At 40.7% G+C, this 60,948-nt stretch overlaps 5 protein-coding genes across 8 annotated transcripts; 2 read left to right on the forward strand and 3 right to left on the reverse strand.

Annotated features, from left to right (window-relative positions):
- Positions 1-1,646: 1,646 nt before the first annotated feature.
- On the reverse strand, positions 1,647-10,985 carry htr3a (5-hydroxytryptamine (serotonin) receptor 3A; the record flags this gene model as incomplete). The annotated part of the gene is made up of 9 exons (XM_084028190.1): positions 1,647-2,099; positions 2,498-2,734; positions 3,430-3,640; positions 5,748-5,908; positions 6,712-6,881; positions 6,965-7,074; positions 7,716-7,760; positions 9,451-9,614; positions 10,916-10,985. The coding sequence occupies 9 exons, from the start codon at positions 10,983-10,985 to the stop codon at positions 1,786-1,788; spliced, it is 1,482 nt and encodes a 493-aa protein (XP_083884316.1). The 3' UTR covers positions 1,647-1,785.
- Positions 10,986-13,786: 2,801 nt separating this feature from the next.
- On the reverse strand, positions 13,787-20,101 carry htr3b (5-hydroxytryptamine (serotonin) receptor 3B; the record flags this gene model as incomplete). The annotated part of the gene is made up of 9 exons (XM_084028633.1): positions 19,992-20,101; positions 19,166-19,329; positions 19,028-19,072; positions 18,702-18,811; positions 17,977-18,146; positions 16,655-16,812; positions 15,291-15,501; positions 14,459-14,668; positions 13,787-14,052 (listed from the first exon to the last, which is right to left on the reverse strand). The coding sequence occupies exons 1-9, from the start codon at positions 20,023-20,025 to the stop codon at positions 13,787-13,789; spliced, it is 1,368 nt and encodes a 455-aa protein (XP_083884759.1). The 5' UTR covers positions 20,026-20,101.
- Positions 20,102-20,853: 752 nt separating this feature from the next.
- Positions 20,854-37,792, forward strand: usp28 (ubiquitin specific peptidase 28). Of its 3 annotated transcripts, none has more exons than XM_084028630.1 (26): positions 20,854-21,064; positions 22,536-22,613; positions 23,614-23,734; positions 24,092-24,179; positions 24,458-24,620; positions 25,536-25,622; positions 25,700-25,837; positions 26,709-26,776; positions 26,859-26,935; positions 27,011-27,159; positions 27,258-27,385; positions 27,930-28,025; positions 28,103-28,270; positions 28,362-28,570; positions 29,048-29,118; positions 29,255-29,483; positions 29,770-30,108; positions 30,235-30,368; positions 31,705-31,968; positions 32,605-32,700; positions 33,012-33,190; positions 34,918-34,996; positions 35,474-35,553; positions 35,987-36,110; positions 36,464-36,662; positions 36,850-37,792. In XM_084028630.1, exons 1-26 carry the CDS (start codon positions 21,020-21,022, stop codon positions 37,023-37,025), a joined length of 3,585 nt encoding a protein of 1,194 aa, XP_083884756.1. In that variant the 5' UTR covers positions 20,854-21,019; the 3' UTR covers positions 37,026-37,792. The 3 variants fall into 3 exon arrangements, with proteins under 3 accessions (XP_083884756.1, XP_083884758.1, XP_083884757.1); XM_084028632.1 differs by having other exon boundaries at positions 29,773-30,108; XM_084028631.1 differs by having other exon boundaries at positions 22,539-22,613.
- A 1,408-nt stretch (positions 37,793-39,200) lies between these two features.
- orai2 (ORAI calcium release-activated calcium modulator 2) lies at positions 39,201-45,293 on the forward strand. Of its 2 annotated transcripts, none has more exons than XM_084028510.1 (3): positions 39,201-39,518; positions 43,129-43,368; positions 44,307-45,293. In XM_084028510.1, exons 2-3 carry the CDS (start codon positions 43,138-43,140, stop codon positions 44,862-44,864), a joined length of 789 nt encoding a protein of 262 aa, XP_083884636.1. In that variant the 5' UTR covers positions 39,201-39,518; positions 43,129-43,137; the 3' UTR covers positions 44,865-45,293. The 2 variants fall into 2 exon arrangements, with proteins under 2 accessions (XP_083884636.1, XP_083884637.1); XM_084028511.1 differs by having other exon boundaries at positions 39,201-39,476.
- Positions 45,294-49,628: 4,335 nt separating this feature from the next.
- bckdk (branched chain ketoacid dehydrogenase kinase) lies at positions 49,629-60,643 on the reverse strand. Its single transcript, XM_084029863.1, has 11 exons — positions 60,220-60,643; positions 58,622-58,690; positions 58,402-58,512; positions 57,016-57,063; positions 55,457-55,576; positions 55,265-55,363; positions 54,872-54,945; positions 53,968-54,096; positions 53,024-53,113; positions 52,776-52,931; positions 49,629-52,168 (listed from the first exon to the last, which is right to left on the reverse strand). Exons 1-11 carry the CDS (start codon positions 60,472-60,474, stop codon positions 52,024-52,026), a joined length of 1,296 nt encoding a protein of 431 aa, XP_083885989.1. The 5' UTR covers positions 60,475-60,643; the 3' UTR covers positions 49,629-52,023.
- Positions 60,644-60,948: the final 305 nt, after the last annotated feature.

Here is a 60,948-nt window from a genome sequence, read left to right on the forward strand (position 1 = left end):
GACAAAACAGGGCTTTAATGTGAGATCATTCACACGGTGTTTCATGTTGTCATACAACTCTTTCACTTATTGATAAGTCATGTTAATATTCAGTGACACTATCTCCCTGTGAGAAATGAGAAAACATAATACTTTACTGCTGCTGTGTGGAAACCGATGCTGTTGTTGCATGGCGCCATCCTCTGGCTGTGGTGGTGAACTGCAGGAGGAACTTTACACCTTGTTTGCAGAAATTATGAGCAATGCATTCTTCTGCTTTTTGATATGGATAGTTTAATGTCAAGTGATCAATTCAACAATAGAATATAGATCACAAAAAATCAAATTAAAACAACAATGTATTGGACAGTCATATAAATGAAATCAATCGGTATCACATTATTATCAAGAAGAAGAAGAAGATATATTTTAAACATAAATTAACTTGTTGGAAATAATGAATAAAACATCTATACATAAATACACAAATTAGATAATTTCAATGTTGCAATTTTCCTTTTTAATAATTCAAATTCAGATTAAAAACTGTTGACATTTTATTTACATGACATTGTGTCTGCACAACAAAACAGGGTTAGCTCCAGATTAGCAGCTCCTCATTCTTTTTAATAATAATGTTAATAAAGTTAGTTTTAATAACATTTCACAATGTTTTGACATTTTATTGTCTCAATGTGATTTGTTAGCTCTTTGGTTTCTACAATTATGTCCCACATGGGTTTTCATAAAAAGTAAAGACAGTAAAGAAAATTATTAATCATGATATTAGTTTTCACATTAACATGAAACATTATACTGATACTGTGTATATTTGAAGCACCGCAAGTTTAGATACATAAATGTGTAGAAGCTTAATGGTGTAACTTCCTTATGGAGAGATCAAGTATTTTATATATATTTATATACATTTTTTTACATTTCAGTAAGGGCAATGTTAAAACTTGAAAATGTACAAATATTCTGCTGCTGTTAGTCCATATTTTATTCTTAAACTGAATGATTAATGGTGGATATCTCCAGGTTTGACCTTTATCACAACACGTTTTTATGAGGCTTTTAAAAGCTTTAATTATTGTGGCGACATTCATAATGTGTTTTAAACTGGCTGATTATACACCAAAAACCCTCATCCCCAAGATGAATTCTACCAGACAAACAAAAAATGAACTACTAGTAACTGGACCTGAAACATCTGATGCTTTTTAATTAGAATTTTTTACATAATTTAAGTAAATACATGTTTTAATTTTCATATTTGCACTTTTTAATGAACAAGAAACTGTGCTTAACAGACACTGTTATGTTTAACCGGGTTAATTTATTTGTTTTAATTGTACTTTTTGTTAACTTTTTTATTGTTAAGTCATTTGAGTAAATACATGTATGAATTTTTATATTTGCATTTTCAATGAAAATATACTGAGATATTTGTTGAAATTGTTCTTTTTGTTAACTTTTTTTTTATTTTATGGTATTTTATGGTATATTCTAAATCCTTAGGCTGGGCCTTTAAAACATCTCAGACTGCACTCACATCCCGGACCTCTAAAACTCTCTGATCAAACCTAAAATTATCATGATGATAATAATTAGATGGTTGACAACTTAACCTTTTGTTCTTGAGTCCTAACTGACAGGAAGCCTTCTCTCCGGTTCCGTTGCTATGCGAGTGCCTCCCTGTATCCACTGTCGCCACACAAACCATGCAGCCAACGACTCTGGCCTTTTGAATTCAGCTCCTTCCACTCCAGCTCGTGTCCGTGAGCGGTGAAGGTCGGCGGAGACTCAGGCCACCTGCCACACGGACCACAGCGTGCCCAGTGTGATGCTGTAGGCCACCACGGCCACCAGGTAGACCCTGAAGAGCAGCACGTCCAGCACGTAGCCCACCTGCAGCCACTCCTTGGCCACTTCCCGGCACCGGTCCCTCTTCTCCAGGAAGTGGCGTATCGCCGTCACCTCCTGTAGGATGTTGTCCATGACGGGCGGCGTGGGGTCCCTGGAGGGAGGGAGGCCCAGTCGCATCAGCCCGCCTTCCCTGCTGTCGTGGTGGCTGAGCCTTCGGCCTATCTCACAGGTGTGGTGGAGGGGGCACTGGGCTGCGGGTGGGACAAGGATAGGCTTCATTTTAACTGTTATTTTCATTGAAGTAGGTCAAGGACTATGACTAAAAGGTCATTAGAAGGCTAATTTAAAAATAATTAAATAATTAAAAATGTCACATTAAAAAAAAAACACTTGCTCTCACGTTTAGTTTTTACACTGTGCTCTCTCTGTATCATTTTTTTATTTGATTTAATAAAAAAAAAACTTTAATAATGTTAATTGCAGTATTATTTTCAAACCAAAAGAGGAAGGAAATTAAACATAAGGTTGATTTCTTTACATAACTGCATATATCTGCAATTCCATCAATGACAAAACCTCGTTTCCTCCTGCATTTTTAATGCAGTTCTTTGTGATTAAAGGCAAACTGCTGCCTTCTCCTGCACCTTACCAGTCCCATAGTTGTTGTCCTTGTAGTGCTCCAGGTCGGCGCCCTGCGAGGACAGCGTGGAGCAGAGGCGGTGCTTCTTGTGGATGCAGAAGAGGACCGGAGCTCTTTCCAGCACCAAGTACTTCACCCAGTGGGGCACGGGGGGCTGAAGGTCCTGCTTGTGGACCAGACGCACGATCAGCACGGTCTCCGTCAGGCTGATCACCAGGAGGGCCATGCACACCACGAAGTACACACCTACGAGCACAGGTGAGATGATCACAGGTGTTCGTTAAACGCAGATAAAAAATAATAATAATGATAATAATACTAATACATTTTATTTACTTTCCATTTTATTTACTTTCCATTTTAAAAACAGTCTCAAGGTGCTATAGAGTAAAAAACAGAATAAAAACAGGTTTAAGAACAGCCAAAAAGAGCACAAAATGTACTAAAATGGGTTGTTGTTTTTTTCAGGTCCTCCTTAAATTAATCTAAGTTTTGTGGAGCCCTCAGGTGATCTGCGAGGGAATTCCACAGGCAGGGAGATCTCAGGAGGATCTACACGGCTCGCACTGTTTCATATAGACATGAGGTTGCAGCATTGGAGTCCAATCAAGTGGATTGAACATGAATGGTAGATATACAACTATGATGCCATGCCTGAGATGTGCTCCTGCCTTTGTATGCTAGTCTCCAGCCCTTCAGCATTTTGAACTTAGTGCTTAAATGGTGCCTGAGTACACTCTGAGTACTTTAGAGTGCACTAAAGCTAAACGTTTTGCCCCTACATATGAATCTGCATGCTTGACTTGCAGACTAAGTGCTGCTCAGCTTTGTTTTGTGCTTTCCACATCAATTTATAGGCAAAATTATTTTCAAAACATAAGCTGGTAGAAATCCTGTTCGGAATGTAAAACGGTTGATGAGCAGCGACGGATCCACGCCACCTATCAGTGGGGTTCCTATGGCGGTGGCAGGCAGAGTGTCGGATACAATGATGAGGAAGACGGAGTAGCCCAGGAGCAGAGTGATCTTGAAGGAAACCCTCTCTCCGCTGTCTGGCGGCAGGTAGAAACCCACAATGTCCATCACCATCAGGAAGATACTGGGCAGCAGCAGGTTCACAGTGTAGAACAACGGGCGCCGCCGGATCACCACCTGGGAAATGTAATGGTTTTAAGTCAAGTCAAACTGTCTGGCAGTGCAAGGCAGGACGTGATTAGCATAGCTTAGCATGAGTGGGGGCGAAAACCAAAGGAAACATAGGTTTATAACCACATCCTAACTCCAGCTCCATACTAAGCACACAATCTCACTAGCACAAAGAAAGCAAATAAGTCATAATATGATATGATGATGATAATTTTTTTTATTTATTTAGTAGCAAATTATTTGGGGACATGTTATGTGATTATATTAACAGTAACAGTAGCCAGATTTGTATCTTGTGGTAAATGCTTCTCTCTAAATATTCACAATGTTCCTCAAAATGTAAACAAAAGCTTTATATTCAAAAGTCAAAAGTGGGATTTGAATTTTTTTTAAATAAATTCATAAAAGAAAACTGCAATTAGAAGCATTAAGGGGTTTCTGTATAAAGTGAGATGTAAATTAATCAATATGGAATCATTATTGAGATTATAAATGAAGTAGTAAAACATGGAATACGCCTTTAGTTCTGACTCTTCCATTTGATTGGTCAGTCGGTGATACCTTGTTGTGATTGACTGAGGGACAGAGGGGGCGGGGCAGAGCGCAAACGAGAGAAAAACAAAAATAGCAGCTAGGTTGAGTAAAAGGGGGTTAAATAATAGCGGTGGCTTTACACACCATTCATTTTCTCTTATCGGTTTCAGTTAATTAGCCCGAAAGTTAGTGTTTGTGTGTGTTTACGCAAGATTGAATTTTGTGAGTAACTGAAATCGCGTAGCAGTTAGCTGCTTAGCTAGCAGGGGCTGGGTAAACGATGCTAACAGCTCAACCAACGCTAAATTCACTATTAGCATCGATTAGCATTAGCTAGCTTTTAAGTTAGTGATTAGTAGATACGTAGATGAACTTAGACCCCGGGGTTTGGGTTCAGAGTCTGTGCGAGTCCTCTGATGAAGAGACACCTGTTTGGACTGATGCTTCAAGGTCAGACAGCGCCATGACCGGAAATGACTTAATAGTGGCCGTCTGGCGATGAGAGGACTTCCGGCTACCTTCCTCTCTCCGAACCGTAAGTTGGACTAAGTGGAATCTATCGGACTGCTTTTGTATTTTGGTATGGAGAAACAGTACATTTGGATTTGTTTAAAAAAACATAACATAAATTGGGGAAACTGAAAGTATACTATTATTTGCTTTTTACATCACAATTATTTTCCTTCCACATTGGTGTTTGGGTTCAGTGAATAGGCCTGAATTGAGTGACGTTGACCTTTTTTGTTAGCAAATACAGCATTGTTGTGAGTTACTTTAAAGAGTTAAGAAGCACCCATCATCATGATTTAAAATTGTTCACAGAGTTATAGACACAGGTTTAGATTTAGGCTGCTTCAGATGTATCTCATTGAAGTCAAGATTCTCATTTGTCACCAGTTGGAGGGATTACATGATAATATCAGCACAACTATTATAGCAACAAGCAACCGGGTAGAGATGGCAGCAATACAGCCAGCAATGCCGATCAAATATTCTACATTATTAGGGAGTACCGTCGCTGCAACTTCACCAGAGTGTTGCACAGAAACAATCCAGCGAATGCAACCGCATGAATGTTTTCTTCAAGGTCGGAGATATTAATGTTACATATCATTCGGATAGGATTCCCTAAAAGAAACGTCATAAAGAGTTATTTCGCAAAAATGTCATTACATTGAAGTAAGATGGAAGTTAATGTATTATGTTCAACAAAAGCATATTTTTCCTTAATCTTAAGACATTTTGTATGTAAACTAGACTAGAGAGATTTTCCTGGTTCATTATTGTGCACAAATGTACTGTACTTGAGCCTCAAGAGCCCTTTTTTTGGTGAAGACAGACACTGAAACCTCCTCGCACAACGTGCTTTGCAAGCAAAAAAAATCCCCTCCATTATTGCATTCTGGGGGAAACATCGGAATATATTTGGTTTTTTTTAAGATGTATGTTTGTTGCACATATTTCGAAAAACTATTTTAGTGGGAAAAGAAGATGATAGTCACCTAGAGAAAACGTTTGATACACGATGCACCGCACACATAACATCAACAATCTTAAAATCTTTATTTCAAATACTCACGTGGAACTTCATCTCAGCGTAATAGTCGTCGTTGTCCACGCTGAAGATCTTGTATTTGGACAGTATGTGGAGCAGCTCCCACTCGCCCTGGTTCATGAAAACACTCTTGTCCTCCCTGAGCTCTTCGGGGCTTCGCATCAGGGTGATGTTGATGTCATCGACTGCGGATCGAAACACAATGTCGGGAGCAGCATGAAGCAGCCGTGGCAACAAGTTACCTTTCAACCCTCCGCTCTGCTGTCGGAGCACACGCCACAGCAGGAGAGGGTTCACGGGTGCGCCGAGACGAGCGGCTGTTCCACTCAAGTCTTAATGAGGGGGGGGTTGGAGGACAGACTCGGATGGTGTTTTTCTGATGCCAGTGAATACTTTTCTCACTAGGGATGCACTGATACCTGCTGGGCTTTGGGTGCCAGCCAATACCCAGCACCGATCCAATAGCAGTGTTGATTTAATAAGCCGTATGCCTCACTGTGTGGAAGTGAGTGGGATTCTTATTTTGTTTTATGTTTGAGGTAACATAAATATTTATTTCCCTAACTTTTGTAAAAACAAATTGTAACAAATAAATACAAAGGGTTACCTGTTGCTCGGTGAATATAGTGTTATTAATACGCAGGAATATTAATGTTTATTGTCAGAAACGTTGAAAACTACAGTTTTACAGCAGAAAAAACTTGCTTTGAGGCTTAGTCATATAATTAAATAATAATTTAGAAAACCAAAATCTATATTCAGTTTTATTTATAGTGTTATATCACATAATAAAAGTTATAACTTATCAAGGTAGCACTTTTCACATAGTGCAGGTCTAGAAGTTTCAAAGCAGCTTTAGCAGGGGACCCCAAACTTCCCTTTCCCAGGCCACAATAATAATAATAATAATAGTGCAAAAAACTGGCAGAAGTAGCAGCAGAGAGCCATCTTTGCAGAATGAGTAGTGTAGTGTAGGTGGAGAACTTACTGGTGTGCAGCCAGCTCTGGAAGGTGAGGCTGCATTTCTGCACATCGAATGGGAAGTTGTAGATGTTGAGGGTGCACGCCGTGACCACCTGGATGGGCTTGTAGTTTCGCACCAGTCCGTCATGTGTCACGTAGACGTAAGGTATGTCTGGAGACTTCCCCACATCTACGCTGCATTTAAGAGTAGAGAAAACCATGTCAAGTAGAATAATAGAAGTGTCAGAAATAACGTGGACGAGAGCGGCAGTTCTTACAACTCATTGATGAGGATGTCGGGCACCCACACGTTAGCAGTCGGGATAGAAACCTGTTTGACTTCATCGAAGTCTTCTGGGTTCCACACCAGGAATTCATCCGTCCACGACTAAGATAATGAAGAAGCTGTATTAGATTAGTCAATATGAATAAATATAGAGCTATTTTTGCTGCAAATGTTGTAAACACATACAGCAATCAGCCTGAATTTTATTGACAAACAAGATTTCAAGATTTTTATTTGTCACACACAGTAGGAACATAGTTCACACTGAGCAATGAAATTCTTATTTTGCACTTTCCCTTCACACAGTGACCTCAAAATAGAAAATACGATGTAAAGAATACAAATATATACCAAAAACTTGTACAAAAAAAGCAAAAAGTAAGAAGTATTCACAGTCTGTGCAGTTTAGCAGCAATATTTGTATGCAATTATGGATATAAATGTAAATATAAAAGGATGTAATAATGCATTGAGCATAGTGCAAATGTGCACGTATACAGTTCATATGTTAGATGTGTATTGTAAAGACATTAGGAATGAGATGCATAAATATCACTTAATTGTAATACCACATTTCTCTAAGTTTGCTATTATAAATCCCAACAACAAATTGGTTTAATGGAAAAAAATTGGAGTAAATAATGCATTGAAAAAAAGTGTCTGTGTTCCAGATGTCGTATCTATGGGGAAACTTACAGAACATGTTGTGATTTCATAGCTTTTTGGAAATGAATTTGTCATACCTGTCTGTACCACACATACGTCGTCAACACCTGGTTCTTCTCATCCTGTAGTGGAATAGAAGACATCCGAGTATTTAGAGAGTTTTTATTGTTTTTTATGCTAGATAATATTTTTTATTAAATGCATCGTAAATACTTTATGTTCATAATATTTTGTAGTTCAGTGATCCTTTTTTATATGAAGTTCCATTTTTTAATGATCTTCTTAATCAGTGACTTATCAACATTAAGGTTATCACTAAGTTTAATTATATATATTTCAATAATGTTTCAAATTAATAATTATAAAAAATATGTTCTAACATATTTACAAAATATCAACATTTAGGTTACCACTAAGTTTAATTATATATATTTCAATAATGTTTCTAATTAATCATTATAAAAAATATGTTCTAACATATTTACAAAATATCAACATTAAGGTTATCACTAAGTTTAATTATATTTTCAATAATGTTTCAAATTAATAATTATAAAAAGAATTACAAACACTTATGTTATTGGATGCACCAGTATCAAACTCTAATAAATTGATCTCATATAGGTGACAAATGGGCCATCCATCCATCCATTGTCTACCGCTTATCCTGTATTCAGGGTTGCGGGGGGGCTGGAGCCGATCCCAGCTGTCATTGGGCGAAGGCAGGGTACACCCTGGACAGGGCGCCAGTCTATCACAGGGCTGACATGTAGAGACAAACAACCATTCACGCTCACATTCACACCTACGGGCAATTTAGAGTCACCAATGAACCTATCCCCATCCTGCATGTCTTTGGACTGTGGGAGGAAGCCGGAGAACCCGGAGAGAACCCACGCTTACACGGGGAGAACATGCAAACTCCACACAGAAGGAACCCAGGCTGACCCGGGAATCGAACCCAGGACCCTCTTGCTGTGAGGCGAGAGTGCTACCCACTACACCACCGTGCAGCCCTACAAATGGGCCAATCTATTAAATTAAATTCTATGATTATGCACTATATTCATTGTTTACTAGAATTATAATCTTTATTTGAGTAATTTGTTGCTGAATTGAAAAGGTTTGAACTTGAATTATAGTTTCTGTTAATCACCAAGTTGTTGGTGATTATCTATTTGAATAATAAATTGTAGTAAATGTTTATGTATTTATTTATTTATTTATTTTTAGAATTTGGCAAGTAATGTTTCAAGTCAAGCCTATTAGTTTCCCTCCCTTCACAAAATGCCACATCAACATTGTCATTTTTATTTTCATGGTAGAATATATTAAAAAACTAAAAAAGAACTAACAAAATTACTAAAATGACACCACCGACTGTTAGTTTGTGCTAATTGAAGTGGAAATACCGCTGAAGCACAATATGATGTGATTATGGTTGGGCTCTCAATGTGATAAAGGTGTCTGCTTTGTTCCTGATCTCAGGGCCCCCTGTCTTTTAGAAGGCCCTAAATGGATGTGCTAAATCAAATTATCACACAAACAAACCCGGGGCCAGGTGTTATTACAGCATACGAGCACATTCTGCATAAAATTGGCAGCTAATTTTTGCCACGGGGACTAGAGGATCCATCCGTTCTGCTTCATTAATATACGTGTCAAAAATCAAATTAGAAACCTGTAATGTCTCAAATGAGGTTTGCACATGTTTGTGTAATGCAGATAATTATGTAAATAGCACATGAAACAATAATTAAGTGACATAAACGGGAGCTGATGTTAATTAAATGGCAGTTGTGTGAAACTCACCACGTTGAGGATGGAGTACACCATGAGGTCTATGGCCACGATGGTGGACGTCCTCCAGTCTTTCACCGGTCTCACTCCCTTCTTATAGCCGGCACTCAAAAACTCAGAGAGCCGCACCAATGTGGCGTTGGCAAATCTTCCCGCGCTGCTGCCCAGTTTCTTCACTGAAAACGTAGAAAATATATTTTTATGTGCACTGGCACAAAGAAGTCAAACATAAGGCTGTAAACTTACCTCATACATAGTCTGAAGGAGAGGTATATTTGAAAGAAAAAAGTCAGGAAAAAACTATTCAACAGTGTAAACACTTAATAGTAGACATTTATTGTATATGTATTATTCATTGGCATTTATAGCTTGCAAGATCTGGCTGATTAAATACTTCCTAAATGTAAATGCTGGTTAAAGCAAATAAAACATTTTGAAATTAGCAGAAAAAAATAAATAAATATTGAATTATTTATATCGATGTTAAAAACTTCACCCTTTAAAGAAATGGAAAAGCATAAAAATGTTAAATTTTCCTAGTCGTCAGATTCCTTGGGATCACATGCCTCACTGCTTGATGAAATTTTATTTTTTGCAGTTTCCTTCAAAGATTAATCAATAAGTTGTCAACTGTTAAATTACCGTCTACTATTTTGATAATTAATTCATTGGTTTGAGTAAAAAAAAAAAAAGGTTTCCTTACACCTCTATGGCAGTAAACGGAATATATATGAGATTACTCTTACTTCTTCTATTCTATATAGTTTTATGTCAGGGCAGTTTAATGTAATTACTATTTTTTTGTATTATTGTTTTTGGTTTATGTTACACAAAGTCAAGCAAATCTAACTATCTTTAGAAAAACAATGGCATTAATACACAATGACTTAGTCAACTTTGTGTAATAATTCACCACTCTTTCTTTAAAATTACAATAACAAAATATGTAGAAAAACATATAAGTGTTAGTAAGTAAGTAAGTAAGTAAGTGTACTATCAGTATTATAATGCAGCATTTAGTTGTTTGTAATTGGTGTCAGCCGATATCAGCAGCATTGGATTTATTTTTAAGCACGTAATCTTTGATGCCATTCTGAATCATAATTTTTTACACACTGTCACATTAACTGGAAGTCACTCTGAAAAAAGAGGACTTTCATAACACCTTAGTTGTTATATTATAATGACATATCTAATATCTGGATACTTTTTCCCAAATGAATTCAAATGATTATCTTGGAAACTGTGAATTGATGGATTTTTGCCAGAATATGTGAATAGTAATTCAGCATTTATGTCTAATATTGCAGTTTGTCTCCATGACATTGTGCTACACAGACCAAATAATAACTTTATACTTACTTACACCTTTTCTTCAGAAATGAGAAGTTCAGAAGACTAATTTTACCGGCAGATAAAAGTGATGTTGTCATATATATAAAAGTATATAATATAGTGTATAATGAAGCAGATGTACCTGTGCAGGCTCTCGAAGCTCCTTGAAGCAGCAGGAAAACGAGTGCCGTGCCGGCTGAAGAGAGTCTCATGGTGCCGGTTCACCTGTGTTTTGTCCTCCTGCTGTGGAAGTCTGTGCCGCCGCTCTAATGAAAGGCCTCGGGATGCCTCATATCCTCCATATCTACCCACTCTATCCCATCACTTCGCCTCTCGTCCGCTATCCAAACCTTGTTAGTGTCACTCGGCTCACCCGGGCGTATCCGTCAGCTTCTGACGCCACTCCTCCTCCCGCGTTCAATACGCTCTCCGAGATAAATGGGAACCCGAAAGACTGCAGGAATAAAGAAAGCTAGCGACCGGATCGTATATCACGTCTGAGTTATCATTTAATTAAGTAGCACGCCAACACGGGGGCCAGTGTGTTACAGTGATTTAGCACAATTAAGAGACTGTTAGGCGAGAGTGTCGACTAACGACAGTGGCGTCTCGGCATTAAATGTCCTTGAAAGACTATTTTACTTTCTTCATGGTGGGATCCCAAAATACTAAAGGCTTTCACGGTTGAAAGGAAGTTATTTAATCAGTTAAAATCGTATTTGCCAGGACAATCCCTGCCATGTGACAGAAAATGTATTTAATGTTAATATGTTGCTATAATCGTCTCCACGCTGCTTGGAAGGCGATAAAACCTGGTTCAGTGTTCAAAGAGTCCCGATCCAGTCAAAACCATGCATCTCCAAATTGGTTAATTATTATACTTTTTTTTCTCTATGAAATATGAAAGATAAAGTTTTCCTTCAGGAGCTAAGAGAATAATCTTACCTCTAACCAAAATAAACAGTAAAAGAAGAGGAAAGGCCTAGCTTTTTGGCGATACATGGTTTTCCCAGGATGGCAACAATATCAAAAAATGACAAAAAGTTTACGGACATGTGTATCCACATACATTTGGTAGCAGTGTATTCTCAGTGTAATACCAAATTAAACCCGATTTACAAGCACCTTGAAATTAAAGTGACTTTCTATTCATTCAAATCAAATGGAAAATGTTCCTTTTCCTTTGAGTAACGGCAGCAGTTTCCACTCTTTATGAACTCTCACATCAAGATAAGATGGCAAAATATAACAGCTGAAATGGCACCAAAACAGTGGATAGGTGGTTGTTTGCTCCCCTGACTGAATGATTGCTAACGTACAGAAACATCGAAGATGTCAACCCGTCAAATTCCATCCCAAACGGCTTTAAAATTCTGATGCCAAACTTCTGAACATCAAACACAAATTTTTTGTTAAAATTTTAATAAATTGGCCGATATTCATATTTATTTTACAGTTTAATTACAACTTTCGGTGTTTCTCCAACCATTGTCTGAAAGAAACTAAATATATTTACCTAATCAACCCACTTCTAAGAACCGCCTTTTCGGACAGACCGTCATCTCTAGCATTAATTTCAATATCAGATTCTTAAAAAGTTGATGTTCTATAACATATCGACCAGACTTACATATATGCAATAGGGTTAATATTGACGGGTTAAAGTGGGCTCTAATTGGCACCTCGAGAATTACACCTGTGTTAATAGAATAGGAGTCATTTTGTGCCGTATTCTATGGCAAAATGATATGCTTATTCTAATCTAAAAAGACATTAAATTAATAATTGTATTTGTCATACAAATCATTTTTCAAGTCTGTTTGTGTGTATGTTTGTAAGCGCACTTCATAGCAGTCTTTATAATTACATCCATAAAATACATGGAGTGATTTTTCATGAATTCAGAAATGTGAATAGGCAGCTTCCTGTTCGGTTTGTGACTCTTTTCCCTTCCATCACACACAAAAACAATCAGCTTAAAGGCTTTTATTCCATTTCAAAAAGAACAGATAGAATCATCAGGAGATCACATTCATATTCACAGCAAAGTGAACACAGAGCCTTGAACTTCACCCCACACAGATGGCAAACAAAGCACTCGACGAGGCATTGATCTTCAGCTCGGTTGCATAACATCATGTAACCAGATCCACTTGGAAGGAGACGTTGGCAGATTGTGTCAAAATCACATTAATATGGATCACCGCCGAGCTTTTTGCCATGACGCTCTTCTGATATTCTAGTCAAGACTATTATGAAAACCGACAGGGGAGTAAAGACACAGCAGCTGAGCTTTGAATGGGTTTTTTTGTTTTTGTTATTGATCTATTTTGTGGTAGTAAGAATGGAGATTAAAGTATAAATAAAATATCATAACATCACACGGGCTCATCGCCGAGCTGCTTCATTGCACAATATCTGAGTTTATCTTCACTGCCGGGAATTCATGAAAAACAGACTCTGAACTACAAAGAGTCATGAAAAACAGACTCTTTGTAGTTCTTAATCAATTAGTATCCATTATAAACCAAAAGCTGAGATCTGGGAACACAAAGGAATAAGTTAGATGGGAAAACTTATTTGTAAGATCAAATAAAGGCAAATTGTCGCAATCAAAATGACAAAAATCGGAGGTAAATTTAATGATAGAGTATATATATATTTTTTTTCATTCAAATTTTTATTGAAATTGAAATTGGAGTACATTATAAAGCACAATATATCTATATACATCATTTTCTTTTTCCTTTGAAAATTTTTTTAAATAATAAAAAAATTATAATAAATTGTAATTATAATTATATATATACCTGCACACACACACACACACACACACATATATATATATATATATATATATATATACATACATACATACATCAATACAGTATATTTTAAGAGCATTGGTTAAATATTGGCACACAGTATAAAGTGTATCCTGTCATTTTAAATGAATCTGGTAAACACGCTAAGCAAGAGAGGGCTTTCCGAGTATACATGGTTGCGTCTGCAGTCAGGCGAAGCTCCAGCTGGCCCACAGCGTCAGCAGCGTGGCCACGTACGAGGCCAGGACCAGCAGGTAAAAGTGGAACAGGAAGACGTCGAGCTTGGAGCAGAGGGCCAGCCATTCGGCCTGAGCCGAGGACTCGCCGTCCTCCTGGGACAAGGCCAGGTGGAGGGAAACCAGCTCCCGGAGGAGCCAGTCCAGCCCAGACGGAGCGTCCTGGATCTCATTCAGGGACAGAAGATCCTCCACCAGGGAGGTCTCCAGCTCGTAATCTAGGGAGAAGAGAGATCTGGTCTGAGACGTGGCCAGTCGGCGTAGATTTTCTCTGATTCAATGCGATGTTGCACAACAAACTGCTCCTCTGAGTTTGCTCATTTTACATTTTTAATAATTATTTTTTTAGGAGAGTTTTACAAATATCTTCTGTTTAAAAAGCAGAAGTACAAAATAAATTCATTTCATAACGTGAAGCCAAGAACTGGTTGCACAGATTCATGGTCCATCAGCTGCACTTTGATCTTCAAAGTTAAAGTTATTATTAGTCGGTACACATTTCACCTTTGCCATCCATTGTTCAAAAAGCCTTCTTGTAACCATGACAACATCGGCGGCTTCTGAACTTGTTCTAAATATCAAAGTTTAAATTTAGACTCCGGTGACGACATCTTCGTAGCTCACCTCCGGAGGCGTTGATGTGATCGAGGGTCTTCACGGAGGTGACGGCGCTCTCCGTGAAGCTGTGAGCGGCTGAGCCGTACTTGTCCAGCAGGCAGGCCGACACGGACATTTGCCTGACCTCCTTCTCGCCGTGGTGGAGCAGCTTCACCACCAGGATGGACTTGGTCAGGCTGAGCATCAGCATGGCCATGCACACGGCGAAGAACACGCCTGGTCGGAGATGGGAGGGCAGACGGAGAAGCACTGATTACTTGTTGCTCTGCAGCGATGATACGATCAATAATCAGAGGAGGGCATAATTAGGGAGATCAACCCTGATCGGTCTGTGATCCATCATAGTTTTACCTCTGGCTCTGTTTTCATGCAACGAGGGTGATCGAGGTCCTAATATATTGATACTTATACTGCAAAAATAGGTGAACATTTTAAGGAATTAAACCATTATATTAGCAATTATTTAAGCGTACAGGCAATTTATATAAAAAATAGGAGTAAACTTTCATGAAGTTGAGTGTTATGATTGGCCATGGTTTAAGACGAGCACATTTATTCAGAGTAAATGTACTTCTAAGACTTGGCCTCATTTCTTTTTATCTCTTTCATCCCTTTTATCCTATTGGACGTTCGTAAACTAGGCCGGCTGGTAAACGTCACTATGCTCTGCTGGGGTTTATTGATGTCACTCTAAAGGAACTCACACAGGAGCATTTGGGAATTTGTTATGCGAGAATAATAAAGGCAATATGTACTGTCCATTTGATTTTGAACAAATTTGTTAAATATTAGCGTTAAAATATACTGAAATGATCTAAAGAAAAATCCTAAAACCCACCTATGAGTGGCGTTCGGACTGCCGTTGCAGGCAGGTCATCCGTCAGGTTGACCCTGAAGACGGTGTAGCCCAGCAGGATGCTGATCTTGAAGGCGATGCGGGTCCCGCTGCTCAGAGGCAGGTAGAAGCTGATCACATCCACCAGCATGAGGAAGATACTGGGGATGAGGAGACCCACCACGTACAGCAGGGGGCGCCGGCGGATCAACACCTAAATGTGAACGGGTGAGGGGGCTTAGATCTGACACTATACTAGAAAATATTACCATTTATTTAACCACATGCTGGCTCTTGTTTTGCTTTAATTTCTCCCAAGTTTGGACATCAAACTGATTTTCTTCCAGATCCATCAAAAAACCTTTTAATTTGCCACCTTTTAGCGACAAAACTGCCACGACGTAACAAATATCTAAACGCTCCGCTATCAGAAAAAGGCCTCTCGCTCCTTCTTAAGAGCTGAATAAATAGCAGCCCTCCCTGCTCCTCCACCTGCGAGCGGCTATGGGGGCCATTTTCCCCTCGCCGCTAACAAGAAGTCCATTGATCAGGCAGCCACTGAGACAGTCTCATTATGGTTGCTCACCCTCCCCTGTCTATCAGCCTCCCTCTCTATCTGTCTCTCTGCACTCGCCAGAAAAACAGCCTCGGTCCTCTCATCATTTGGCATTAGCTCACTAGCCAGATCCATGAAGGTCGCGGCCAATTGCTTTTTACACTTTACAATTCCATGCAGGGGGGGGGGGGGGGGGTCTAACCCACAGAGGAGCTACAGTTTAAAGCTCACCATCGATAAGCAATCACGCTGCAGCTACAGGCTCACTTTGCTCACTGTTCCATGATCTCTTCAGGGTTCTTATACGGGTGCTGGAAATCCTTGAGAATGTGATGAATTATATAACAGAGAAAAGAGGATCTCCATATTTGAGGGACTGAAAACAGCATTTTCTGACATTTCTGCTTGAAAAATGACTTTTGATGATGAACAGATGATGAAAATAGTTGGTGATTATATTTCTGTGGATCTGTTAGTGGAATTAATTTTTACTTTCATTTGTGGTCCCTCTGTAAAAAGCTGTCTCCAAACATCATGTTGGTTGTTTATAGGACAATAACATCTCATTTAATGTGATGAACAAGTGACATAATAAGTAGACTGAATACTGAGGATTGGATTGGATACAAATTTGTAGTTTACCACAGCTGGAAGGGGCTGGAAAAGCATGGAAATGCACCTTGAACTGCTTGAAAAGTGCTTGAATTTGACTTTGGAAAAGGTGTAGGAACCCTGTCTCTTACTTTGACAGTCCTTAATTAAATCTCTGCCTCCGCATTAACGCGACGGCTGGGGGCGGCGAGGCACGTACGTTGAACTGGATGTGGGCGTAGTCGGTGTCGTCCTGGTGGATCTGCGAGTAGCTGGACGGGACGGACAACAGCTCCCATTCTCCGTCGTTCATGAACTGCTTGTTATCGTTGGCGATGGCCTCGGGGCTCCTCCACAGCGCCAGGTCTATTTCCTTCACTGCCAGCAGGAGAGATAACGAACCATTAAAAAGGGGAAAGCATCCTCCCGGTGAACACACAGATTAAGTCTTTATTATGGGTTTCATCCTGGGAACTTCAGTTTTTTTCTTTCTAAGCAAGTGATGAAGCACGTCTGACAAAATAGTCCCACACTCAAAAGTTAATTTACCATCTTTTTCCAGACTTTTCATCTGTACTTTACTGCTTATGAGTGGTAGTTTGTAGTTATCACTGAAGTCACTTTGGCCTTTTTAAATGTACGGCAGCAGCCGTCAAATCAGTTTTAGTGTACGCTAGGGATGTCCCGATCCAGCTTTTTGCACTTCCGATCCGATACCGATATTGTAGCTTTTAGTATCGGCCGATACCGATACTGGCCGATCCAAGCATGTATTAAAGATTAAAGATGCCGGTTGATGGAAATGATCCAAAATTAGGGGCTGGAAAAATATGTCTGGAAAATGATGAGCATCACATTAATAGCTACAGATACTGTAAAACACTACGACATGAGTGCATATATTGTCTTATTTTATCAAGTAAAATATAATTTATAGGTTTACTCAACAGCCTAATAGTTCATAGAAATTCAGGTAGAAATAGGTTAACTCAGAGTTCCACATCTTATCAAAAACAATCCTCCCCCCCACAGGGAGTCCCTTGCTTTGCATTCACACTGCTCCAGCCCAGCAAACGGAGCAGCGCTAGGTGTGCTGGAAAACGCGGACCGGACTTTGGGGAAAACCGGAATAAAACGGGAATGGATTACCTACATCGGTGCGCTGAAAAACACGGACCGGAGTTTAAAAAAAAAACTGGATCGGGAGTTCGGATCGGGATTTTCCCGTGCAGGCCGATCCGATATCGATATGCATTTTTTGCTAATATCGGCGGCCGATCCGATCCAAATATCGGATCGGGACATCCCTAGTGTACGCTATATTTAGATTATTATTTACTACCCAACCTTCCATCAGACAGCCCTTTGCAACACAACACTATTATAATAGGGTTGTCGTCATAGCCACCAGACTCCGTTGACAAAATACGTGATTTTTGTTACCTTGCAGAACACGGGGAGTTGCTTCATAATGCAGAAATGTACCGTCTTGTGGGGCAAGTTGTCTTTAGAAGGGCTCAGGAAATGAGGGTCGGGACACACCTGAGTGGAGCCAGCTGCGGAACGTGAGGCTGCAGTTCTGCTTGTCAAAGGGAAAGGCGTACATCTCCAGGCTGCAGGCCAGGACCACCTGCATGGGTCGGTAGTTCTTCACCGAGCCGGAGGAGTTGACGTACACATAGGGGATCATTAGGGACTTCCCCGCGTCCACGCTGGGGACACACAGTTCATTAGACCGGTCAGGCTGTACGAGTGGTACGAATGACCAGGTTTATGGTCTCAATTCAAATTGACTTTCAGATCAGATCTTATTAACACGTATAGTTAACATTTTTTGGGGACATAACTCAGTGATTCATATGCTAATAATGAGAATTTCACAAAAATGTTCACGGATTTAAACTGCAATTTATATATTGGTTCATGTATGTTAGACTGTCTGTTTTTTATCAGCTTGCAGAGACTTGGATCCCAGTTCAAGGTCATCCTGGGAGAACAGTTTTATCTCAGCAGCATGTTGGTAATTACCGGTATTATCTGTAGAAGTTTAATCCTTGTGGAGTAGAAACCTTCCTCTCACAGTCCAAATCTACTGGGTTCATCTATTTTATGTGAGAGTCTGTATGGAATATTTATATCTACATACCTATATGTCAAGTTTGTTTCCAGTTTGAAAAAAACATATTTGAAAATCTGCAATCTGTTAATATTGAAGGACAACTTAACTAAAATGTACATAAATGTGTGTTGAAGGGGTATTCTCTTACAATTCACTAATGATTACATCAGGTATCCAGATGGCATCAGACGACAGCGAGATCTCATTGATGCCATCAAACTCTTCTGGGTCCCAAACCAGGAACTCGTCTGTCCAGACCTGAAAAAAACCAGAGATGTAGAAGCAAAAGACTTGCAGCACATTGTGAAGAAATGTTTAAATGAAAACCCCCTCAGTGTTGCAGAAGTTGTTTAAAGCTCGGGGTAGAAGTTTAGTCACTGAGGGGGGAGTTAATTGGAGCTGTTCTAATTTTAAAGATCTGGATTTTATGGAGGAGAAAATGATTGTCTTTACAGCGAGAAAGAGGCCGTTTACCTGTCTGTACCAAATACTCGTAGTTATGCTCTGGGTCTTTCCATCCTGCGGGAAAAAGGAGAAAGTCTTAATAATGCTTTTATTTTGATATTAACCGTGTGAACATCTCTGATCTGTGGAGATGAAATAGTTTGGTACCACGTCAAGGACCGACTGCAGGATGAGGTCTATGTAGATGGTGGTCGTACTGGTCCAGTTGTGAACGGGCCGGACCCCGCAGTCGTACTTCCTGAGGAGGGTCCTGGTCAGCTGGTTCAGAGCCGATCTCTTTGGCTTCTCTGGCACACATTCAGCCAGATGAGCTGAAAGGCAAATCTACATTATTATTATTATTAATCATTGGGTGTGGAAAAGCTCCAGGGTCTCCGTGTGGCAATTTAATTTGTGGTAAGTTGATTAAATATCTAATTTGTTTAGTGATAGTGTATAAAGTGTAAAATCCTGTATTGTTTCAGCTCATGTTTTACCTCCAGTTAGTCCAGCCTCGGGGTAGAAAGGTTTAAGGATGCATGAGTGCATGCTGATGGATAATGTGGAGCGTATTGATCGGTTTATCACATTTCTGCATTGAAGGACCTCGAGGGAAATTAAGTTTATACCTTTATTAGTCAGGATTGTTTAAGGAAAACACACCACGTGTGTTTTTGTTTTTATAGTTTTACAATTTTAAAGCTTGATAGTTATGATTCATTATTACATGTATGTGTTTCACAGGGGATTCAACAGAAATGTGTTTGAGAAAAGACAATCGGAGGATTAACACTGAATCTGTGAGAGCAAATTAAATATGTGGAAACTTTAAAGCTGTAGCTTTATTCTTGATAGGAGTTTACACAATTATGTTTTATAATCTTTGCAATAAAACCCTTAACTTACAAATGAATACTTCATACTATTCAGAAAAGCTAATTTTCTGGACATTTTTTATTATGATTTTTAGCAACAACAAAAAAAATCAGCTTACCAGAGAACAACAGCATCAGCCAAATGAGAGACATCAAGCCAAAGCAAAAACACAAATCCACCTTCCAGATGTCAGGTATTATCCAGGTGTCACATCAAAACATCCGTTCTGTTAAAACAAAAATATCCACAGTTTCAAGAGTCGTGGTACTCGGTGTAGAGGAAGAACAATGAGCGGGGTAGTGCAGACATTTTGGTCGGACAGATATTGATTTGGTTTCCCACCTCCCGGGTAAGATGATACAGGTGATAATGATCCCCTGAAGGTTTGTTTAGTGCCAGTCACATTACAGAGGAGCATAAACACTCTGGTATCTGTTATTTCTAAGGTGTTATCACTTTTATGAGGCTCCAGTCCACTTTATAAAAAGTATATCATATTTACAGTTCACCCCAAAGCTCCCTTTTAAACTCCCACCTTTGATTTAAAATACACTAGGAGGGAAAAAACGTATAAAATATATATATATATATATATATATATATATATATATATATACACATTTTTTTAACATGCACACATACATGCATAAATACATACAGTTATTGTAGCCTATATTCTACTATGCCAGTAAAATATACTTATATACTTGTACAATGTATATTCTGATGATGATCACCACCACCATCATCTCCTCTGCTTATATTATTTGTATATATTTTTTATTTAATTATCTATATTATTCTGTTATATACAACTGTATAGTTATTCATCTTATTTATTTATTTAATTGTTTCTTTTTGGCAACGCGTGTTTAAATGCCGTAACAATAAATCCTTGCGTTATGAATTGAATGGAACCAGCGCTCGCGCGTTAACGTCAGCGGTCGCTCTCGCGCACGCGCGTGTCCTGACAGGTGAGCGCGCGCTCGCAGCTCGCCGGCGGCCGCTGTTTGGCGACTGACACAGATGGAGTTGGTTTGACTCGCGAGTCTCGGGGGGCTGAACGCGTCTGTTGGAAACACGGGAAGAAACTTCACGTCTTTTTTTGTTGTTGTTGTTGTTGTTTTCTTCTTCTTTTAATCTGCAATGAGAGACGAACAGACCGAAAATGGAGAAACGTCAACGGAATCGGTGAGGGCAAACGGTGACGTAGAGCAACGTAACAAAGTGGACTAAAACGTTGACACTAACCCCTCTGTTGTGCGAAACCCCCGTACTAAAACAATCCGGAATAAAACGATGTTTAATGTAGACACTGGGTTATTAACAAAAATGACAACACTAACATGTAAAAGTCTTTTTTAATCCGGCACGTGTTTCGTTAAAAATCAAACTTTGCATATAAGCTAAATGACGTGGCTGATTAGCGTTAGCTAGCAGTTCGATTGTTATTTAATTCTCAGTTTAGTGCTTTCCTAAACTACTGTCAAAACAATAAAATAACCAGTCCAGCTGTAAACTAATGCTTGAAAAAACAAATCTGTTGTCTCATAGGGGCAAATGATTCATCAGTGACACATTAATTACACAACCACTTTATTCTGGGGGTGTTGTTTTGCAACTGTTTTATTTGGTATTGACATAAGAGGGGTGTGTGTGTGTGTGTGCGTGCGTGCGCGCGTGCATGTGAGAGAGCGACCCAGTGCTTTTGTCACTCAGGTCTGATGGCATGCTGAGTGGAATGATAAACAGAAGCCTGTGCTATCCATGTCAAGAGGCCTAAAATAGAGACCGGCTGAGAGGGTCTCCGATGGCCCCCCGGACTCCATATAAGTCTGGTCTGCCTGCTCTTGGCTTCCCACGTCCGTGTGTCAGAGAGATACCCTGACATGTCCACCTGCTGTTGGGGAGGGGGGGTATTGGTTGGCTTTATATAGCCTCTCTCTCACTCAACAGACTTGTGTTTTTTTTTGTTCATGTCTGTGTCTATGAGGTCAAAAACATGGCAGCCTCTGTTTACAAATGGTGGATAACAACATGTTTGGTGATGTGGCAAAATATCATAAACACAAAGTCACAATTAAAAAAAATGTTGGCGACCATAAGCAGCCGTTTAGCTTCATGGTACCTCTGAAGTGTAAAACATGAGGAATTGGTCCTTTATATGCTGCATATGAGAGCAGGATCAATACCCTCATCCAACTCTGGCTTTGTTTCGTTGAGCATTGATCCAGCTGACATGTGGAGCACATATAGGGCATGACAATGTTGGCATGTGTCCTCCATATATGCATATATATATATACCCCCATGTGTGTCTGCCCACTGTGTCACAGGCTAAAAGTGAGACGTGCACATATCCTCAGGTGCCACATGGACCACGATTTTGTATGTTGGTTAAGGTGGACTGCAAAGTGGGACTCTTCCTGGGTCTAAAAGTGGGATCCCCGCTGGGTCAAATGTGCAAGAAAAATTGTGAAACAAGCAAAAATGTATATGTTAATATGATTAAACCCCTTGCTGTATCCGATGGAACAGCCTACTTGTGGGAGAGTTTTGCCCAAATGGGAGTCAAATGCCGGTCCATCACTGATCTAAACTATCTCGGTGTTTGCATGAAGGATCCCAAGTTTGACTATTGTTTCCCAAACGTTTTACTCAGCAGAGCGAAGTCCTGATCAACCAGCTGAGGGAGGTCACTGGCATCCAGGACCCGCAGATCCTCCTCAGAGCCTTGAATGTAAGAACTCCTCATCGCCGGCTATTTTATCGGAGACAAATCTACGGTGTACGATCAGGTTATTTTGCCACGGTGAAAGCAAGTGTGTCTCCTTTTATAGAGCAAGTTTAACATAGTCACAGCATTGTGAAGACTAAGGCAATTGTGTAATTTCTCATTTGCTCAACAAATAGAGCTAAACACATTTGCAATTTCCTACAGTATACTGCTAGATTACAACGATTACAGGCTGATTAAGATTACCATCCAACTCTAGTTTAGTTGGAAAGCAATCAGACTTATCTTTTACCCTCCCTACCTTGATAATAGAAACATGTTCATAAGCCATTTCAGAAATTAGGTTACAGCCAAATCACCGAGTTCAAATTCCCTTGTCGAGCCTGAGCAGTTGTGCTGTTTTAACATGTTAACATTAGCAAGAAGAGAAAAATGTCTTCAAAGTGTTATGAGAGAAATGTGTATTACAATCTGTTCTGTGGAGAACATGAAGGTCTGAAATGCCACAGGATTTCCATCCATAGAGGCGTTCTGCTAGTTAGCTTTAAAACAAAAAGCAACAACACACATAGCCCTTGCTGTTCTGGTGTAATTAATGTTAAAGAAACACTCTCTTTGATTACATTAAAAGCCCCCCCAGGGTGCCTTGTTTCCACCCCGGTGCCTCGCTTATGTTTTTGAAACACAACTGCAAATGGAAAAAAAAATCCCTAGGAGCTTTGAGTTAATAGGAACCTCATAAAAGTGATAATTGACAAAAGCGTACAATAAACAGTCTGGCCGACTGCGGTGCAGGCATCATCCCAAACCTGTTGCACCAGGGGGCAGATAGAGAAACAGCAGGAGCTGCTCACAGGTTGGGGGGGGGGGGGGCAAGCTACAACAATGTTACTTAATGCAAGCACATGCCTTTTTACATTTTTGAATATTCAGCATTTTGCTTTTCACATTTCTTGATTGTGTTTGTGGTGTATTGAATATCCTCGTCTCCCCCCTCTTTAAGGCCAGCGAGGGGGACGTCGGACATGCAGTCGGTCTGCTGACCACCCGGTCTGTGGAGGTCCAGGATCCTGGAGAACCACAGCAGTTGGAGGACTCTGCAGAGGCCTGGCAGGGCCAGAAAGGTACACTGGGTTTTCACGCGACAAGTCGGACGCAGATTTCCCTCCATTTAGCGTCTGAAGCGGATTCAGATGCTTTGTTTGAAGAATACTGAAGCTTTCAGGTTTTAACGGCGTGACTTTTGGCCTTGAAACGGAGGTGTCTGTTATTTAAAAGTTCTATCTGGTTTCTGGTTCTGATTCGGAGGGTCAAGCTTATCCTTTATACGTGTTCTCCAGAATGTCACCAAAGAAGAGTACCGTTAGTCAACAGAATGGGACTTATTTTATTATTTTATGAGTGGTCTGTTATGCCCATATATTGATTAAAATCTAAACTGTTTAACGAGAATTGTGGGATCTTGCTGTCTGTCTCTTCAGGACTTCCTAAAGATGAACTGCAGACGGCCATCGAACTCAGCCTGCAGGAGTCCCACCATGCCCAGGAGGAGGAGAGAGAATTCAATAGGTAAGAACCTCCTATTTATATATAATGCTCTTTGTTACTGGGGACTGAGATTTTTTTATTTAATACTGACTTGAAGGAATGAAAAAGGAAACAGTCAAAGTTTTTTTTTTTTTTTTATCATGTAGTTCACTTACCAGGGCTTTACCAGACTTTAGGGGGATTTTTACCTTCTAACTTATCTTATTAATATCTAATAAGTCAACATCTGCACGGGGCAGGAAGTCTGACCATGTCAACCTGTGTTTGATGGAGTAATCAGTTACTTTGATGTGCTGCAGGGCTCTGGAGGCCAGTGCAGAGGAGAACGCAGCGAGAACGAAGAGGAAGCGATGCGAAGCCCAGAGTGAGATATGCAGTCCTGCAGACTGGATCCGCCAGGAGGACTGGCCCGTCGGGATCCGCAACGTCGGCAACACCTGCTGGTTCAGTGCCGTGATCCAGGTGAGACATTACATGTTTGTTTCAATGTTCAATGTTTTTTTAAACTGAGAGATCTCCCGGAAAGAAAGATGAAGGTGTGGGTTTTCTGCTAAATGCCGAGATTTTCTCCGAGCTGTTTAATTGCATCACGACTCCATCCCGGACTGGATTTGTTCGGGCGGCGTGTATCAGGTTGCTCGGCTGGAAACAGGAGCACCCTCATTCAGATGCCCCAGGCTGTGTGGATAATTAAATAGCAGGTGATATGATGATGGAGCGGACTTCCTCGCATGAGCCTGGAACGGACAGAGAGAGAGGAGCCGCTGATTGTTTGTCTCTGCTGACGTCCGATACGCCTCGACATCGATTTTAGGAGTCAAACCCCCCGAAGGACGAGGGGGTTATTATCTGGGAGTAGGAATTGGAAAATGAAGCAATGTTTGAATACAAACGATACCCTTTTAGTTTTGTTTTGTTTGTTTGTTTTCATGTCGATACTGTTTGTTATAATTGAACCGATTGTTGAAAATTCAACGTTTTTCCTCCTCCTGATAGAGCAGCCTCTCTTTAAAAAGTAATCATGCTATCAGATTGAAGCTGAGTGACCACATGATTCAGTCGTCTGCTCATATTCCCTCTATTATCTTTTTGTGGTATAAATTACAGTAAAACCCAGATAAGCCGTAATTGAATTTCCCCCACTCAAATGGAAATATATATCAAGATATTCATAAGTGCTGGGACGGCTCTGAGCAAACCGGCTGGTATTAATGTGTTTAGTTTATCTTGAGGAATGCAATTAGCATTACGAAATACGGCATTGGTTTATGTGTGGAGGCATTATTTTTATTATTTTTTATTTTTTTAAATACCATAAAATTCATGAAATATATATTTTTTTCTGACCTTGACGGGTCCTCGTGTTCTGGTTTTTAGTCGCTGTTCCACCTGCCGGTGTTCAGGAGGCTGGTGCTCAACTACCATCTGTCTGAGAGAATACTGGAGAAGTGCAAGAGCCAGTCTGTGAGTTACATCATACACATGGATATTCTGTTAATATGAACATAGTAAAAGGTTTGACTGTGAGCTTGTGTCGACAGGACAAGAGGAACATCGCCTTCATGCAGGAGCTGCGCTGTCTGTTTGCCCTCATGGTCGGCTCCACGCGCCGCTTCGTGGATCCGTCCGCCGCCGTGGAGTTACTACGAGACGCCTTCAGGACCTCCGAGGCCCAGCAGGTACGACGCTGTCTGGTCTCATAATGACAAAAACAATCTTAACTTCAGCTTAAAGTACAGAAGTACAGGGGAGCCAGTTCAAGTAGCCAAAGAACATATCTGGCATCACATCATGAAATCTCTTACTTCTTTTTTTTTTAGTTAATTCACCACTTACTAATACAAGCAGATGAAAAAGCTTTTCTTCGCTGTACAAAATGTAAACACAAAGCAAAAGGGGATCAAACTGTAAGAGATTTAAAGGTTAAAGAGGACTACCACTTACTGTAGAACTGAATCACCTCAGATAATATTTGATCTTTTCTAATTTCAGAAAATACATAACATCCCTAAGCCTTTATCTTACTTTAATAATTGTGCTTTTATGTCATGGTAATGACTTTGTTAAAGTGGAAACTACACATGTCATAACATTAACACACAGCAACACGCAGCTTGTTGCTGTGAACATTCATGAAATAGGCTGTGCTTCATATTTATATGTGTTAAATTTAGCAAGTAATCACAATGAAAACCCCACCACGTTATAATGTATTTCTGTATACCTTTCTTTTTTCTTTTTTCTTTTTTCTTATTTCTCCTCTGTCCCTTTTGCACTCTCTTTTCTGTCCCGTTTATTTTCTAACAAGATAGTTGTTGATTTAAATTATGTTTTTGGATGATAAATGGAGAGCGACAGATTGCACTTATGTATGCAGCATTTGTGAATTCACAGACTGAATCTTGTAACAGAGACCCTGTGTCTTAGCAGATGTTGTTGTTTCTTTTGTTAAGATACTGCTCATGAATGAAGTTGTGTGACTGTATTGATTCTTTGACCCTGACTATCCTTTCCTGCTGTAACTACAGAGCTTACATCTTCTCGTTTCAGGATGTCAGTGAGTTTTCCCACAAACTGCTTGACTGGCTCGAGGATGCGTTTAAGCTGGCTGCCAATGAGTACGTCGTACGTCGTCGTCATCCACTTTGGTTCTTCTCTCCTCAATCTGCAAAATGACATCATGTCATGTTTGTCTTTCAGCACCGTAGAAGACAAACAGAAGAACCCCATGGTGCAGCTGTTCTACGGGACCTTCGTGACGGAGAGAAGACACGAGGGTACGCGTTTCATCCCGGGTGATTATAAACATGAATCCTGTTCTCCGTCACTCACCCCCGTGTGATGTCGCTCAGGTAAGACGTTGTGTAACATCGAGCAGTTCGGCCAGTACCCGCTGCAGGTCAACGGCTTCAACAACTTGGACGAATGTCTGGAAGGAGCCATGGTCGAGAAGGAGATCGAGTCGCTGCATTCGGATCACGGCGTCACATCCGGCCGCGAGGTGATCAATATCATCACTCATTACACGGCTTCTGTGCCTTTTTTTTTTTTTTGTTGCTTTGCTAACAAGACAGTCGTATTTTTCTCTCTTGGATGCAGAGATGGTTCAAAAAGTTACCGCCAGTGTTGACCTTCGAACTGTCCAGGTTTGAATTCAACACCCAGCTGGGTCGTCCTGAAAAGATACACAAGAAACTGGAGTTCTCACAGATCATTCATATGGACAGGTGAGTGATCGAGCACATTCATTCAGCTTCACTTGTTCCACGAGGGGAGAAGGAGCTTCTACAGGAGATATGGAATAACTTTAAACCAGAGATCTTCAACGGGGGGTCTAGGGACCCCTAGAGGGTCCGCAGAGTTACTGCAGGGGTCCCCAAAATGATGTGATCCCATCCAAAATGTAAAATATGTCCAAAAATACACCTTAACATGAATACAACCTATGATAAGCAAATATAAATCTTCCTGTTTGTTTAATATTATGTTGTGAAATTGAGATGTAGAAATGCCAAAATAGAATTAAAATAGGAATCTGTCAACATTATTATTTTAATGGCTTAGCATTGCATACATACAGGCCTCCACCGCGTCTCTATCAGTCTTGGGGGTCCCTCCACCAGGTCTCTATAGGCCTTGGGGGTCCCTCCACCGGGTCTCTATAGGCCTTGGGGGTCCTTGGCCTGAAAACGTTTATGACCTCTGCTTTAAAGGTCACATGCCTGCCTGCACCCAGTTTCACGAGGATTGGATAAATGTCTCCCTGTACAGATATCTTCACAGAAACATAGAAAAGACCCACGAGAGGAGAGGAGAAGTGAAAAAACTCAAGGAGCAACTCGCAGCCCTTCAACAGAAACTGGAGTGGTGAGTCTTAAAGCCGAGGTGACTTTAAATCCTCTCCTCTCTTTGGGAACAGAACCGGTACTTGTGTGTATTCACAGCTATAAAAGCTACGGCTCCGGACCCACCAAGTATCCCCTCGCCGACATGCTGCAGTTTGTGCTGGAGTTCGCCACCACCAAGCCCACGAGCGTTTCCCCGGCTGAAGACCTGAGACCAGCGTCTCCGACTCCTGCCAGCACCCCCCTCGGTGAACTCAAAGACAACAGGTGGAGTGTGGAGAGGACCAGAGAGAGATGACACCGGCTTCTTTTTCTTTACAAAACTGAAACAACAAAAAAACGTTCTTGCTTCCCTCAGTGAACCAGGAGACACGGATTCAGATGCGGGTCCAGTTGCCAGCATCTCTAGCTGCCAGCAGACCCCCATATACAAGCCCTTCACCCAGTGCAGACTGCCCGTGGACTGCCCCCCCCACCCGGCCCCCCACAGCGCCACCAACGAAGAGCTGCACTTCGTGAAGACGTGCCTGCAGCGCTGGAGGACCGAAGTAGAGAACGACATAAACGGTATGTTTCTTTATTAAAGTATACACGCTGGTTTGTTTGGCTCTTTAGCTGCTAAATGCTCCGCTACGTTCACTAGTTAGCTGTTAACTCTGTGTGTTGGTCGTGTTGTGGGCCATAAAACCAAAACAATCAGCTCAAAGATGCTCAGATCCTGCAGAGACTGCAGAGTATTTACATGACAAACAGATGGTGCAGAAAGTGTTCAGTCCTCCGCTGCACTTCCTCTCCCACGTGGTCGCACCAAAATACCTGCTATTTAAATATAAATAAGTGGTGCAAACGAGGAAATGTACTTCAGTGGCACAGTGCTGCAAGACAAAAAGAGCCCAATACTCTCTCAGTTTACTGGGATTCCTGAGGAAATGGATTAGAATAAATGTGAAATGTTGATCCACTGATACAGTTTCCTGTTTTATGAGACAAATAATAGGTTAAAGAATTAAAAGAAACATTGAAAATATGTCTTGTGTGTGTCAGAGCTAAAGGCCAGCATCGACAGGCTCACCCAGATCCTGGAGGGCATGTACTCAGACAACGGTCTCTGCCAGGTGAGGCTAACACTCACCTTATTCTCTCTGACAAGCAAGACATTCAGTCACATGTTTAACATCTGCACCCTGAAAACAGGAAGCGAACAGATCCTACGAATCAGTCACATCTCAGCATATATTATCTGATATCCAGGCGCCCTACAGACTCCACGCCGTGCTCGTCCACGAAGGCCAGGCGTCAGCGGGCCACTACTGGGCCTACATCTACGACCACGCCAACCAGCGCTGGATGAGGTACAACGACATCAGCATCACCGAGTCGACGTGGGAGGAGCTGGAGCGAGACTCGTTCGGGGGCATGACCAACGCCAGCGCCTACTGCCTGATGTACATCGACGACAGGCTACCCAACCTGATCACAGGTACATCGCTGTGGCTTTATATGAGTAGAACGCCGTCTCAGGGCCATTGTAGGTTAAAAGGAACAGGGGGAGACAGGGGGCACTATTCGGACAAAAAAGTCAGAAAAAAAGAGATTATAAAGTCGCAAATTTATGAGAAAAAAGTCACAGATTTACATTTACAAATAAGGTGTATGCCATGAGACTTGTTTATTTTGAGGCTTGATTTTCTTGTAAATATATGACTTTATAAACTCATAAATGTGCAACTATGTCTATGAACTGACTCTCCCCCACCTCCACCCAGAAGACACAGACCATGAGACGGGCCAGGTCTTACACGGCATGGACTCGCTGCCGTCCGTCCTCAGACGCTACGTCAACGAGGACAACCGCTGGTTCCAGCAGGAGCTCAGAGAATGGGAGGAGCAGTTCTGCCAGACCGCGACCCCACAGGGGGAGTCCACGGCCTCCGCGGAGCCCCCCAAGCCCGGTCCGGACGACGTGCCCCACGCGCTGGTTGTTGAGCCGGCACCTCAGTCGGGACCGGCCGCCGACGAGCCGGACCGGGGAGCTTCTTCAGAGCCCGACCCAGAGCCCCAAGCAGAGAAAGACCCGGAGCCTGAGTCCAGAGAGGAGCCAGAAGGTCTGTTTAATATTGTATTATTTTTAGATACCCGCGAGATCATAAGAGTCACCTGTTAATATCGTTACAGTTTATGAAAGTTACACATATCTGCTCTCACAGTCCTCCGTCTCCTTTCCACCCCAGAAGAGTCTGAGTTAAGACCTCCACCACCACAGAGTCCCGGGGGCCAGCCAGGCGACACCAGCTGCTCCGTCGCCAGCGACGCCCCGGGGCCCGGCCAGAGCTCCGGCTCAGCTGAGAGGGGGCTTCAGAGTCAGGTGGGCATGTCTGTAACACCCCCCCCTCCCCCGGGCGAGTCCCGCTGTGCCCTCTGTACGGTATATGGGTCAGTAACTCTAGGCCGTAAAAATAACACGTGTGTACATCTGGGTCAAGGATCGCCTTCCACCACTTAGCATGGCGACGGAGATCCGGGCGGAGCGGCAGGCGGGTGGATAGCGATGCACAGATAAGCTAAAGGTGATTTATTTGATGTTCAGAGGCGTATCATGTAATTATCAGTTTGTAGTGGGAATCGTCAGTCACCTCGCGATTCCATTATTAAACCATGACGTTGCATCTCTAGTTAGGATTCAAACAGAATGAGAATAAAATCTTTCACAATTCCTATTTGTATGAAACAGTTGATTTGCTACATAACTTATACAAAATGTGGAGAAATTGTCCAAAAAAATACAAATTAATAGTCGATTATAGACTTAGAAAATGAGAAAAAATACAAAAATAACAGAGGAGGGTAATATTCAAAGAAAAAATATTCACAAAAATATTTACAAGGAAAAAACTCACAATTTACGAAAGAAAAAAAACATTAAAAAAAACATTTGACATTCACAATGTCTCTTCAAAATCTGGATCTCATGATATCATTAATATTTCCTTAATGCTTAATCCGATTGCAAATCTGGCAAAGTAAATTTCACAAAAACATACCACGTTTCCAAGTTGTTGTTTTTTTCTTGCAAATGTATGATTTTATAATCACCGAAAATATATATATTTTTAAATCTATATTTTTAAAATATATATATTTTTAAATCATATTTTTAAATATTTTTAAATCTAATATATTTTTAAATTTTAAATTATTTTCAATAATCACAGAAAAGAGAGTTTTTCCCACCGGCTCCATAATTGTTTATTTTGTCTAAAATGAACCTACGACCCCCCTCTGTCAACAAAAACTGATTAAAACCTTTAGGATTATCAGCAAGAAGTTCCATTAGAACATAAACTAATTTCATTAAGGTAATAACTTCATGTACATGTAAGCGAATATTACTCCCTGAGTGTGTTTCCAGCCTGCCTGCTCGCCCACCTGCCTCTAAATATAATAAGATCAACCTTTCACTGGATACAAGAAGCTATTTTGACTTTCACACACTCTCCTGAGCCAATTTGTCCAGCGTTTAGAGTGCAGGGTGGGTTTTAAAAATAGAAACACGTGCTCGATGACTTCACAGATGTTCAGAATGCATACAGATGTGCAGATAATGGTGCACGTCAACATGGATGCACAACATGCAAAACGTCCAGAACAGGAGAAGCAGAAATGCATCGCAATGCTTGTCTTGTTCAATCCTTCTCTGCCAGACTCCGAGCCCCGGAGCAGAGCTCGGTAACCCGGCACCGTCTGACCTCCGTGTGGAGAAGGAGGATGAACCGGCACCGGGTCCTGAAGGCGAGCCGGAGGCCTCCAGAGAGGCTCCTGGCCCTGAAGCAAGGCAGCAGGAAGAGGAGGAGCAGCAGCAGGTCCCGGTCCGACAGCGACAGACTGAGAACGAGGTCTCGGAGGTAGAGATCCCCAACGTGGGCCGGATCATGGTGAGAGCTGATGCTGACGGATACAATGAAGAGGTGAGTGATCGTCATGATGTGGTATTAATGTCGAGGTACTTCAAAATGACTTTTGATGATGAAAATAGTTGGTGATTATATTTCTGTGGATCTGTTAGTGGAATTAGTTTTCCTTTCATTTGTGGTCCTTCTGTAAAAAGCTGTCTCCAAACATCATGTTGGTTGTTTAGAGGACAATAACATCTCATTTAATGTGATGAACAAGTGACATAATAAGTAGACTGAATACTGAGGATTGGATTGATACAAATATGGAGTTTACCACAGCTGGAAGGTGCTGGAAAAGCATGGAAATGCACCTTGAAATGCTTGAATTGGACTTTGGAAAAGGTGGAGGAACCCTGTATATATTAACACTTAAGGTGTGAGTGCTATTTTTAAACTTGCCGCATGGTTTACATTTGTGACACCACCTGATTGATAAATAATTAAATCAGTTTGAGTTTGACCACTGAAACAGAAATTGAAACGAAAGTGTGAGATTTTTGCTTTTTGAAGCACATTTGAACGTTTGCTTTGTCGTTTCATCGTCAGATTCTGACTTGAGCAAAAATCTCTAATTACATTCAGACATCATGATCACCTGTTTGCTGTCCAGTCGGTGTTTATAATCTCTGGCTCCTCCTCTTTCCCCAGATGATGCTGACTCCGGCCATGCAGGGCGTCATTCTCGCCATCGCCAAGGCCAGACAGACGTTCGATAAGGAAGGCCCCGAGGCCGGCCTCATCAAGGTGTGGAGCTCTCACATCCACTCTACCATCGTCTTCTTTCCTGAAATACCTCTGTCACATTTAACCTGCTTCCTTCAAATTTAGTGTTGAGTCTTTTTTTATTTCCCACATATTTATTAGAATCAAGAACGCACAGTTTCCCCCCTAAGTTCCTTGATTCCTAAAAGCGAACATCCTCCACATTTGAATAACAACACATTGTGAAGCAGTTTTCTTATTAGTCGCCGTGACATCACATCAAAGTCCTCTTCTTTAGTCCGTCCACCGTGAGCTGAAGTTAGATACAGATACTCTTCTCACGGTTCCCTCAGGCCTTCCACGAGGAGTATTCCCGGCTGTTCGAGCTCTCCCAGGAGGAGACCACGCCCCAGGAGGACGCCCGTCTGCAGCACGCTCTCGTCTACTTCTTCCAGAACAAGGCGCCCAATCGCATCATCGAGAGGACGCTGCTGGAGCAGTTCACCGACCGCAACCTGAGCTTTGACGAGAGGTACGGACTTATACTGGGTCGTGTTTTCCAAAAGTCTGAAATGTGAGAATAAAGATCAGTGCAGCGTTGGTACAGGTGCTGGAAAAGCGTGGAAATGCACCTTGAAATGCTTGACAAGTGCTTGAATTTGACCCTGGAACCCTGTAAGCTTTTGTTTGGCATGTCATTCTGTTTTTAAGTCGGGTATTTCTGGCTGGTTGCGTGTGGAGATCAGGCTTCACTCATATTATCAGTGTGACTATTTATAGAACTAGATACGTGTGACATCCAAACTTTTACAAAAACTCCAGAGACGTTTCAACATCAACTGTAAGAAAAGGATAGATGTAAATCACATTTTGTTTCTTATATAATACACTTTTTGGGGGCATCATGACAAAATCTATTTTTTTAGTGTGATGACGTCCTAAAATGTGAAAACCTTTATATAAACCTTTATTTGAAAACCTAAATGGAAGCTTGGAAAATAAAAATAAGTCCATCCAGTCCAGCCCTGTTTATAATATATATTATTAGAATAAGTTGTGAGGCTGAAAGCGTTAGAAGACGTGATGGATGGATTTGAAATGGTTCTGTCTGGGTCGGTTGTTTATGTAGAACATGTCCACGCAGCAGAAGGACGTGAGGAACTCATGTAAACTGTTGCTTTATTCCTATTATAACATATCAGTACAGCATGCATATACCGCCATCTAGTGTCCAGAGCAGAGCACTGCAGCACGGTGGGACTGTTCCTTTATCCTGAAATAAAGTAAGATAAGATAGAAAACATTCCCAGCTAAAAATAAAATATACATTTATTAAAAATGAGTCTACTAAAATAGAAAAAATAATATTGACTATATATGATATTATATGTGATATATTGAAAGTCATATTGACTATATATGATATTATATGATATATTGAAAGTCATATTGACTATATATGGTATTATATGATATATTGAAAGTCATATTGACTATATATGATATTATATGTGATATATTGAAAGTCATATTGACTATATATGATATTATATGTGATATATTGAAAGTCATATTGACTATATATGGTATTATATGATATATTTTGAAAGTCATATTGACTATATATGATATTATATGATATATTGAAAGTCATATTGACTATATATGATATTATATGTGATATATTGAAAGTCATATTGACTATATATGATATTATATGATATATTGAAAGTCATATTGACTATATATGATATTATATGATATATTGAAAGTCATATTGACTATATATGATATTATATGTGATATATTGAAAGTCATATTGACTATATATGGTATTATATGATATATTGAAAGTCATATTGACTATATATGATATTATATGTGATATATTGAAAGTCATATTGACTATATATGGTATTATATGTGATATATTGAAAGTAATATTGACTATATATGGTATTATATGTGATATATTGAAAGTAATATTGACTATATATGGTATTATATGTGATATATTGAAAGTAATATTGACTATATATGGTATTATATGTGATATATTGAAAGTAATATTGACTATATATGGTATTATATGTGATATATTGAAAGTCATATTGACTATATATGGTATTATATGTGATATATTGAAAGTCATATTGACTATATATGATATTATATGATATATCGACAGTCATATTGACTATATATGATATTATATGTGATATATTGAAAGTCATCATCATGTCCCGTCTGTGTGTGCAGAGCCATCAGTATCATGAGGGAAGCCCGAACCAAGCTGCGCCTCATCAAGCCCGAGGACATGGACATGGAGGAGTACCTGGTGGGTTTACATGATACTCTGGTCGGGGGTTGTTGTTGCCTGGAAATGAATCTGTGTCCGCTGCCCTCTTTGATCAAGTCCCAGAACAACATACCAATCATCACTATGTAGACGGATAGTAAATGTAATGTTGAGATTTGTTAATAATGTCCTCAGATTCATCTCGCTTGTGATTTACTTTAGAGACAGAACATGGAGTCCATGACTCTTATTGGCCACAGGTTTCCATCTGGAATCGAATACAAACTTCACATCAGACCGACCACTTAGTATAAAGAATGAGTCTGACTGTGGTTTTATTATTAGATGGAGATTTGTTGACAATAACAAAAATCAGAGAGGAGAGAAACGGAACGACCATCTCTAAAGACGAAATAACGCCGGTTTTTAGTTGCTGTGAAGCGTCAGAAACGTGTTCAGACAATTAAATACATAACAGAAAGTAACTGTTGGTTTTTATTGTGTGTGTTTTCACAGCAGTGGCACGACGACTACCGGCTGTTCAGGACGGTGTTCGTCTACCTGCTGACCGGACTGGAGCACTACCAGCACGGGAAGTAGGTGATCAATATCAGTATCATCAGTTTCATCCACGTGTTGCACCAAAGATAACGTTGCACGTGCAACCAAGAGAGGAGACGTGGTTAGGGGTGGGCAAACAATAGATGGTGATTCTCATTTTCTAAGAAAAAAATTGTATTCATATATCTCTGTGCTTTCTAGTTGTGTAATACTTTATTTCTGTATTAATTTTGACAAATATAAATCCAAGATTCATAACTTACTTTTTAGTTTATTTCTTTTTAAGCATGAATTAATGTAATCTTTGGTTTTAGATTAGTGTATTTACATTATTGTAAAGTTCAGCCGGTCCATCGAGGAAACACATTGAGATACGCAGCGGTGTTTCTACACATGTTGTGGGGAGAATGAGAGAATGTATCATCACATATATATAAACACATATATATATATTGATGTATATTTCAGGACGCGGGAGGCGCTGATCTTCCTGGCTCACGCCTACGAGACCAACGCCGCCCTGCTGAAGAACGGGGAGAAACGCGGCGTGGACCCGTCGCTCATCGCCGTTTACAGGAGGAAATGTCTCACTGTGAGTACGACAGACAGAGCGACAGACAGCAGGACAGTAGGACAGACAGCAGGACAGACAGCAGGACAGTACAACAGACAGTATGACAGACAGTATGGTGGCTCGGAGCTCCTTAAAATGTAGAATAACAATTTTAAAAAAAGTTATTTGAAAAAGAAGTTTCAACGTAACTTTCATGGTTTTATGATGTTGTACAAAACACCGGGACGATAACTGTTACTCTCTCCTCCTCTTCCTCCTCCTCCTCATCTTCCTTCCTCCTCCTCCACCTCCCCCTACTGCTCCTCTTCCTCCTCCTCCATCTCCTCCTCCTCCATCTCCTCCTCCCCCTCCTCCTCCTCCCCCTCATCCAGGCGTTGAATGAGAACGCGTCGCGTCTGTTCTGCAGCGGCGAGGAGAGCAGCGTGGAGGAGGGCATGGCCATCATGGACGAGGCCGTCATCCCGTCCCTCCACCTGATGAGCCGAGACCCGGCTTTATGCCGGGAGGACCGGGACGCCACGGAGAGCATCCGCAGCCACTGGTGCTGCTGCCTGGGCCGGGACATGGAGGGTGGGTTCCATTAAAAACACCCTGTATACAGTTTATACATATAGGTTTACATAAAGCACGATGGCGATGCCCTGTGGTCAGATGGGGGTACTACACCCCACTACACTGCCTTTTATACACCCATATCACCACTAACAGACATGAATATAATGAATTATTATTCACTCTCCTCCCTTTTTGTTTTCAGACTCGTTGCAGGTGAAGCTGGGGGAGTTTCTGCCCCGGGTTCTGGACGGCTCCGCTGAGACGGTGGTACTCAAAGACCCGCCCAAAGTCCAGGTCGGCCAGGCCCACGACCTGTGCAGCCGCCTGGCCGCTGTCATGGAGTCCATCCACAGCAGCTCCATAGTCAGTGTTAAGTAAAGCCCCCCCCCTTTGAAAGACCTGACCTGCAAGCAACTTGACCGCCGGCTTGTTGAGACAATACATTAATTCATTTTATCCACTAGTTTAACATTAACATGCATATCATTATAACGAAAGTCTTCAAAGCTTCTGTAAATGATGAAAGTAGATCCTTCTTCCATGTCCGTCTTCTGCCTGTCTTCACCTCAAAGCAGCAGCTGAAGACCAGCCGACTCTCTTTGCCCTCATTCAGAGCATTAATGACTGTCACGGCCAGTTATTGCATTAAGAAGAGGCTCTGATCGTTTCCCTTTAAAAACTAGGGAGAACTGTAAAGGTTAAAGGTTGAACCTGCAAATTAAACACATCAGTAGGAGAAACAGAAGCTTGAAACTCTGAGGGCTTTAAAAGAAAAACACAGGACTTGTACTGCGTAGGTAACACATTTTTTTTTAAATATTTGTTTTGTATTCATTTCACTTTTCCTAAAGAGGAAATTGTATATGTAGGTGAAACTAGATGAGAAAGCTCTCCACGTTGTCCTCTTCTCCCCTTTTGAAGGGGTTTCTTTGAAAAGCCATGTCGACCCTTTGAAAGGAAACGCATGGAACGAGAGATGAAGTCCTTTCTCTTTTCTTTTTTCTTGCAACGTAGTATTAAGAATGAATCCTGCTGATTTCACACGTGAATGTTTTAAATACGCTTGTCTGCCACTTTCTCCTCCACCGTCTTCACTCGTGTAGCCGGCAAAAAAAACTGTATGAGGAATAAAAAAGTGAAAGAGACATTTTTGTTTATGTTTTTCTTATTTTAGATTTTACACCTTCAAGTAATGAGAGACTAATGCGTTGCTTCCAGCCTTATCCATGAACACATAACACTATTTTCTGACACCCAGCTGGTTCATTTTATACTTATTAGGCCATGAGTAATAAATAATTGCTCATTTGCTTCCCACATTCACATAAGCCCCTTTTTTTTCATCTGTGTTGAATACCTAACCACAATAATGTGGTTTTTTTTTACTGTCAATCAAGTTTAAAAGCACATCAAAGATGCACTTATACTCAGATTAAGAAGACGATACCAGTGAGTCTTGGTGGGATTAAACTCTGGTTTCCACTCGTCTGCGTTATCGCTCCTTCTGAATTTGAGGAATGTGGCGACACATAAAGTAAAAAAACAAAACTTCTATTTGTAGAGCACCTTTCAACAACGGGGCGATTCAAAGTGCTCTACATAAAACATTAAAAACATTGCAGAAAAACATTAAAACAAGCAAATCATTTAAAAAACGTTTTAAAAATGAGTTGCACTTAAAAGAAAAGTTTTTGTTCTGCTGAGTTTAAAGACCTGGGACAAGCAAGAGACGGGAATGTTGCGGCGTGAAGTTGAACCGGTTATTCAGAGCTAGAGGTAATTTTAAGGATGCATCGCAAGCCTTAAACATTTGAGATTTGGCTCGGCATCAACATGAACTCACCGTGGGACGCTTTTATAAAAATAGGCCACATCCAAAGTCATACATGGAGATATCGGAAATAATGTTTGACACTGCCCTGACACTTTGTCGGTGACATGACTAACTAAACTAATTAAAATATTTTAAAAAAATCTAAATATTATGCGACTGGCATAATACAATAATGTCATAATTTTAGGGGGGGATATTTTATTTGAACTGTAATGCCAACCAATAATAATAATAATGAATAAATAAATGTAGTGGAGTAAAAACCACAATACTTGGCTCCTGTAGTGGAGAACATAGTAATAATTATTTTCAATTGTGATTAATTAAATCATGATATAAATTAAACAAGAACTCCCTTCATGAAAAAAATGAAAATATTTGGAAAAATATTGATCTTTCATAATCTTATTGCAGTTTAAAATTTAAAATACAAATCTTGTAGTTAACAGTACCAATATAACTTTTTAACAGGGCATAAGGGTTGAAGGTATTTAAAGACACTTTACATTCAAATAAATACAATTAAAAAACATTACAGTTATTATCACAGGTTAAAATAAAACACACAATAAAAGCAGTTCTATAGTCAAGTACCTCGTGACTGTACTTTAGTACAGTACTTGAGTAAAGCTGTTATGCTCACAGCTTAACTTGACATTTCTCTCAATGCGCTTTTATTTTGAAGGCAACACGCCCAACCGGAACCGCTCTTCCTAACGGCTAGCGTCACCATCTCACCTGCCTCCGGTCTCTCCGGTCTCTCCGCGGTGCAAACGGGCCCCAGAAACGGAGCTGATACCTGGCGAGCTCACGGGAGAGCGGAACATGGCGGAGAGGACTTTAACGTCTACAGGCCGAAGCTCGACCGCTGGACGCTGAACGGAGACCATTTAATTTGTTGACAACCGAGAATCCGGAGACCGGAAGTTCAGACCAAAAACACTCGTTCATTTTTAATCGTCGTGTGCGGCGTGAAGAGGAAGACTTCCTCCGAGGTAAAGAGTTTGCATAATCCTCACAAAAGGCTCTTCAGTCAGGTAAGACGGGCAGAAAAAAACAAGTAACCGATCGGTTCGATTAGAAATCGTGTTGATTAGCTAGCTAACTACAGCGGCTATAGCTAGCAGGAGTTGCCTTTTCCTTAAACTTTTATTGATTCACTCTTTAACGAAGCGGAGGTTAATTTCATATGATTTTTTTAACAGTGACGCTAGCTGTGTTCTCTTCTGGCTTGCTTGATTTAAAATAAATTCGCTTTCTCGGGCTAAACTCGTGTAAACGGATCCTGCTAAGTTAACCAGCGAGCTAAATATACCCGGAGGCGAAGTAAAGGTGCACTCAGCAGATCCTGCAGAATCAGTGTGGGGTGGGGGGGGATCACAGCAGGTCTCGGGGTCCAAGTGGGTTAGTCTACATTTATTTTTATTTTATGCAATTACTTTAAGCTTTGCATTTTTTTAAAGTTGTGACCAACAGCTAACTTTATGCTAGGGATTTTATTTTGAAAGGTATCATAACAACACTCGACTTGTTGTTTTTTTGTTGTTTTTAAGTAGTAAAAGTGTGTTTTTGTTTCTATTAAAACGTCATAGGAGCTGCAGTGTTCGTATGCTGATATTGGAAATCCTTGAAAATACTCGAATTTTAGTATGGTGTTTTCAAGGTTTGAAAGGTGCTTGGATTTAGAATAAAGTGCTTGAAAGTGCTTATCTATGTGACGACATATATAACACAGAGAAAAGAAGATCTCCATATTTGAGGGACTGAAAACAGCATTTTCTGACATTTCTGCATGAAAAATTACTTTTGATGATGAACAGATAATGAAAATAGTTGGTGATTATATTTCTGTGGATCTGTTAGTGGAATTAGTTTTCCTTTCATTTGTGGTCCTTCTGTAAAAAGCTGTCTCCAAACATCATGTTGGTTGTTTAGAGGACAATAACATCTCATTTAATGTGATAATAATAAGTAGACTGAATAGGGTCATTCCGTGTCATTTCATCAAATGCCTCCCACCTGACCATCTCAGAATGTCCTGAAAAAATTCAAGTACAAAGACACACTTGTTAATAGGACAAATCCAAAATATTAGGTCTCTACTCTCAATAGTTTTCTCATGAAACATCATTCAATGAAGGGTAGTTTAGACGGTTTTTGGCATCATGCTCTGAAAAGCCATTTTTAAATGGCAATATCTAGAAAACTATCTCACCTGTGGCCTTCAAAATTTCTACAGTGTATATCTGTTACTAAACGCCTCCAGACATGGAATATCAGGGGTGTAGCTCAATGGTAACCTAGTATGGTAGGTACTTAAAAAGGGGCTTGTTGAAATAAAGTAGTACATTTGAAGGATGGCTGAGCTCCCATTTTTGCAGATAAAAGACTTCTATCACTTCTGCCTCTATCTCTGGTGTTAGCTTAAACATTCTACAAAATATGGTTTCTCTCAGATGATTAGTTTCACAGATATTAAGGCTCAAAAATGGAAGTAAACACATCTTTGCCCAACTTCAGAGTCATATTCCAAAAAACTGACAACACGCATCAGGTCCAAACTTACTTTTTTTTAAAGATCATATTCTTGTTAAAATCATATTAAAAAATCGGAAGGGTGTTTTGCCTCAATTTGTCGCAGTGATTTTTTAAAATCCTGATATTGGTGGGGTTTTTGTGGCTGGTTTTGGTACTGCATGTCCTAACGGCCTACTTCACAGGAGGGCAATTCAATTGTGCTTTTTATCATTTACCAAAGACTTACATGTGACTAAATGCTAGTGATAAATTTAGCCTCACGAAAACATTAAAATGGATCACAGTTGTAGTTACAGAGGCAATACGTCCTTGAATGTGAGTTAAACATGGTGAAAGCAGCTTTTAAGGTCTTAAACCATGAACAAACATAGCAAAATAATGAAGACTGTACATTTTGTCATACTTTAAGTACATACATTACACAACCAAATCAAATAATAATCTTAATTTGAGCATAAATATTTTACATTACAGTACAAAAGTCTCCAAAGTGCGATATTGAATAACAGTTTGTCTCTATGCTCACTATGAGGGATCACACATTTTTCATCTTTTAGATCCAATTCCTTTGTCACATTCATTAATTTGGCAGTGACTTTACAAATAGTCTAATGTACATCTCTGCTCTATTGTGCTCATCTTTTTTGATGGCATACATGCACCCAGTTTCTGTAGAGGAACGTCTATCCTTGCAATTCTATGCTGCAGTGGGACATTGCACATGTCTTCTATTCTTGGCCAGTAGAAACTCTTGGCAGGGCCATGTGGGTGCATGAACTGAACCAGTACATCTTCATCTGAAACATCTCTGATACTTCCTATCCACCATTTCTGATCATACACACAACTCACATATTGTCTCATAGTGAGCACAGAGACAAACCGTTATTCAATATCAAACTTTGGAGACTTTTCTACTGTAATGTAAAATATTTATGCTCAAATTAAGATTATTATTTGATTTGGTTGTGTAATTTATATACTTAAAGTATGACAAAATGTACAGTCTTCAATTCATTTGTTCATGGTTTAAGACATTAAAAGCTGCTTTCAGCATGTTCAACTCACATCCAAGGACTTATTGCCTCTATAACTACAACTGTGCTACAATTTAATGTTTTCATAAGGCAAAATTTATCAGTAGTATTTAGTCACATATAAGTCTTTGGTAAATGGTAAAAAAAACACAATTGAAATGCCCTCCTGTGATGTTTACTTGTAGGATATTAAGACATGCAGTACCAAAACGGCCACAAAAACCCCACCAATATCAGGATTTTAAAAAATCACTGCGACAAATTGAGGCAAAACACCCTCCTGATTTTTTAATATGATTTTAACAAGAATATGATCTTTAAAAAAAAGTAAGTTTGGACCTGATACGTGTTGTCAGTTTTTTGGAATATGACTCTGAAGTTGGGCAAAGATGTGTTAACTTCCATTTTTGAGCCTTAATATCTGTGAAACTAATAATCTAAGAGAGACCATATTTTGTAGAATGTTTAAGCTAACACCAGAGATAGAGGCAGAAGTGATAGAAGTCTTTTATCTGCAAAAATGGGAGCTCAGTCACTCTTCAAATGTACTACTTTATTTCAACAAGCCACATTTTAAGTACCTACCATACTAGGTTATCATTGAGCTACACCCCTGATATTCCATGTCTGGAGGCTATCAGTAACAGATATACACTGTAGAAATTTTGAAGGCCACAGGTGAGATAGTTTTCCAGATATTGCTGTTTAAAAATGGCTTTTCAGAGCATGATGCCAAAAACCGTCTAAACTACCCTTCATTGAATGATGTTTCATGAGAAAACTATTGAGAGTAGAGACTTAATATTTTGGATTTTTCCTATTAACAAGTGTATCTTTGTACTCAAATTTTTTCAGGACATTGTGAGATGGTCAGGTGGGAAGATTTTCAGAAATTTGATGAAATGACACGGAATGACCCAATACTGAGGATTGGATTGATACAAATATGGAGTTTACCACAGCTGGAAGGTACTGGAAAAGCATGGAAATGCACCTGGAAATGCTTGAAAAGTGCTTGACTTTGGAAAAGTTTTTTTTTTTTATTGCCCCATCTCCCTTTTATACCCACCAGGCGTTAGCTATGAGCGGGGAGCTGAGCGTGCCGATGGGGTCCCCGGTCCCGGGGGTCTCGGAGCGGCCCCCGGACGGTGCCGGGATGGACTACAGGGACTGGGTGAGGCGCAGCTACCTGGAGCTGGTCAGCTCAAACCACCACTCGGTCCAGGCCCTGTCCTGGAGGAAACTGTACCTGAGCAGGGCCAAGCTGAAGGCCTCCAGCCGGACCTCGGCGCTGCTCTCTGGCTTCGCCATGGTGAGAGGATTCACCCTTTTGGTTTTTAAGTTCCATCCAATGCAAAGTTTCTTTGCCGCTTTCCACTGACGGGTTTCTATATATTTCAGTAAATCTTACTTAACGTAGATAATCCACCACACGGACCTTCATTTTGAATGTTATTGTGTAACTATACTCGTACCTTTTTGACATACTATGACTTTTTTTGTGACTTTTCGACATACAATACTGCCTTTTTTTCTGTTTTTTTTTTTTTTCAACATGCTATATGTTTTTTTCTCGACGTACAATAGGATGACTTTTTTTCTGACTTTGTTCGACATACTACTAAACTATGACTTTTTTCTGGACTTTTTTCGGCATACTATACTGTGACTTTTTTCGTGTTTTTTTTCCACGTATAATACTATGACTTTTTTGTAACTTTTCAGGTTTCGCCGTACAATATGACTTTTTTCAACATACTATATATGACTTTTTTCGTGATTTTTTTTTCCGACCTACTATAATGACCTTTTTTGTAATTTTTTTCGACATACAATGACTTTTTTCGACATTATATACTGACTTTTTCGTGACTTTTTTCAACATAGAATACTGACTATTGTGCAACTTTTTTCGACAAAATATACTGCAACTTTTTTGCAACCTTTGTCGACACACAATACTGACTTTTTGTGAGTTTTTTCAAATTATTCTACACTTAGATTTTTTTTTTTTACATATGATGACTTATGTTGTCATTTTTTTCGACATACAATACTATGACTTTTTAAACTTATTAGATTTTTTTTGTGGCTTTTTTTATATGGACCTTGAAATGCTTGAAAAGTGCTTGAATTTGACTTTGGAGAAGGTGTAGGAATCCTGAGGAGATGTTTAATACGTGAAACACTGATTTGTAAGAATATGAGCGGTGCGTTGACAGTATCTTGGTGGTGGTTCTGGTGTGGTAGGTGGCCATGGTGGAGGTGCAGCTGGAGATGGAGTACAATTACCCCCCCGTGCTCCTCATCGCGTTCAGCGTTTGCACCACGGTGCTGGTGGCGGTGCACCTCTTCGCCCTGCTGATCAGCACCTGCATCCTGCCCAACGTGGAGGCCGTCAGCAACATCCACAACCTCAACTCCGTCAGCGAGTCGCCGCACGAGCGCATGCATCACTACATCGAGCTGGCGTGGGGCTTCTCCACGGCGCTCGGCATCCTGCTGTTCCTGGCCGAGGTGGTGCTCCTCTGCTGGATCAAGTTCCTGCCTGTGGACTCTGGTGGCGCAACGGGGGCCGACCGCGGCACCGCCACGCCCCTGACCACATCGCAGGACAGCGGCTGGCAGGCAGCGCTGGCCTCCACCATCATCATGGTGCCGGTGGGGGTGATTTTTGTGGTGTTCACCATCCACTTCTACCGCTCTCTGGTGCGCCATAAGACGGAGCGCCACCACCAGGAGATTGAAGAATTGCACAAGATTAAGATACAGCTAGACGGCCACGAGAGAGGCCTCCAGACTGTGTGATAACAGGACTACAGCTTTAAACCCCCCCGTCGTTTGTTCTGGTCATCGCCGAAGCTCCTCCCTCTGCAGCACAGACGGCCAATCACGCATCAAGATTGCTAATTTATTCTTAAAGTAAAGATTTTTGTCGTAGAACCTCGTCTGTTTTTAAATCTGTTTATATGTGACGGTCAAGGGGGTCTTAAAACAAGGTTTACAGAAAAGAAAAAGGGCTATCATGTTCTATGTGCCACATCTGTGTTTAGGGTTAGGGATCCGGTTCCATTTGGGATCTGGTTCCTGGACTCGCTTGAGCCAAACAAATCTTTTATCTCCCATCAAGCCTTGGTAGCGAAGAGCCGCCAGAAGTAACTTGCCATAACGTCGAAACATAATGTGTCTTCTATCTTGCAAATGTCGAGCAGTAGATTTGGTTGGTCGACACCCTCAACCTGCTTCTGTCGGCTTATTTCACTTCAAACCTGAGGTTGAGCTGTAAAGTGCTGAGTCATGCATCGTGCTGCAGGGACCTTGGTGTATGTCTGAAACGCTGACGTACGAAAAGTCTTAAAACTGATTTCTACGACTCCGAGCCTCGCGACAATGTTGTCGTTCTCCTCCGAACAGAAGGCTCCTTGAATATGAATTTGTTACTGTCCGAATATCGTCCAGAGAATTATTGCCTTGAATGAACTTTGTTTTGCTAAAGGTCAAGCTTTTTTTTTTTTTCTTGGGAATGTAGCCGAGTGTGAAAAAGTTTAAACCAATGAAGTCTTAATGTTGAGGAGGATGTTGTGTACGTTATGTTACTGCGCTTAAAAAAAAAAAAAAAAAAACTTTTCACATTCCAAATAAGATTTCAACGACGGCGTATTAGGGTCACTGTAGGGAAAAAAAGATAGGGGGGCATATTCCGAGGGGGAAAAAAGTGTTTATTACGATGCTAACATCCAGCATTTATGCTTAACGCCTCATTACGGTCCTGAGGTGATGATGTTGATTCTTACTGTTGGTTTTATTTATATGAGGACAAAGCTTTCCTTTGTTGTCATAGCAACGGCAAACATCCGGTGTTAGTGGAACCAAGCAACTTGTTTATATATCGGCTGGATTGATAAAATGGTAAATTTTCCACTAGTCTTTCTCTGAATATCGCCCCCCTCTCGGCTCGGTTTTTTCCTGGTACGCCGTCGTGGATGGCGGACCAACGTGCTGCCGGTTCGTTTCTCGCCTCTCAGAGGAGACGGACGTGTGCAGCGAACGGCCGTCAGGGTTCAACAGAAAGCTGCTGCTTCATCTCGTGTTTGTGCTTCTTAAATGATTTCTGCGTCGGTCAGCGAGACCGACAACAGACTTCCTAAATAATAAAACCTCTAAAAATAAAGTTCTCGCTGTCTCGTGTTTGTTTGTGTGTGTGTGTCTGTGTTTCCAGGAATTCTGAATGATTTTCAATTAATTAAATGCAGTGAAGGCCTACTAAAGTTTAATTTTTATTTTTAAGGTTTACTATATTCAGCAAAATGTTAAACTACCGTATATGATGTTTTCATGGAATACAGTTCTATGACATGTTAATGGTGATCTATGTTGTGACTGACATTTTTTCAACAAACTACAACTTTTTTCAAATGAGTCCACACCTTAACTTTTTTCGACTTTATACTTTGACTTTTTTGACACACTTTACCATGACTTTTTTTCAAATTATTCTACACCTTTTTTCAACTTTATACTTTGACTTTTTTGACATACTTTATTATGACTTTTTTTCAAATTATTCTACACCTTTTTTCAACTTTATACTTTGACTTCAAATTTATACTTTTTCAACATACTAAACTATGACTTTTTCAAATTGTTCTACACCTTGACTTTTTTTCGACTTTCTAATTTTACTTTTTTTATTTTTACTTTTTTTCAACTTTCTAATTTTACTTTTTTATTTTTACTTTTTTTCAACTTTAGAATTTTTTTCGACTTTATACTTTCTTTTTTTCAACTTTATACTTTGACTTTTTTGACATACTTTACCATGACTTTTTTTCAAATTATTCTACACCTTTTTTCAACTTTATACTTTGACTTTTTCAAATTTATACTTTTTTACGGAAGCCCTAAACTACGGAAGCCCCAAACGGCCATGCATACATACATTTTATTTCATCCGTTTTCTCGTGATAACGAGATAATTTTCCTCCGTTTTCTCGTGATAACGAGATAATTTTCCTCTGTTTTCCCGTGATAACGAGATAACAAATGAAACGTGATAGGCGAGATTTCAAATTCGGTAAAGTTGGAAAGATATTCACAGATTCGAACTGACCATAAAGAGACCCTTGATGTGTGTAGTGATTTTGGAGTCTCTGTAGGCCTACTGTATAACAGTGGAGTTCAGTGGCGGCGCCAGAGTATTTTTTCTGGTTCAACTACGGTGGGGCTAACTCATCGATTTTTATGACTCTTTAACAATTTTAAATATTTTTTTATGAATATATTCTGACTGACTTTTTCGTGAATTTTCGACATGCTATAGCATGACCTTTTTTTAACAATATGATCAAGGCTTTTTTTTTTAAGATTATTTTCTTGCATAGACACCTTTGTATTTAGCAGTGGATAGAGAGGAAACATGGGAGAGAGAGGGGGATGTGACATGTATCAAAGGATCTCCAGCCGGGATTCGAACCTGAGGCTGCTGCATATATGCAGACATGGGTAAATGGCATGCACTCTAACCACTCAACCACCTGCCTGCATGCCATGAATAAGCCTATTTATGACTATTTATGACTGTTTTTGGACTCACTACACTGAGACTAGGCGCGTCAAGCAAGATGAGCGATTTTTATGCCTTTTTAACAATTTTAAATATTTTTTTATGAATATATCCTGACTGACTTTTTTGTGAATTTTCGACATGCTATAGTATGACTTTTTTTTTGGGGGGGGGGGGGGGGGGGGGGGGGGGGGGAATATGACTAAGCCTTTTTATAACTATTTTGCACTCACTACACTCAGATTTTGATTGACACGCGATATAGAAGCATATGTTAGGACTTTTACATCATTTTTACAACATTTTATGAATTTTGTCGATTTTTCACTTTTTTTCCGACATGCTGTATGACTTTTTTTTTCCCTGAAAAAGTTGACCATGGCTTTTTATGGCTGTTTTGGACTCACTACACTCAGACTTGGTGCATCAAGCGATATGAGCGATTTTTATGACTCTTTAACAATTTTAAATATTTTTTTATGAATATATTCTGACTGACTTTTTCGTGAATTTTCGACATGCTATAGCATGACCTTTTTTTAACAATATGATCAAGGCTTTTTTTTTTTAAAGATTATTTTCTTGCATAGACACCTTTGTATTTAGCGGTGGATAGAGAGGAAACATGGGAGAGAGAGGGGGATGTGACATGTATCAAAGCGTTATTGATTGTCTTGCAATTTGCAGACGGTGCCTGCGCACTCGCCCGGCTGGCGGTTGCGCATGGAGATCAATGTTCTCCGTTCAGCTCGCAGGACGGCTTATTTATGTAAAAAAATCGGGGTTTTGGTGCTTGTAGCTCGTAGTCTTTGATATTACGGTGAGACAGAGGCATCATTTGTGTTTGAAAAACATTTCACTTCTGATTTATTGATCCCGGAAGTTCGACTCTGTGAATATCTTTCCAACTTTACCGAACTTCAAAATGATCTCGTTATCACGGGAAAACGGAGTAAAATGATCTCGTTATCACGGGAAAACGGAGGGAAATTATCTCGTTATCACGAGAAAACGGAGTAAAATTATCTCGTTATCACGAGAAAACGGAGGAATTATCTCGTTATCACGGGAAAACGGAGGAAATCAAATATATGTATGCATGACCGTTTGGGGCTTCCGTATTTTTCAACTTTCTAATTTTACTTTTTTATTTTTACTTTTTTTTCAACTTTATGATTTTTTTCGACTTTATACTTTCTTTTTTTCAACTTTATACTTTATACTTTTTTGACATACTTTATTATGACTTTTTTCAAATTATTCTACACCTCGACTTTTTTTCGACTTTATAATTTGACTTTTTTTTTAACTTTATACTTTGACTTTTTTGACATACTTTACCATGACTTTTTTTCAAATTATTCTACACCTTTTTTCAACTTTATACTTTAATTTATACTTTTTCAACATACTAAACTATGACTTTTTCAAATTGTTTTACACCTTGACTTTTTTTCGACTTTCTAATTTTACTTTTTTTTCAACTTTATGATTTTTTTCGACTTTATACTTTCTTTTTTTCAACTTTATACTTTGACTTTTTTGACATACTTTACCATGACTTTTTTCAATTTTTTTTACATCTCAACTTTTTTTAGACTTTAGTTTGACTTTTTTTCGACTTTTTACTATGACTTTTTAAAAATTATTCTGCACTTTAACTTTTTTCCATTACTTTTTTCAACATAGTAAAAGAAGCCATGAAAAAAGTCATATCATAGTATGTCAAAAGAAGTCATGGACGTTCGACATTCTATACTGACTTTTTCGACACACGACAGCAATGAGGTCTTTATTTTGTTGCCGTTTCTAGCCTCATTGTGGTGCTTTACTGTGGAGTCACTCATACTTTTCCATGTTTAGGCTGTTTTTTTTTTTAACTTTCTGATCACCATAATTATAGTTGATGTGTTTTTCGGGAATGTTCCCTCACGGTTTCCCTGAACGTGCTCAGTGATCGACATGAATGTGTTGCATTTTCTAAATAAAAGAAAAGATAAAGATCCCTCTCAAAGTTCCAACCAAGTCAAATTTAATGTCTATACAGAGTCCTGAACACAACCAGAAAAAGTGTGAGAAATACATTTCAGTTTTGGAGACAAAAAGCCTCCATGGCAGCACGATTAATCAGTAACATGAATTGTTGTCGTCGTGGACTCATTTCTATCTGCAAAAATTAGAAATGACCTGATATGTTGTTCATCCTCTTTCCCTTCTAGAACAAAAATGATGAACTACACTTTAATATCCCCAAACTGCCCCCAAGAATAAGATTTAAAATGTTCAGGTTTCAGCCAGCAGAGGGCACACAGTACACATTTAATGCTGCAGCCTGGTTGCCAAAATCTAAAAATTCACAAGCCGGCTTCAACATTTTAATCAGAAACATCTTGGAATAGAAAAAAAAATCTCAGAATAATGCTGGTAACCTGTTAATGCGTCTCAAAAGGAAGGTTTGCCAGCCTTGCTTACATGCATAAACTACATACATAAGACATCTTCAAAAACCTTCTAAGCCACAATAAACACATGAGTTCATATACACAGCCTCAGCAAGGATACAGGTGGAGATGACACTCTCCGTCACGCTGGAACTCTGAAATTGTGTTTCTGATGCATCTCACGACTGAAATAACGGGTTTTCACATCGTCTCCCCGAAAACTTCAAATCTCATTTTAACTCGAGGAACATTTTGGATTATGAAATCATTTGCATATTGTTGCGAGCAAATCCAAACGTGAAGCAGTTACTTATTCTTGTACAATATAAATCATTTTAGTAGCTCATGTTAGTTATAAAGTTTGTGATTCTAAAGTTGTACTTTAGCTGTGGGTTCAGAAAGTTCATATATTTGTTGATTACATCTCAAGATTCACAACGGTTCTTTTCTAACAAAAAAATATGAAGCAATATATTGAAAAAACTCCAGAAAAAGTAAAGCTTAATTCAGGTTGACCTACTGCTTTGACAACAATTGCCCACTGGGGGAATGTTCCACAAAATGTTGAGGAGTGGTCGAGGTGGGTTCAAATTTCATGATCCGGCTTCAGTTAATATTCTGAACTATTATTTGACAGAAAAACCGCCGTCAATGCGTATCACTTTTTCTACATTATTTTAATCTGCATATATATCATACATTTGTTGGAGCTGTTTTAATCCATTAATCCTACATTCTCCGAGATAAATTATATTTTTTTGCTCATTAATTGAGAATTAACAATTTTGTCTGTCAGAGAAATTTCTAAATTAGGATGAAAAAAAGGGAAAAAATAAAACCACAAGATTGTGATCTGTAGAGAATGAGCCTTGAAAATGACGAGGAAACCTCAGCTGATCTGAACTCCCATCATCCCGTCATCGACCCCCCCTTGAAATGTATTCTTATACAAAAAAATGATTTAAAAAAGACACCTTATACATAAAAAAAAAAAAAAATCTAAAGTCAGATCAAACCGGAAAAGAAACAAACAATACTAAACAATACTTCTCTGGTATATTATTACTATAAAGGTAGTTAGTTTAGATAAAGTCTAAAAGGTGTGCAAGTGTTGAGCATTAGAGCGGGAAGAATCTACACAACCAGACATAGTATGTGTGTATGTGTGTGTGTGTGTGTGTGTGTGTGTGTGTGAGCCGATAAAAAAGGCAACAAAAAAAGAAAAAAACAAAGAAGAAGAAGTCGGCACGCGGATGAAGGACTGAAGGCAACTGAACATCTCGGCTTCGCTGCCTGAAAAACACTGAACCAGGATGTTCAACGTTCTCAAAAACGAGACAGAAATACGTTAATAAGCTTTTGGTGTTTTGGCATTATTATCATTATTACGATTTTTTTTTTCTCCGAGGTAACAGAGTTTTTCTTGAGAATATCGCTACGGTTTTATGTGGAGAGTTGAGCTTGTTGTGGACAGTGTTTCTGGAGTGTCTGAGAAGTTTCACTTGAAACGTTCAATCATAAAAAAAAAAAAGTTCTTATTTTCGAGGCTACGCGACGAAAACGTGAGCTTCTTTAAAACTGAAGCCCTTCCTTCCTTCCTTCTGCATTTACGCCAATCCGCCCATGGTGCACAGTTTGTCCCGATTAACCTAAACATTCAAAAGTTCAAACAAAGCGTAAAAACCTCCAAGACGACGTGCCAAGGTATACAAAACACAACGGAGATCATCAACGGGAGAGCTAACATAGCTTATAATCAGTCTAAGGCAAAACAAAAACAAAGAACAGGTAGTGGGGTTTGTGAATTTAGGAGGTTTCTGCCAACATACTGCCTGAAGGCTATCACTTTGTGTAACCAAAGTCCTGTAGTCCATGCCAGCCCTCTTCCTGGGGGGTGGGGGGGATCCTCCGGGGGGTTCCTGCAGGCCTCCCGATCCCTCGGTTGAGGATCTGATGATGACCTTCAGACTCGGAAGCTCTCTCCTTTGCCGTCGATGTGGCGCAGACGCAGGTAGACGTCGGTGCCGATGCCCTGCATGGACTGGAGGGACAGTGAGCCGCCCAGGTACTCGGCGTACGCCCGGGAGGTGGGCAAGCCGAACCCGAACCTGCAGAGACGGGGCGAGGATGGAAAGCAGCTGTTAGAAAACCAGGGTTCCTACACCGTTTCCAGTCTAATTCAAGCACTTTTCAAGCATTTCAAGGTGCATTTCCATGCTTTTCCAGCACCTTCCAGCTGTGGTAAACTATATATTTGTATCAATCCAATCCTCAGTATTCAGTCTACTTATTATGTCACTTGTTCATCACATTAAATGAGATGTTATTGTCCTCTAAACAACCAACATGATGTTTGGAGACAGCTTTTTACAGAAGGACCACAAATGAAAGGAAAACTAATTCCACTAACAGATCCACAGAAATATAATCACCAACTATTTTCATCATCTGTTCATCATCAGGTCATTTTTCATGCAGAAATGTCAGAAAATTGTGTTTTCAGTCAAAAATTTAGATTTTTTCTGTGTTATATCATATATGTCATCACATAGAACAGACATTTCAAGCACTATATTCTAAATCCAAGCACTTTTCAAACCTTGAAAAGACCACACTAACATTCAAGGGTTTTCAAGGACTTCCAGCACCCGACCTGCAGGTAGAAACCTCTAAAAATCAACTGTGTCGACATGAGACCTTCTGGTCAACCCTCACCCGTGCATGGGGCTGGACTGGTTGCCGCTGTTGGTAATGTTGTTGAAGAGGTTGCTCATGCGGGGGTCCTGGGCGCTCTCCTCGGCCGTGCTGAAGTGGTAGTCCATTACCTTGTCGATGATGTTGTGAGGAATGCCGCCGCCGCGGTCTGAAATCCTTCAAAAGGGAAGAAAAACAATGAGAGCGTTACTTTAGGAACTGAGCTGCTTTAATTCCAGCAGCAGCAGAACGGACGCGTCGCCGCTCACCTGATGACGAAATCGATGTCGTTGTTGGCGATGGTGACCACGACATCGGGCACGTTGTACGGCGTGTCCAGATGGCTCTCCATGGTGGACCTGACGAGACACAACACATGAACATCACGGGGGTGTCAACGGCATACCGTGCTTAAATATATTCAGGTTGAAATACCACGTTTTGACCACACGGTGTCACACTTTGACTTTTTTGTTTTGTATTTTTTGTGACTGCTTGAAATCCCAAAAGTTGTCACATCGTATTGAACACCTTCCCCACATGCCTCCTCCACTGAAACCTGACCTCCTCCGTGCCGCCAGCATTGATAATGCACCAAGACTCGACACGCGTCGCTCGTTTTAATGACGAGTCATGATGACTCAGTCGATCCAACTCGTCTCAGTAAAGACTCGAGGGGTTATTTAGGTACAGTAGGAAGAAAAAAACCCATCAGAAGGAATATCTGACCCCTAAAATCTGTTAGTAAGAGTTATTGATGCACATGTTTATTACACTTTCTATGATAAAAACGTTAAAATTATCTCTAAAAAAAGGATACTTTCTCATGTAGACCTTTTACATTCTGTTTGTTAAAAAGGGATACGATAGTAGAGGCTGATAATCACTCTCAATCATCTCTTATAGAAGTGTGTGGTGGTGTTTATTCGGCAGGGCCGGGCCCCAGGCAAAAGCGAACTACTGCTCGGGGCCCCTAAATAAATGAAACAAGAGGCCCAAGAGGGTCAGGGGGGCCTGAAGCCCTTTGTGTGAAGTTAGTACCTCAATAAGTCAAATATCAATAGTTATATTATCTACTCCTGATATGGCGGAAGGCCCCGCTCTCAATGGGGGCCCCTGGGCTTAGGGCCACCAAAAGGCTTAGGCCGACCCTGATATTTCCGGACCTTTAGATGAGCGGACTCAAACAGCGGCGCCGTAGTGGAGAGATTACCTCATGGCGTTTTTCAGGAGCTCGGGGAGGATGTAGTCCAGCGGCAGAGGGATGAAGGGGAAGCGAGCCGCCACGTGTCCGTTGATCCTCACGCGGGGCGAGTTCCCGTACTGGTGCTCGCACAGACGCCTGGAAAAAGGCAGGGAGTCGTTAACGGTAGCCACGGTTACCAACAGAGATAGTGTGTTGGCATGTTAACGTCAGCGGCAAACGTGAAGTGATAAGGGGATTTAGTGAAAAAACAAAAATATTGCACAAAACTGAACCCCTTCGCTAAGTCCCGCCCCTCAAATGCAAACCGGCCAATCGTAGCGTAGCGTAGATTTTTCTTTATATTCTCTGTCTGGTTTCTCAACATTTTGTTTCTAAGAAAATTCCTTTTTTTCCTCGAAAGTCAAGGTAGGAAAAAAAATGTTGGGGTATTTTCGAAAGCTACGCCGAAACATTTACAGCCAAAACAAAAATGCTATCGCACTTTATTTTAAAAGTCGACAGCGACAAAATAAAAGTCAGCAAAGCGTTCTTTGGTTAGTCTAAATAAACTCTTAATTATCACGTATATACGGCACATCAGCGTCCAGATAAGATTTTTTTGTTTCGTCTAAAAAAACCCCACATATTTTCTCAGATACACCCAAGGTGTAAAACTGCCCTCCATTATTTCCAAGAATCAGCGACTCTGGTTCGGAGGAAATAAACCCTCGAATCACAGACACTAAAAGAGAAAAAGGTCATTTGATAAGATTACAGAAGGTAAACAAAGACGATAAGCTCATATCTCATTCACAGCTCCGCACAGTGTTTTTATCAGCTGAACTCTGACTTCCCGTCAACAGAGCGCTCGCACAGAAGCCGAGAGTCACCTGGAAGAAAAAAAGGGTGAGGAACAAACTGAAACGCTCACCTGGCGAAGTCGACCCACTTCTCGATGATCTTCTTGGGGGACAGACGTCTGCATATCATCCCCACGAAGTCCGCCTGAAACAAGGACCGACACATTTATCTCAGTGTGTAGTTTTTCTCCACCGCTGCATTCAATAATAAATCACATCAGTTTCACATTAAAATACCATTCAAACCGCCAAAATAAAACACAGCGTGTTCAATGCTCTCGCCAACAAATGAAATACTTTTGATTAATGGTTCATAAAACACAACAATGACCATCTGTTTTTGTTAAATTACTGATATCTTTTTTTAAAGAGCAACGGACAAACAACACCCCCGACTCCAGGAAAACAACTCAAAAGGGTTTAAAAAACAAAGACCACAGATTCACAGAAACACTCGGGCGTACATTGTCTTCGTGGAGGGCGAGATGGTGCGTGGCCAACATTCGGATTCCCAGACGAGAGCACAGCGTGGTGTCCAGGAAGCTGCGGATGATTGCCTCGTCCTGAGATGGAAGAAACCAAAAACATTAAATACAGTTAATGGGGGGGGAGGGGGGTCTCGTTTCCAACCTGGCAACCCGTCCTCTGGTCCTCACCTGGATGTGTCTGCGACACTCCCTGAAGCCCTGAGCCAACATGGTGACCACGTCCTTGTGGTCGTCCAGCAGCTGCTGCACCAGCTTACAGAAACGAGCCTCCGTGTCCTGATCCTTGATCTGCACACAAAAATAGATTTACTATTTACTATTTGTACATTTTGTATTTTCATGGAGAAAAATAACAGAAATATTTAAGTTTTTACTCAAAAGGGCCTTATCCTTCCCCTTTTTCTGGCTTTTAATGTGAACAAAACATTATAAATAACATTATATTCTACCGTGTCCGCTGTTACAGAACCAGTACCGTAATGATCCTTTTCGTTGCTATGGCAACCAGAGTCAGAAAAACATGTGTAGGAGGGCTAATAAAAGATGTCAGGCTGCACTCTTCAAGCTCAATCCTCACAAATGAAACATCCTCCGACTTCTGTACAGTCTGCTAATCAGGGTTCCTACACCTTCTCCAAGGTCAAACTCACTTTCCAAGCATTTCAAGGTGCATTTCCATGCTTTTCCAGCACCTTCCAGCTGTGGTAAACGACATATTTCTATCCAATCCAATCCTCAGTATTCAGTCTACTTATTATTATCACATTAAATGAGATGTTATTGTCCTCTAAACAACCAACATGATGTTTGGAGACAGCTTTTTACAGAAGGACCACAAATGAAAGGAAAACTAATTCCACTAACAGATCCACAGAAATATAATCACCAACTATTTTCATCATCTGTTCATCATCAAAAGTCATTTTTCATAAAGAAATGTCAGAAAATGCTGTTTTCAGTCCCTCAAATATGGAGATCTTCTTTTCTCTGTTCTATCATATATATAATATAATATATAACGCTTGATTCTAAATCCAAAAACCTTTCAAACCTTGAAAACGCCACACTAAAAAAGTGCTTTCAAGGATTTCCAGCACCCATATATCAACACAAAGCTGAATTGCATCCATCACGACTGCCTGAGGCTAAACATAAACACACCCGAGAGGGTTCATACATCTAAAATGTACGTTTGAGGTCTGTGTTTCCTGAAGCTGACTTGTGTTTTCACTTTGCGTCAACAATCCGTTATTTTTACTGTCAGCGGAGAAATAACTGGAGAGGACCGACCCACATTCCTCACCCAGCATGTTTACTGAAACTGAGACGGCACAAGTTGTCAGCTCTTTATCTTTTTGCATCTACATTATGTGAATTTCAAACGCTACACAACATTCAAAGTCTTTGCTGTCTTGAAATTAAATCCATTGTTCAAAAGATTTCACGTAAACAACTTTATGGAAATGGGAGTTATGAAGGGCTTCGTTCTGATTGGCTAATTGCCGAACAGATTGGCCAATCCAGGAACTTCTCTACGCAGGCAGATCATAAGAGTCATAACAACAAACGTTTCACACTTCCTGTTGACCGTCAAAAAGTAAAAAACGCCCCCTGAGAAATTGGGAAATTGAACTTGTGACCTCGCGTCTGTTTCCTGTTGCTGTGTGTGTGTGTGTGTGTGTGTGTGTGTGTGTGTGAGAAAGAGAGAGAGAGAGAGAGAGACTCACCTGCGGAAAGTCGATGAGCATGTGGTAAGCTCTGATATATAGTTCATGCTGCAAAAAAGAATAAAAAGGACAGGAGAGTTAGAATGACACACACTTTCCAAAGTCAAATTCAAGCACTTTTCAAGCATTTCAAGGTGCATTTCCATGCTTTTCCAGCACCTTCCAGCTGTGGTAAACTACATATTTGTATCCAATCCAATCCTCAGTATTCAGTCTACTTATTATTGTACTTGTTCATCACATTATGTCATCACATACAACAGACATTTTCAAGCACTTTATTAATTTTAAGCAACACTTTATTCTAAATCCAAGCACTTCTCAAACCTTTAAAACACCACACTAAAATGTTCAAGGATTTCCAGCACCTGTACCAACACGTGGCTGTCATTACAAAATATGAAGGTTACTAATAAAATAGAACAACTCCTCCCCACAAAAAAAAGCTTTGTTCCTGGAGTTGAAATGAACGACATCAGAACTTCTGTGATGAAAGAAAAGTTGTTTTCTTTAAGCCAACGGAGCGAGTAAGGTCACCCTGACCTACATGGCAACGAGGCGGCTGCACAAAAGCGAGCGTGCTTTATGTAATCTGCACAGAAGAGCTCCAGAAAGGAAAGGAATCTGGGGGAAAGTTCATCGGCGGCAAGACATGCAGAAGCTGGTGTGTGTGTGTGGGGGGGGGGGGGGGGGGTAAGCACAACTGTTCCCAGCGTAAAACTCTGAAAAATCTTCTGAGACATGTGTGTGTGTGTGTGTCTGTGTGTGTGTGTGTGTGTGTGTGTGTGTGTGTGTGTGTGTGTGAGGCCTCTCCCTTTCTTCACGAGGGGGAATGTTGTTTTGTCCAGAAATGGTATCTGAAAACCTCAACAGCAGCATGTATTTCCAGGAAAAGTGTCTCGGCTGCTCAGATAGTCGACCCTCTTCACGTCGACAGATTTGGCATCCTCCCCCCCCCCCCCCCCCCCCCCCCCCACAAGGAATGCTGTTTAAAAGTATAGCAATACTATAAATAGTAAGTGTGTATTTTGTTTGCCGGAGAGGGCAGGGGGCTTAACTCTGTGTCGACACCGATAATGTTTCATCATTCACGTTGTGGAAGTTTATAACTGCATGCAGGTCTGTGAATCTCATCCCCAGAGACCGGGTCAGCGTGACATATAAAACACGTATAATCTATGCCGAGCCGACACCGCTACGTCACCATTTGCCTGGCGACCTTGTGCCTTTCCATAAACACATAACGAGACCTGGAGAGATGCTGCCAGGTATCTGCAATCCTGGGAGCAAGCTACTCTGACCTCTTGACCTGCGAGCTATACACCGCCGTCGCCCTCGCTTCGCGTATACGGCGTGGATGCCGAGAGCCGGGGCCGATCTTCTTACCACTTGCAGGATGGTGGGGTTGCAGCCGATGATGAAGGGCAGGCTGCGGAAGCCCTTGATGCGGTGGGCGATCCGGACAGGAAGCTCCTTGTGCAGGTACTTGGCGCTGCTCTGAGACGACACACACACACATAACACACACGTGATGGTGAGGAATACAGGATCAAAACGAGTTTTGAAAGGTACCTGGCAGTTCTCGCCACGGGGCTGAGATATTTACCAAGACGTGGTGCCCATCGGGAGACTTCCCAGAATACAGCAGGGTCGCTAAGGTCAGCCGCACTGAGGCCTGGGGGGAACATGAACACGTGGGATCACACACACATTCTTAGACAGGACTGCAGGTCACGTGACACACCGGGACCCGTACACATCAATCAAAAGAAGAAAGCGCTTTGTCTCAGAAATGGTGCTTAAACTACAACAGAGTTTCAGGCGATTGAATAAAGTGTTTTCTTTTCTGTTCCATGAGATTACATGGGAACACATTTTTATTTAAAAACCGGCCTGCTACAAATAGAAAGTCAGAGCTACTTTAATTAGTCTATAAACGTCTTCGTATTTGTGTAATATAATTTTTTTTACTGGTCCGTTGTGGTTAGTGGATGGTACTTCTCTGTCTTAGGCCTGTTTTTTTAAGTACAGGCTCGGGGTTGGTAAATGTGGGCACAACCCAAGTCAAACAGTTGCTATGACAACATGAATCATCATTGCTGTGCATGACAGGAAAAAGTGAGAGACAGACAGTGAGGTCACCCCCCCCCCCTTATTATTCCCTTTGTATCATCTCCAACAATTGAACCAGAGTTAAATTGCAGCAATAAGGGACAAAATCAGCTGACACCTTTGTTTTGTCTTTGATGGCAGTGAGGCTCTGCATTAAATAAACCGGCTCCAACTATGTCAATGGCAGCATTTATGTTGTGCACCTACATGTGTTTTAATCTGCATAAGGCGTGTTGTTATGTCGGTGCTTGAACTCAACGTGCAGCTGTACAATCTCCCCCGTTTAATTGTGACGTCCATTTATATCCAAAAGGGAAATCTCATGACGAACTAGTGACGGTCACGTGTTCTCGCACAAAACTATTTTTTGGGGGGTGATAAAAAAAAAAGAAAAAGAAAAAGCGACAAACAAAAAAAAAAAGTACAAATACAAAGTGTTCTCAAACGCGGAGTCCCCTTCCCGAACTGAACTGGGTCAACTTGACCTCCATCGCTCACAAACTTAACAACCACAATGACAAACGTGTTATAAGTAATGACAGCGTGCTCTTTTTTTCTTTTAAACAACAAAGACGACAAAACCATGTTGACGCCGGCGGATGGAGATTATTTTGTCCGACATTAACGGGGGGGAAAGAGGGCAGCTAACGGCTAAAACATTATGATCTTTTCGAGGTGAAGAACCATGACGCTGCGTTCATGCGCTCGGGAGAAATATCGGTCAAATGAGTGAACGTAACGGGCTTAGCGAGTTTTGACGCATCGAAATGTTGCAAATTGCGTTTTCATGGAGTGAATTAAAAAAAAACAATGATAATAATAAATAAATGAAAATATTAATGACAAGTTATTTTATTGGTGACAGCTTCCTCCGTGCCAAACGTACATTAACGAGCTAAGCAGGGGCGGTCGTCCAGTGTAAAAAGAAGTGTTCGTATTTACTTGTCTTTTCCAGCGTCCGTGAACGCAGCACACGAACTCGCTAACGGCTAGCATGACTACCGAGCTAGCAGCTAGCTCCCCCCCTCCACCCCGCAGCTACAGTAGTAGGAGCAGCGTTTTCCAAAGAACATAATGTCACTTTTACTGTACCTTTTCTGCGGACACGTCGATCGCGGACTGGTTGTAAAACGACGTGACGGTCTTGGATCGTTCCCTCGCCATCTCCGAGAAGCCCTGCAGCGAAGACGTGGACCGAAGTCTGCGGCTCCCCGTGCTGCACGGCGGCGGCGGCGGCAGCACTGTTTTGGGGAAGCTGGCCAGGAGGAGGCTACCGAGCCTCGGCCTGGCCCCGCAGGCAGCACCGCTGAGCATCTCCGCCGCTATAGCAGCCAGTCCCGGACGCATGTTTTTTTTTTTTTTTTTTTTGGGAGACGAGCCGCGTCCCTGTGTTTCTCCTCCTGCTCCCCCCCCCTGCGCTGGAAAATGGCAGGTGTTTGCTAAGAGGCCATTTGCGCGAATAACGAACGTCTTTGCGTCGCAGTGGTGCACAAAGGCTCGTATTCTGGATACAGTAGTGGTACAGGAAAAGGGCTTTGTGCGCATTGGCAAAGGGGGGTGGGGGGGGGGGGGTGTCCAGGGCGACGACATGACAGTTAAACCAATCAGTCAGTCAGAGGCGGAGCAAAACCCGGAGCACCCCCCCCCCCCCTATCTACATAACTGTACTGTACTACAGGAGGACTAGCGGGACCGGGACGGTAAAACAACACGTATTGTAACGTGAGGCGATAGTTGTAGGTCTCTCATGTTTAAAGCTCTCCATATCGATACCCCCCCCCCCCCAAACAGAACAATACTCAGTTACAATTAGCATTCATA

This window comes from Eutrigla gurnardus (genome assembly GCF_963514095.1).
Source record: "Eutrigla gurnardus genome assembly, chromosome: 15".
Classification (NCBI taxonomy): domain Eukaryota; kingdom Metazoa; phylum Chordata; class Actinopteri; order Perciformes; family Triglidae; genus Eutrigla; species Eutrigla gurnardus.

Coding starts and splice junctions, on each gene's coding strand:
- orai2 (XM_084028510.1), top strand. CDS start 43,138: ATGAGCGGGGAGCTGAGCGTGCCGATGGGGTCCCCGGTCCCGGGGGTC. Junction 43,369..44,306: donor TGCTCTCTGGCTTCGCCATG/GTGAGAGGATTC, acceptor CTGGTGTGGTAG/GTGGCCATGGTGGAGGTGCA.
- usp28 (XM_084028630.1), top strand. CDS start 21,020: ATGAGAGACGAACAGACCGAAAATGGAGAAACGTCAACGGAATCG. Junction 26,936..27,010: donor GACGGAGAGAAGACACGAGG/GTACGCGTTTCA, acceptor GATGTCGCTCAG/GTAAGACGTTGTGTAACATC. Junction 35,554..35,986: donor GAGCACTACCAGCACGGGAA/GTAGGTGATCAA, acceptor TGTATATTTCAG/GACGCGGGAGGCGCTGATCT.
- bckdk (XM_084029863.1), bottom strand. CDS start 60,474: ATGCGTCCGGGACTGGCTGCTATAGCGGCGGAGATGCTCAGCGGTGCT. Junction 57,064..58,401: donor ACCCCACCATCCTGCAAGTG/GTAAGAAGATCG, acceptor TCTTTTTTGCAG/CATGAACTATATATCAGAGC. Junction 55,364..55,456: donor AGTGTCGCAGACACATCCAG/GTGAGGACCAGA, acceptor CTTCCATCTCAG/GACGAGGCAATCATCCGCAG.